The sequence below is a fragment of the Bombina bombina genome, chromosome 6, assembly GCF_027579735.1.
Source record: "Bombina bombina isolate aBomBom1 chromosome 6, aBomBom1.pri, whole genome shotgun sequence".
In the NCBI taxonomy this organism is placed as follows: Eukaryota; Metazoa; Chordata; class Amphibia; order Anura; family Bombinatoridae; genus Bombina; species Bombina bombina.
This window is the reverse complement of record NC_069504.1, coordinates 284934196-285006284: the sequence shown is the minus strand read 5'-3', so window position 1 is coordinate 285006284 and position 72089 is coordinate 284934196.

Sequence of the window (72089 nt, the reverse complement as noted above, 5' to 3'; positions counted from 1 at the left end):
AGCATAGGGGGGGGTGAATTCCTTTCTTTGTTTTGTGACCTCCATGGAGAAGTCCTGAAACAGCAGAAGTTTTGAGCCTTCATATAGGATTTCTTTGTGTGATCTGTACGCTCGCAGGATCTTCAGTTTCTCCTGGAAGTTTAGGCATTTAAATATGACCTGTCTGTGTCTTAGATTTGCATGCTCAAGAGTTCTTTCCAGATCCATCCTGTGGGCTCTTTCCACATCTATGGGGAGAATATCTGTAGTATTACCCTACATCTTGGGGAATGTGAGTGCGGTAAATTCCAAAAGATCCTTTCCCTTCACTGACTCAGGGACCCCCACTATGAGTAAGTTGTTACGCCTACTTCTATTTTCTAGGTCATCGACCCGCTCCTGGGGGATGTGGTTTTGCTTGACAAGTTGCTTGAGTGTTGTTTCTGAGCTGGTTTGTCTGTCCTCAATTTCTGAGATACGGGATTCGGCTGCGCTTATTCGTGAGGAAAACTGTCTGACCTCGCTTGTTAGAGTATCCACCCCAGCCTGCAGGTACTCCATCTTTGGAAGAAAAAAAGATTTGAGCTCTTGCACTAGAGATTTTTGATCTTGAACTTGAGAATCTGAGCGTTCAGCTTGAATTAGGCTTTCAGCATGCATCTCAACAGCATGTTTCTGTTGCTTCTGTCCAAGGTCTTGACCCTCTGGCTCATGATATCCTTCATGGGGGGTGAGAGTTTGTGAAAATATTTGTCAACTTTCATGTAGCTTGGTAGACTGCTACCTCACTGCTTGTAACAAAGTGGCAGTAAAAAAAAAATCCCATATGCAGCTAGTGTGGGGTGAAAGTAGATGACAGAGCTTCCTTTAATTCTATGGGTTAGGAGTAATAAAAAACCCAGACAGTCCAGCAATGATTCAACCAGGTAGATTAAATGTTGTGCAATACTCCAAAGGAAAGTGTTAGCTCCCTCTCTGCTTTAGTTCTCTTCCCTTCCTCTTCTTCCTCAGAAAACTGCGTCACAGAGCTAGATGCTAGATGCTAGACCGCTATAATTATCCAAGCAATCCTAGGGCCATTTCTACAGAGGTGGGGATATGTGTCTGCTGTCCCCCAAAATAACCTTCACAGGTAGTCATTCACCAAGGTATGACACTGTATGTGCCAGTAAGGGAGTGCCGCCGTGGCCCAAGTATCGGGCCACAAAATCAAAATGGTGATTGTGGCCTTCCCTGTCCTTTATTTCCTTTTCTTTTTCTTACCTTTTTTTCTATAGCCCCGCTATGTGTCCTGCAGTGTTCAATCAACTGACCCCACACTCAATTTATGCTCTCTGGGTGGGTGGCAGGGTCTCCAAACATAGGATCTGTCTCTGATCAGGCACTTTTGCACTTATGGGGGGCGGAGTGTCTATGGCAGCCGTGAGGTTTACAGCCGGAGCCAGATGCATCACGTTTCTGCCTATTCTCCCGTAGCACTTTCGGGTATCATATACTCCATTCCTCTGGAACCTTCCCACGACGGCCTCTCTGCGGAAAGTCCCAGAGATTCTGCCTCCGTTGTGCTCGTCTCACGAGCTGTGCTTGTCCTGCGGCCTTGCCTATTTCACGTCCGGTGGTTAGGGCAGATGGTGTGCCCTACACAAAAGAGATTTCGACTGACGCTAGGGTTTGCTTTCCCAGTAAGAAAAAAGTTGTGGGGAGCAGAATGGGCAAGTTTGTGTGCAAGAAAGGTACAGTTATTAGGTTTTTCTGAGTGGAGCTCTCACTGCTTGCTCCCATCCAGGACTTGTAATGAATGTTTATGTGATGACTTCATCTGTTGATATGTTTTTAGTAATATTTCTACTTTTTTAACTTTATCATAAACAGGGCATTGATCTCCACTGTTATTGTTATAAGATTAATGAATTCCTTATGGGAACATTACTTACAATAGTTTTGCAACACTGAGACAGTTCACATTGTCTCTAAACTGGCCAGCCCACCATCATGACGTTCTGAGTAGCTGGCCCAATCACTAGCCTCTGAGTAACTGCAAGAGTAAGACCTATCACCACATGTTACGTAATCAGGACTCCCCTTAGCATCATCTGACTCATGTACTAGCCTCAATTATCCTCTTAATGCCATCACAGACACAAACAAACACCATATTAAGACTACAACGGTTACGATGTCTAACACAAATTTTGTAAGTAACACTGTGCATCATTATAAAGACCGATGGACACACAAATTAGTAACATACCTATAGCATGCTGTAGATTTGTGGTTGGCTCTTAAACGTATATAATAGACTACAAACATATCACCATGTACCCTTCCCCTGAATAAACAAACAGGGATTAGGTGATCAAATAATGATTTTAGACACTCCTACAAACTATTGTTTACTTATCATAAGAAAGGGCTTGTGATGTATATTAATTGCTCAAATATAGATATGTGTATTAGTTGTCCAAATATCGATAAATGATTTGTGTAATGATTTTGAATAATCTTATGTTTTACCATTTATCTAGACATGAGAAAAGATTTATGATGTGATTATATTATATATATTGTATATCAGCTAAAGCATCTAGCAATCTAAGATAATGATTTTCTATGTTTTGTGAATATTTTATACTAGGCTGCATAGTCATGATATTGTACTCTTGTTTACTTTGTGAGGTCACCCAATGTGGTCTCATTTGATTGGTTTAATTTACCCACTAGTCTGGTCTAACTGATTAACACCTACTCCAGGTGTTGCTCATTATTTAGGTTTGTATATCTGGCATATATAGCAAGTGTGTATTATTCATTTTATTAAGCCTGATGAAACAGCAACTGGTTGGCTGAAAAACACGTTGCTAATATTTTTAACATTTTAATAAAGTAAGTTTTTTTACACTTACCACTTGCTGCCGGACTACTACTATTATTATTGTTATCTACACCATATTCTTTGGATCACTGGGAGTTCCTGAATACCGGACACTAGTCTACTGGGTGACTGTATTGATCCCAGCATGCCTTGACTGCACCAAGGGAGGGGCCCTACCAAATGTGAGTGTATTTTATACCATTATATACTTCGCTTGTACAAACAATACTAGGCCATATAGGCACCCTTGTGTTCTGTATCATCTTCTACAGATTATCGAATATCCACCGGAGGTCAGTCTTCTGAGTGACTGCTATTGATCCCAGATTGCCCCTTCTGCACCACTAGGGGTGCAACACCAAACGTGAGTGTTATACCACACTTATTATCTTCACTGCATCAAACAATATTGGGCCATGTGGCGCTTCTGTCCTTTTATGTTGTCTGCAGATTACTGATCCTGGATCGTGACCTTGATCCTCTACAGATAGCTGCCTTGACCTGCTGCATTACCTACCAATATTGACATCATCACTTCTAATGAGACTCTATTACTTTTAGATACTGAGGAATATTACCTAACAAATTATTATTTTTTACAGGTTATATCTGGTCATCTCAAAGGTATCCAGATAAGGACACATCTCACAAATGCTTTATTCAGCCACCATTGTGTTACACATATTATCTAGCATCCACTTATAGATACATTTTTGTTATTGTATATCACTAATTGTCAATTTTTATTGTTTAATTATAATCTGCTTGGTTTATGTTTTAGTAATTATATAGTCTGAGTACACCATACACGGTTTAACAAGGGCGCCCCCTACTTATATTACTTATTGGAAACAATGACTCCAAAAGGTCTTAATAAAGACTTTGACTGGACCCTCTTTAGATAATTCTGTTTAATCATTTGCTATTTCCGCCTATTGCTCTGTCTGTTTACAATTTAGGGTGAGAATCTATGATCTGTACTAATTTCTATAATTCTGTAACAATAAGTTGTGCTAAACAACAACCATTTTTTTGATGGTTGTCTTTTCAATATATGCATATTTAGTTGTTTTTAATGTTTTTTCAATTTTAATATTTCCATCCTCTAGGTGGCGTTACAGATGAAAATAAGACCATAAAGAATGCGAAAAGCCACATGCATTATGTCCAATAGTGGGCGTAATTGTATAACAGAATGTGGGTGCTACTCACCTGTATGCATTTGTATAAAAGGCCTCTTTGTATGCACACACATTGTCATGATTAAGGATCTAATGTAGGTCCGAAACGGGCTGGAGTACTCCTTTTTTCATATGTACCATGAGACACAACAGTGCTCAAATGTTGATAATGTCATATTTCCTCTTGAGCTCTTTTTATTGTACTGCAAATGTATATACTAAACATGTTCTGTTGTCTGCGGCTGAGGGGACAGGACATTTTGTGTCTGATCCCAATTTTGAATTGTCAACCTTGAGGCAAATCACTGAGACAACTTGAAACCACATAGTTTGGTAACTCATATTTTACCCCACTGCTATCTAGCAATATTTTTACTATGCCACAGTAGTTATATATACTAACAAAAGTTAAGTCCCTGGGACAAGCTGAGCCCATACGAAAACCTCTGGGATGTCTGCTGACCCAAAAACGAGTTTCTGTAGGGAAATGGAGAAACCTAGCCTTGGCAGCATGCTGAAGCCCCTAATATTATCACTAGCTACTGTAATACTTATTTACCCGACTTCTTCACAGGATTCATAGTCCTTTAGACCAATAGAGGGACAAATATGTAGTTATAGCTCAACCATAAATTATAATATACAAGTCGTATGAAAAAGTTTAGGCACCCCTGACAATTTCCATGATTTTCATTTTTAAATAATTGGGTGTTTGGATCAGTAATTTCATTTCGATCTATCAAATATCTGAAGGACACAGTAATATATCAGTAGTAAAATGAGGTTTATTGGATTAAATGAAAATGTGCAATATGCATCAAAATGAAATTAGACAGGTGCATAAATTTGGGCACCCCAACAGAAATATTGCGTCAATATTTAGTAGAGCCTCTTTTAGCAGAAATAACAGCCTTTAGACTCTTCCTATAGCCTGTAATTAGTGTCTGGATTCTAGATGAAGGTATTTTGGACCATTCCTCCTTGTAAAACATCTCCAGTTCAGTTAGGTTTGATGGTTGCCGAGCATGGACAGCCCGCTTCAAATCACCCCACAGATTTTCAATGATATTCAGGTGGGGACTGGGATGGCCATTCCAGAACATTGCACTTGTTCCTCTGCATAAATGCCAGAGTAGATTTTGAGTAGTGTTTTTGGGTCGTAGTCTTGTTGAAATATCCAGCCCTGGCGTAACTTCAACTTTGTGACTGATTCCTCAACATTATTCTCAAGCATCTGCTGATTTTGAGTGGAATCCATGTGACCTTCAACTTTAATAACAAGATTCCCAGTACTGGCACTGGCTACACAGCCCCACAGCATGATGGGACATCCACCAAATTTTACTGTGGGTAGCAAGTGTTTGTCTTGGAACACTGTGTTCTTTTGCCGCCATGCATAAAGCCCCTGGTTATGACCAAATAACTCAATCTTTGTTTTATCAGTCCACAGCACCTTATTCCAAAATGAAGCGGGCTTGTCCAAATGTGCGTTTGCATACCTCAAGTGACTCTGTTTGTGGTGTGTGTGTGCAGAAAAGGCTTCTTCTGCTTCACTCTCCTATACAGCTTCTCCTTGTGCAAAGTGCGCTGAATTGTTGAATGATGCACAGTGACACCATCTGCAGCAATATGATGTTGTAGGTCTTTGGAGGTGGTTTGTGGGCTGTTTTGACCATTCTCACCATCCTTTGCCTCTCCGATATTTTACTTGGCCTTCAACTTCTGGCCTTAACAAGTACTGTGCCTGTGGTCTTCAATTTCCTCACTATGTTCCTCACAGTGGACACTGACAGCTTAAATCTCTGCGATAGCTTTTTGTAGCCTTCCCCTAAACCATAATGTTCAACAATCTTTGTTTTCAGGTCATTTGAGAATTGTTTTGAGGCCCCCATGTTGCCACTCTTCAGAGGAGAGTCAAAGAGAACAACAACTTGCATTTGGACACCTTAAATACCTTTTCTCATGATTGGATGCACCTGTCTATGAAGTTCAAGGCTTAATAGGGTCACCAAAACAATTGTGTGTTCCAATTAATCAATACTAGGTAGTTACATGTATTCAAATCAACAAAATGACAAGGGTGCCCAAATGTATGCACAATTTCTGTTAATCCAATAAACCTCATTTCACTACTGAAATATTACTGTGTCCTTCAGTTATTTGATAGATCAAAAATGAAATTGCTGATCCAAACACCCAATTATTTATAAATGAAAATCATGGAAATTGTCAGGGGTGCCTAAACTTTTGCATATGACTGTATCTATGTGTCTATTGATTCCTAGCTATCTATGTTTATGAGCACAGGTAACTGTAGTTATATTTCTGTTTCATTTCTAAAGTACATAACTAGTTAAAAGTATCCAGCAGGCCACCCAGACTTTTTAGTGTGGTATTCCTTCTTTTTTCTCCCTAAGGCTTGTAAAAGATCTGACATCCTAAACTTCCTCCGTGGGCTTATTGTTTTGTTTTTTATGAGAGGTCCAAGAGTGACCACATAGTACCCTAGGAGGCAGAAAATGAGGATTGTTTACTAGTCATGATTTTATTTATAGCGTTTTCAGTATTTGATCTGATTTATGAGCAACATATATGACTATTGTAGTCACATGATGTACATTGCTTATCGCATGTTTATTTATGTTGGAGATGGACTTGGAACCTAGAAAAAACAAATACTTGGTAAATGTGCTTGAAAATGCATCATTTAATCCCACTAGGGTTGTGTTTTTGCCGAGGCCAACTAGGCTTTGGTCTGTCAGGGTATGGCTGAGTGGCATTGGATATCACATAATTTAATACCTCCTTTAGCTAACATCTACTATAAATTGATTTAGCTGCACTGTAAATGACACTGAAGCGGGTGGTAATAATCCCCCTATTGTTCTAAAACACAGATTTCAAGAACAAAGAAATACACACTACAGGCCAGGATGCCTCCTGGGGTGGTGGAGACAAGATTCTGTACATGAAGTCAGATAAGCAAACAAAATTATGAGGGTGTAGTAATTAGCACAGGCCTGTTAATTGCCCCCATGAACCAACTAAATACACATTATGTTGGCTAGCAGAAACACATGTCTATATTATAACTTTGAGGATCTGAGAAGAAATGCCTAACAGTAACATATTAGATCAGTATTTGCTGAATTTAATAAGTAGCTATATAGTCAATTTAAAATGTACAATTTATTTCAAAATTAATAACATTCTTTTTATTTTCCAGACATCTGAAATACAAACTGGATTTCATATAAGACTAGTAGATACTAATATATGAATGTTGAAATATACTATTTCAGATAGTGTCTGCTGTGTTAAATAAATAACCACACGTAAAATGTTTAACATACTGTATTTATATTAATATGAGATAACAATAGAAATGTGACTTTAAAACGCATCTTCTAAAATATTATAAGTAATATACTCATGTTAAGTATGAAAATACTCAGGGTAAATAGTATTATATGGTCTCATACATATTGGACACAATGGCATCTACTTATCAAGCCATCAACCGCAAATACGCTGGAATTCCGCAGCGTAATTGTGGCGAGCCTGATTCCCCTTAGTTATCAAACCCTACAGACCGGCAAAAGTAGAATTATGTGATGTAACATATGATCCGCCGGTCTCAGTCCAACACAGATCAATGCTTACATTATTACAGATGTTCCGAATGCAAATTCTGCACTATCTGACTAGTTTTGCTAGTTATCAAATAACTAGCAGGTACGCTCACCACTATTCCGGCCCAGTGTACCTTTTTTTCAATCCGCCACCCTGGAGGCGGCGGATACCATAGGAATCAATGGCAGTCTGAAATCAGCGAAAGCTCATATTTGCTGCTGCCCGATATCCCATTCATTCCTATGGTAATGTTTACATATAACACCCTAACATGTACCCCAAGTCTAAACACCCCTAATCTTCCGCCCCCTACACCGCCGCCACCTACATTATACTTATTAACCCCTAATCTGTGGCCCCCTACACCGCCGTTATTTACATTATACTTATTAACCCCTAATCTGCCGCCCCCAATATCGCCGCCACCTACATTATATTTATTAACCCCTAATCTGCCCCCCTACACTGCTGCCACCTACATTATATTTATTAACCCCTAATCTGCCCCCCTACACCGCCACCACTATATTACATTTATTAACCCCTAAACCTAAGTATAACCCTAACACCCCCTAACTTAAATATAATTTAAATAAATCTAAATAAATATTCCTATCATTAAATAAATTATTCCTATTTAAAACTAAATGCTTACCTATAAAATAAACCCTAAGATAGCTACAATATAACTAATAGTTACATTGTAGCTAGCTTAGGGTTTATTTTTATTTTACAGGCAAGTTTGAATTTATTTTAAATAGGTAGAATAGTTATTAAATAGTTATTAACTATTTAATAACTACCTAGTTAAAATAAATACAAAAGTACCTGTAAAATAAAATCTAACCTAAGTTACAATTACACCTAACACTACACTATAATTAAATAAATTAAATACAATTAAATACAATTAAATAAAATTATCTAAGTACAAAAAAGAAAAAACACTAAATTACAGAAAATAATAAACAAATTACGAGATTTTTAAACTATTTACACCTAATCTAATCCCCCTAACAAAATAAAAAAGCCCCCCCCCCCAAAATAAAAAAAGCCCTATCCTACAATAAATTACAAATAGCCCTTAAAAGGCCCTTTTCCATCCAGGCGGCATCTTCTATCTTCATGCATCTGACGTGGAGCGGCTCCATCTTCAAGACATCCGACGCGGAGCATCCTCTTCTTCCGACGACTAGAACAGAATGAAGGTACCTTTAAGTGACATCATCCAAAATTGCGTCCCTTAGATTCCGATTGACATCACTTAAAGGTACCTTCATTCTGTTTTAGTCGTCGGAAGAAGAGGATGCTCCGCGTCGGATGTCTTGAAGATGGAGCCGCTCTGTGCCGGATGGATGAAGATAGAAGATGCCGTCTGGTTTAAGACTTCTGCCCGTCTGGAGGATCACTTCGCCCGGCTTGGATGAAGACTTCTCCCAGCTTCGTTGAGGACTGCGGCCCGGTTGGGTGAAGACTTCTTCCCGTAAAGTGATCTTCAAGGGGTTAGTGTTAGTTTTTTTAAGGGGGTATTGGGTGGGTTTTAGAGTAGGGTTGGTTGTGTGGGTGGTGGGTTTTAATGTTGGGGGGGGATTTGTACTTTTTTTTACAGGTAAAAGAGCTGATTACTTTGGGGCAATGCCCCGCAAAAGGCCCTTTTAAGGGCTATTTGTAATTTAGTGTAGGGTAGGACTTTTTTTTATTTTGGGGGAGGGGGTTATTTTGTTAGGGGGATTAGATTAGGTGTAATTAGTTTAAAAATCTTGTAATTTGTTTATTATTTTCTGTAATTTAGTGTTTTGTTTTTTTGTACTTTAGGTAATTTTATTTAATTGTATTTAATTTATTTAATTATAGTGTAGTGTTAGGTGTAATTGTAACTTAGGTTAGGTTTTATTTTACAGGTACTTTTGCATTTATTTTAACTAGGTAGTTATTAAATAGTTAAGAACTATTTAGTAACTATTCTACCAAGTTAAAATAAATACAAAGTTGCCTTTAAAATAAAAATAAACCCTAAGTTAGCTACAATGTAACTATTAGTTATATTGTAGCTAGCTTAGGGTTTATTTTAAAGGTAAGTATTTAGTTTTAAATAGGAATAATTTATTTAATGATAGGAATATTTATTTTGATTTATTTAAATTATATTTAAGTTAGGGGGTGTTAGGGTTATACTTAGGTTTAGGGGTTAATACATTTATTATAGTGGCAGTGGTGTAGGGGGAGCAGATTAGGGGTTTATAAATATAATGTAGGTGACGGCGGTGTAGGGGACGGCAGATTAGGGGTTAATAAGTATAATGTAGGTGGCGGTGGGCTCCAGGAGCAGCGGTTTAGGGGTTAAACAACTTATTTAGTTGCGGCGGGGTCCGTGAGCGGCGATTTAAGGTTAATACATTTATTAGAGTTGCGGTGGGCTCCGGGAGTGGCAGTATAGGGGGTAAACAGTATAGTATAGTGTGGGTGTTTAGTGACAGTGTACCAATAAAGCTGGGAAAAAAACAAAGAGCAGAGAGATTGATGACTGTCAGTTAACAACAGTCCACTGCTCATCGCCCCGTACTTGGTGCGTGGCTTTTTGACAGCTTTTTTGGTAACTTTGGAGAACCTATTCAGGTCCGTGGCCGCAATGTTAGGTGAACTTAGGCGAGCATATTGGTGCCGTCGAATGCAAGTAAGTTGACTACTTGATAAGTAGATGCCAATGTTTGCTGATACTGGAAATTAAAGTATATTTAATAAACATTTTAAAGGTTAGATAATAGACTGTTAGCAGTGTTGATGGTGAGACTGCATTTCTGGTTGTCTGCTGCCACCTATAGTTCAAAATTTGTATTGCAACCAAAAGGTATTTGGCTGCTCAGGGAGGCATTTCCCAAATAACCAATGATATGTTTAGCTCCGAGGGCCTATCAAATTTTTGTGGGAATGATTAAAGAAAAGAAGGAGGGGTTTATCTTAAATAATAATCCACACACACACTAGACAAAGGGACAGACTCAAAGAAGCATAACTTTTTGAGAGAGAAACACATAGATTTTGTGCCAAGTATCTTCTCTGCCATTTTGGGACACTTTATTGAGAATAGAAAGATACCCATTTTGAGGCCTGTATCCTTGCAATAGTGGACTAAATCCTTCTTATATGACCCACAAGAAATTCTGGAAGCTGAACACTCATTTAATTATGTGGTAATGTATGACAGTGACTATAATTTAATATTTTAAAGCAAATGCATTCATTGTTGCTACAGTTAGATTGCAGCTGGTAATTTAAAGAGCATTTTTGGTATTTTAAGTTTATATCCATAGTCCTGCGTAAATTAGAACCAGTCATATTTAGTGCTAAGTAATTTAATTGCTAGACAGGATTTTGCATTCCAGATTTATAGGTCAGTTATTACTGTGAACTCTTTCAGAACTGTACATAAATTATTTATTGTGGTTAAATCTCTGGTAGTTATTATTAAGCATTTTTAAGCTAATTGTTCATATTCTGATATTGAAGTGAACTAAGCTGGATAATTGTAGTCTGTGCTGGGATTCTCCTTTGTGGTATTTTTTGGGTATTGGGTTAATTTTTAAAGATATATTCATTTTTATTTATGATTGTAAAATATTGACACAGAATAAGTGTGTATAATTGATTCATAATCTAGTTTCTATATAAATATAATTCAATGTGTCTAAAGCTAACTAATCAATGAACTAAGGAATAAATATTAATTCTAATAAATATATTGTTACGTATTTACATTTTATTGGTTGGCAACTGCTAAGATATTAATAAATGATATTGTGAACCTGGTATATACTGACAGGTCACAGACTATGGAGGGAGCAGCAAATTTTGAACAGTATTCTATGACATTAAGCCTTCCACACCTATGCTCTCCAAATGATTTATTTATGTATTTATTAGTTGTATTACAAACCAATGATCCCTTGATGTCTAATAATGATGCATGAATCCTCAATGCATCACTGGCCTCTGGTTTTAAAGAAATATATGAGGCATAAATTTGCTAAAATATCTTGGGTGTGGGTTAGGGGATAGCAGATTTCTTAGTGCCTAGGGCCTAGGGCAGTGCAAAATCTAAATAGGCCACTGGAAAGATCCATTCCTTTCTTTAAAGGGACAGTCTAAACCAGAATTGTTTTCGTTTAAAAAGATAGTCCCTTTATTACCCATTCCCCAATTTTGCATAACCAACACAGTTATATTTTTTTTTTTTTTTAAACATTTTATTGAGTAAGAAAAGATTACACTTACAGTGAAAATAACCATAATGTTGTACATATAGATACTCAGATAAATCGTATTAGTGAACTGTATTACACAGACGGTTGGGGGGGGGGCATTGTCCATTGGGAGAGAGTCTTTGATGAAATTAGTGGTCAGGGAAGTTTCCCAAGGGTCAGGTAATATTAGCAGGTACGGTGTTGAGAGGGGGTTGATCTTTTAAGTTAGTGATGGTACATATCACTCATTACCTGACTTTTCAACAGTTCGATATAACTTTTACTTCTCCATCCGGTATCCTCTCGTACAAGGTGCAATCCTCACAAACATAAATTGCATGAAAACCATAACATTTCAAAAAACATGTGTCTATACAGACTAAGACATTAAGGAAAAAGAAAAAAAAGAAAAGAAAGAGGAACAAGAGGAGAAATGGGGACATAGAAAGGGGAAAGGGCGGAGAAGAATAGAAGAAAGGGAAGGCTAAATAATCTGATAAAGTGGAGGGTTGATCCAGACGGGGCGGCCCACCCCAAGGCTGTAGAGTCTGTTAAGCTATCTGTGCGCGCAGGAGGGTCTGCCAGTAAAATTGTATGTTATGATAAAAGTCAAGACCACCAGTCTTAAAGTATGCATATTCCTCTATTTCTAGTAGTTCTGATGTGCTATGTAGCCATTCCTGTCGGGTTGGGATCTGGGCAGATTTCCACCTGCGCGCAATAAGTAGTTTGGCTCCGTTTAAGCTATATTGTAGGAGTTTCCATTTTATTTTACATATTTTCTGTGGTTTGTAGTTTAGAAGGGCTGTGGTTGGGGGCAGTTCAAATTGTTCTCCCATGATAGTTTTCAAATTTTGAGTAATGTCTCCCCAAAATGGGAGTAGTTTCGGGCAGTGCCACCAGATATGGGCCATTGTGCCCGGAGATCCGCAACCTCTCCAGCATGTGGCATAAGATTGAGGATATATTCGTTTAAGCCTGTCAGGGGTAAGGTACCATCTAAACAGGACTTTGTGGTTAAGCTCCAAAATTCTGGGGGAGGAGGAGGACTTGGCGGAGTTATAACATATGTTATCCCATTGCTCTTTGGGTATAGAGATTCCTAAATCAGTTTGCCAGTTAGTAATATATGAGGATGGGGGTAGGGTAAGGGTATCATCTAACAGTTTTTTAGTAATAGACAGTGAACCTCTAGGCGTCACTCCCTCTAGACAGAGTCTTTCAAATTTCGTCAGATCCCTCAGTAAATCCTGTTTATGGGGTGATGAGCCTAGTAAATGTGTAATTTGAGCATATTTTAGCCATCGGGAGAAAGTTCCACCGACTAGTTCTACAAGCTGCGATCTGAGTTTCAATTTTCCTCCCTCGGTCAGGTAAGTGAACGGTATAGTTGGGCCAGTGTCAGGGGAGTACGCTTCGTTCAGGATAAGCCCCCCGTGGAATTCCGCATTTATCGGAATTGGTGTCATTGGTGAGATGTATGTCGTGAGACCTTTAGTCTTAAGTCTGATGTCATCCCATGTACGGAAGTAGTGAGCGTAGAGGGGGGAGGTTCTAGCTAGTGTGGGTCTACATGCTTGTTTAATCCAACACAATGGTCCTAAAGTGGGTGAGCGCAACAGGAAGGAATCTATGGAGGACCATGCTTTTGTATGTGTGATATCATGCCACTCTAGGATTTTTTGTAGGACTACAGCTTTATAATAATGTGATATTAGTGGTACCCCCAGGCCTCCCTTGCGCAGGGGTTTCATCAAGATCTTTTTACTAATACGGGGTTTTACCTTTCCCCAGATAAAAGAATTTATCATGGATTGTAATTTGGTCAGGAAATACAATGGCAGTTGGATTGGTGCAGCCTGAAGAAGATACAGGATTTGGGGCAAGGTGGTCATTTTAACTGCCTGGATTCTTCCCCACCAAGACAGGGGTTTCTCCTGCCAGGAGTCAAAATCTTTCCTGAGTTTATATAATAGTGGTATGTAATTGAGTTTAAACAATTTGTTAACAGAGGGGGCCAAATAAATTCCAAGGTATTTGAGTTTATCCTGAAGTAGGGTGTATGAGCAAAGGGTTTTGAGGTTCTCAAAGCTTTCTTTTGGCAGGTTAATATTAAGGATTTCAGATTTTCTAGCATTGATGGAGAAGTTAGAGTGGGAACTAAATCTCTTAAATTCTGTCAATAAGTGTGGCAGGGACTTGTGTGGATGTGTTAAGAAGGTGAGAACATCGTCAGCATAAAGAGTGAGCTTATACGTGTTGGGACCTAGCTGTGGGCCTGTGATATGTGGGTTTCTCCGAATATGGGCCGCTAGTATCTCAATGGATACGGCAAACAGTAGGGGAGACAGGGGACACCCCTGTCTCGTGCCATTCTGGATTCTAAAGCTGTCAGAGAGTGTGTTATTTGCCCTGACCTTGGCGGTCGGGCAGGAGTAGAGGCTAAAGATCCTCCGAAGCATCATGGGTCCTATCCCAATAGTAGTCAGGCAAAGCCTCAAGAAGGCCCAGTCCAGCCGGTCAAATGCTTTCTCAGCATCAGTTGAAATCAGGATGGTGGGTATTTTTGACCGGCCGGACTGTTCAATTAGGTGTAAGACCCTTGTGGTGTTGTCCCTTGCCTCTCTTTTTGGGATAAAGCCAGATTGGTCGGTGTGAATGACCTGTGGCAAGATTTTATTCATTCTGGACGCTAATATTTTTGAGTAAAGCTTAATATCTGTATTAAGTAGAGATATTGGTCTATAGTTGCCCACCTGAGTGGTGTCCTTATCTGGCTTAGGGATAACTGATATGTATGCCTCAAGGGAGCCCTCTGACCACGTTGTTCCCTTATCTATGGACTGAAATAGAGTTGTTAAGTGGGGGATGAGTAGGTTTTTATATTGTTTATAGTAGGCATTTGAGAACCCGTCTGGACCTGGGCTTTTATGTAAGGGGAGGGAATTTATGGCTGATGTTACTTCCTGAGGAGTAATGGGGCTGTCTAGGAGTTCTGATAATTCTTTAGGGATGCTAGGAAGAGAGGCGTCTTGTATGTACTGTTCTGTGGCTAAGGGCGTTGCAGTTGCTGGGGGGGTCTGTAGGTTATAGAGACTGCTATAGAAGTTTTTAAACTCCTCAACTATTGAGGGGCTACTTACTAAACTGTGCCCCGCAGTATTCACTATCTTATGAATATGCGTGTTTAGCCTACGCTCCCTAAGGACTCTAGCAAGAGAGGGGCCTATCTTATTAGACCTAGCCAGGGATGTCTTTTTGAGATATATCGCCCTAGTTTGGGCTTCCTTGTAGAGTAATCTATTTAAGTCATTTCTGTGTTGCCTCAGGAGGTCGGAAAGGGAGAGGTCAGCGGGTGTTTCTTGGTGTTGTTTCTCTAGGGAGCGTATGGAATGCAGAATAGTCGAAATTTGAGTTCTAAAGTGTTTTGTCTGTAAGGCTTTATGTTTGATCAGTTCTCCACGCAGGACCGATTTATGTGCTTCCCAAAGTGAGTGGGGGGAGATGTCATTTGTGTTATTAATTCTAAAGTATTCCTCAACGGTATCTGCTATGTGTTTGGAGAGTATTTTATTTTTTAGCAACGCTTCGTCTAGCTTCCAAACAAAGGGGGATAGAGGGGTTTCTGACCATTCAAGGGTTATTGATACCATAGCGTGATCTGACCAACTAGTTGGGGTAATTTCTGCATTCTGAATTTGACCATATATAGATTGATCAGCTAAAACATAGTCTATGCGGGAGTAGTTTCTGTGTGGGTTTGAGTAGAAGGTGTAGGTGCGTTGGGAAGGGTGTTTCAGTCTCCATGTGTCAAGTAAAGTCAGGGTTTGCGTGAGGGACATTGTGTCAGTGAGTGTTTTAGGGGGAACACTGCTGCGTCCTGTCGAACAGTCCAAGGTGGGGTCAAATGCTAAGTTAAAGTCCCCTGCCATGACAAGAGGTCCCTTCAGGTGAGAGAGAATATGACGTTTGAGTGTTTTCAGGAATTTGGACTGTTTTGTGTTAGGAACATAAATGTTAGTCAATGTTAACGGCCTGTTAAATAGTAAGCCAGTCACTATTATCCACCTACCTCCCGGGTCAGAGACAGTTTCTAGTAGTTGGAATGGTAAACGTCTATGGAACAGAATCCCCACCCCTCCTGTTTTCCTAGTGTTATGGGAAAAGTATCCCACAGGGTATTCTTTGTTAGAGAATAGAGGGGGGGAGTCCTTAGGGAAGTGGGTCTCCTGGACAAAGACTATGTCTGCTTTTATTTTTTTGAACCACGCCAGTGCTACGGAGCGTTTGGTGGGAGAGTTGAGCCCTTTAACGTTCTGTGTAACTATTGAGACTAATGGAGGCGCCATGATGTTCTGGGTAATCGGCAGTTTAAGATGTGTAACCTAAGTGTATGCAGGTGGGTGCTAACGTGTTTGCTAAGGGGAATAAGAAGGGTAGTTCTTACCTGAAGCCGCAATTCCTTTCGAAGCATACCGCCCCATCCGGACCAATTGGACAGAGTAAGAGTAGGGAAGAAAAGGGGGAAACAGAGGACAGATAAAAGTCTAAAAGGAGAAAACACAATAATTAATAATCCAGTTGTAGACTGAACATCAATATGAAAACACCAAAAATTAAACAAACAGTGCATGAGTATTCTAACAGGAGTACTCATATATAGAGTGGGGGGGAAAAGTGGCTGCTACTACGTTTGGTAGCAGGCCGGTTATCTAATCACATTATTTATAGGAACGTGAATTCTGGTAGGTCATCTAGGAATATGGGCAGCAATTGTAACAGGCCATATGGGAGGTTAATCTCACTTTTGACAGCTGAGATAATCAACAGACATTAATAACCATATGTAGGGACTAAGTGGGGGGACATTAAAACTGGGGGTCTAATGTTACTGCTATAAGTCTAGATGGCTAGGAACCAGTTGCTTATTCTAGGTATGTACAGTATGGCTAATGAAAAACAGAAAGCATAACCGTATATTCTTTGCATTAGTTCAATGATTTTCAAGGGGATCAATCCGGGTTTGAGGATGGTTCTTTGGGCTGTGTTCTGTTTCGTTTGTGGCGTGAGACCTGAGTCCAATCTTGTCGTCTTGTTCGCTGATCTTTAAGTGGGGGAGGCATGTCGGATATGGAGGGGAGAGTAGGGGGCCGAATGCCCAGTTGGGAGCAGAATGATTCCAGATCTTCGGGGCTTCTGTAGATAGCAGTAACATTGTCCTTTACTACTCTGAGACAGAAGGGGAAGCCCCAACGGTATGGTATTTTTTGTTCTCTCAAAAGCAGTGTCAGAGGTTTAGCCTCCCTCCTCTTTGTTAAAGTCATTTGACTCAGGTCTGCAAAAAATTGTAAAGCATATCCTTCAAAAGTAATAGGTGCTCGTTGTCTTGCTGCAGATAGGATATCCTCTTTGTCTTTGTAGTTAGTGAATTTCAGTATAATGTCCCGCGGGGGTGCGGGGTCTTTGGGCAGGGGTCTTAAGGCACGATGAAAACGGTCTAGCAGGTATTCCTTTCCCCCGGCCTCCTGATGTTTGTTTCCCATAAGCTCATTAAACAGTTTCTGGAGAAAGGGCAGCAGGTCTGCAGCTTTAATAGATTCAGGGACTCCCCGTATCCTGATATTGTGGCGTCTGCCTCTATTATCCAGGTCCTCAACCTGGTCCTGTAGTTGTTGAATTATATTGGAGTTGCATGTTGAATGTTGGATTTGTTGATCAAGTAGCCTGTCTGTGCTTTCTAGGCTTTCTTCCAGATTTGCAATTCTATTGCCTATTTCGCTAATTTCTTTTTTAACCTCAGTGAGGCTTGATTTAATCATTTAGCTAACTTGTGTTATGAAGTTGGAGAAATCTTCTTTTGAGGGGAGAGATAGTATGTCTGCCTTAGTAAGAATATTGTCTTCTTCCAATGTTATGTCCGACTCTGTCTGTGCAGGGGGAGATTTTGAAGGGGAAGAGGGAGTATGTGCAGTGGGGTTATCCATTGCCTTAAAGAAAGAGTGAACTTTAGGTGTAGCTGCCCCAGTTCCCTTTAATGTTTTTTCAGTTCTGGGCCCTTTCCTAGTAGCCATGAAGAAGCAATGTTAAACCAGGTTTAGATGGAACTATCAGAGTCAGGCTAGTGCCGGGTAGTGAGCTAGGTTGCTGCCCGTTGAGAGGGGATTAATCACTCCTGGTAAAAATGGAGAGGATTGAGATGAAGAGGATTTTTGCAACTGTCATCTAGATATCCACGTGGCCTAGTTCTGGCGGTTATAACTGCCCATTATCCTTGAGTTATTCACAGTGTCTTAGTTTGTGCTAACATATGGTGTGTGGCAGATTCATCTATATATATTGTCACAGGGTTTCATTCCCCTTTATGTAGCGGCTCTGTATGTGTGGCCTTGTGTAGAAGCTTTGAAAGATTTACTCACTGCGGCGTATGTAGCCGTTGGATTTTGCGGTCACGTATCGGCTCGATGTCTGCTCACAGTCTCCTGTATTCCGGTGGGGTGAGATGATGGTTAGTCAGCCGAGCAGGCCTGCGGTTTGAGAATGTAGTGGCCTCCGGGTGATTGTGTCGGACCGCGTGGTCGGCCGCGCTGTGTTAGAGGTGCTGATCTTCTACGGTGCTGGCTGGAGTTTAAGACTTCTATTACTCGATCAATGATGTCAGCAGGTGTTCTGTAGCTAATAGGCACTTATATATAGATGTTCCTAAGCCGTTAAAAGTTTGATAAAACCGGCCTCACACCGGAGCTCTTTCAGCTTGCGTCCATTTCTGAAGCAGGCTAGCTCCGCCCCCCCCAACACAGTTATATTAATACACTTTTTACCTCTGTGATTACCTTGTATCTAAGCCTCTGCAGGCTGCCCCCTTATTTCAGTTCTTTTGACAGACTTGCATTTTAGAGAATCAATGCTGACTCCTAGGTAACTCCATGGGAGTGAGCACAATGTTACCTATATGGCACACACAAACTAATGCCCTCTTGTTGTGAAAAATGTCAAAATGCATTCAGGTAAGAGGCGGCCTTCAAGGGCTAATAAATTAGCATATGAGCCTACCTAGGTTTAGTTTTCAACTAAGAATACCAAGAGAACAAAGCAAAATTGATGATAAAAGTAAATTGGAAAGTTGTTTAAAATTACATGAATCATGAAAGTTTATTTTGACTAGACTGTCCCTTTAACGTGAAGTAAAATTTCTTCAATTAGACATTAGAACGGATTGACTTTAGGGGGCCTATTTATCAAGCTCTGTATGGAGCTTGATGTCACGTGTTTCTGGCGAGCCTTCAGGCTCCCCAGAAACACAAGTTATGAAGCAGCGGTCTAAAGACCATTGCTCCATAACCTGTCCGCCTGCTCTGAGGCAATACAATCGGCCGATTGGCTGCGAATCTGCAGGGGGCGATATTGCACCAGCAGTTCACCAGTACTGCTGGTGCAATGATAAATGCTGAGAGCTGATGCTGTCAGCATTTATCGATGTGCAGCGGACATGATCTGCAATATCGGATCATGTCCGCTCACATGTTCTTAAATAGGCCCCTAGGGCTCATTTTAAAGGAACACAAAAGCCGAAACTAAACTTCCATGAATTAGATAGAGCCTGCAATTTTAATAGACTTTTAAAATCACATTTACTTTGTACTTTTGGTATCCTTTGGTGAAAAGAAGATCTAGGTAGGTTCAGGAGCTGCAATACTACTATTGAGAGCTAGCTGATGATTGGCAGCTACACAAATTTTCCTCCTGTCATTAGCTCTCCAGATGTGTTTTGCTAGTTTTCAACGGTTCATTGCTTCTCTGGAGATGATTTTTAAACAAAGAATATCAAGAGAACAAAGTTTGGCAATAGAAGTAAATTGTAAAGTATTTTAAAATTACATGCTCTATCTGAATCATGAAAAATGTATATTGACTTTGATGTCCCTTTAAAACTTTGATAGTCAGAGTAAACTAGATATATGGGTAATGCAGTTCTGAAACATCAGGAGTGCCAAGGTTCCCCATCCTGATTTAAAGGGTGATTAGGTGGCTGATACAGAAGTCTAGAGCAGATGGAGGGAAGGTAAGATGGTATATGCTTGAGTATTTAATATAGGTAGAAAAACCTGTATCAAAACTGCTTGGAGCCTTTAAAATGTCTAGATTTCGGAATAGTTTGGATTTTTGAATAATTACATCGGTAAAAACAGTTTGAAGAGGGAATGGAACCAAGTGTAGCCAACAAAATACTATACCATTTAGGCAATATTTACATGTGATAATATAGCTTACACATGCAACCTAAAGCTAGTTTTATATTGTTATTAATACTTTTGTATACATAGTACCATAAGAAAGATAGTAGAGTAATATAATCAGAAAGATAATATTTGTTGTTTTAAATAAATATTGACTATTACCTGCATTTTAGAACACAAAAAACAAATGAAAGACACAGAGAAGATTGTGACTTACAGGCAGGAAAAAATATTATTTAAAAATTCTGGTTTGCAGAATAAGTTTGGATTTTGGAATTCTGGATTTGGAAATTTGTACCTTTATTTTAAAGGGAAATCATTTGAAGAATATATCCCATAGAGCTGATTGTTATATAACTATGTAAAAAAGTGATATTTTTCAAGAGGCAGACATTGTTAGACACTTTGTTTCATTACAATTCTATAATTAAACTGGAGAAAATATACAAAGCTGTAGAAATGAAGCAAAGCAGACACATCCTCAGCACAATGTTACATTCTAGAAGATAAAGTTATACACAAATTTATATTTCTAAAGACTGTTTTGTCTACAAAAAAAGTAATTCAGAGATTTAAATATTTAATCGCATATTGTGTAAGACACAGACATATTAACAAGCAGTGACACTGCTTGCGTATACTATGGTATCTTGTTTATTTTCATGATAATATTTTGTAATCTGAACATTTTAAAGATAGAATCATTTGTTATATGTGGTTAAAAAAAACTAGGATAAATATTTATTCAGACAAATATTACCTAGAATGCTTGGCAAGTGCATGCAGAAAATCAGCTTAGAGAGCCACACGTCTGCAAACAGGAAAGTGGGAGATCAGCTATAAAGCAAAGCTGACAACCCCTTTTTTAAGGGCCCTTGGTAGTTTGTTATAGATTAGGGTTATTTTTATTTTGTTTTTTTTTTTTATTTTTTTTAAAGGGTATTAGAATAGGAATAATTTTTATTGTTTTGGATAATTTTGTTTGTTATTTTTTGTAATGGTAGTTTTTAATGTAAGGCAGCTTAGGTTTTATTTGACAGGTAAGTTTGTATTTATTTTAACTAGGTAGTTAGTAAAGTTAATAACTATTTAGTAACTGTTCTACCTAGTTAAACTAAATACAAAGTTACCTGTCAAATAAAAATAAAGCTTAAGCTAGCTACAATATAACTATTAGTTATATTGTAGCTAGCTTAGGTTTTATTTCACAGGTAAGTATGTATTTAAAAGCCAAAAGAAGAAAAAGTCCAGTTCAAGCCTCAATAATAAAATCGCTTCATGCTTTATTAGTAGTATTTAAAAGATAAGAGTATGGGAAATGAAACCTCTTTACAGAGTCAGGAAAAAAAGTCTGTATTTAGTTTAAAATAGGAATTATTTAGTTAATAATTGTAAGTTTAATTTAGCTATATTTTATTATGTTAAAGCTAGGGTTAGGGTGAGGGTTAGGCTTAGGGTTACGTTAGGGTTAGGGTTAAGTTTAGGGGTTAATATAGTTTAATTTAGGTTGTTGCGATGTGGGGGGCTGGCGGTTTAGGGGTTAATAGATTTATTTAGTGGTAGTGATTTGGGAGGCCAGAGGTTTAGGGGTTAATAGCTTTATTTAGTTGTGGCGATGTCTGGGAGCAGCAGAATAGTGGTTAATAACTTTTATATAGTGGCAGTGATGTCGGGGAGCGGCAGAATAGGGGTTAATAACTTTAATATAGTGGCGGTGATGTCGGGGAGCTGCAGAATAGGGGTTAATAACTTTAATATAGTGGCAGAGATGTTGGGGTGCAGCGGAATAGCGGTTAATAACTTTAATATAGTGGCGGCTATATCAGGAGCAGCAGATTAGGGGTTAATAACTTTATTTAGTTGGTGGCGATATCGGGAGCGGCAGATTAGGGGTTAATAACTGTAGGTAGGTGGTGGCGATGTTGGGGGCAGCAGACTAGGGGTGTTTATACGTGGGGTTTATGTGTAAGGTTTAAACTTTTATTTTCCCCATAGACATTAATAGGGCTGCGTTATGGAGCTTTTCATTCCGCGACCGCAGGTGTTAGACTTTTTTCTGACTTGCTCTCCCGATTGATGCCTATGGGGAAAGCGTGCATGAGCACATCAAAACAGTGCTTGTATTTTGTGCGGTATGGAGCTTAAAAGCACCATATCGCACGCACAAGCCTTTCCCTATAGTGCGCATAACTCGTAATCTAGCTGATTAAAGGAAAAGGGGAAAAAATAATAATAATAAAAGCATTTATAAATATAAAGCATTTTATATTATAATCTCATACTGTTTATTATCCCTTTAAAGTACCTTCTCATCACACAGTGGAACCCAATGATTTCAATGGCAACTTTGATTAATCAATGGGCTCTATTTACCAAGTAGCAATAGCTGCTTTAGAGACCTGGCTTTTCCGGCTTAGCTGAAAAGATAGTTAAAGGGACATGCCACCCACATTTTTTCTTTTATGATTTAGAAAGAGAATGCAATTTTAAACATCTTTCTAATTTACTTATATTATCTAATTTGTTTTTATTCTCTTGATATTCTTTGATGAAAAGCATATCTAGATATGCTCACTAGCTGCTGATTGGTTGCTGCACATAGAAGCCTCGTGTGATTGGCTCACCCATGTGCATTGCTTTTTCTTCAACTAAGGATATTTAAAAAATGAAGCAAAATAAATAATGGAAGTAAATTGTTATGTCGTTTAAATTTCTATTCTCTATTGGAATCATGAAAGAAAGATTTTGGGTTTAGTGGTCCTTTAAGTAGCAGAGGTCTTAAAACTGCTGCTGCATAATCTGTCATCCACCTAACAAAATGGCAGATTGAAATCATCTTGATCCGATTGGGATTATAGACAGCCTCTGCTAGCAGCCAATTGGCTGCCAGCAAGCAGGGGCGGTATTGCACAAGCTTGTGCAATGTTAAATACGGACAGCAGTGAGGTGCGGCGGATATGAATACACTACCACAAATCATGTCCACCCGACCTATAAAAAATGGAGCCCAATGAATGAATCAGGAAATAATATCAACTACAGAATGTAAAAAAACACTACAGTTTCAGTACATATAAATACCAATTAAAACTGCTTATTCTGGCTCAGACCCTTGCTCATGTTTTGTGTGATCTAGAGCACAGTTATCCCAAGCTTTCTGCAATAACTCATTCAGCTATAACTTATTCTGATTGCAGCCAGCCTTTAACCCTGAGTACAGCAACCATAACTGGAATCCACATAGATAGACCTCACATCTATTATTTCCTATTATTTTTATTTGGAACCTGACCTAAGGCATTGTTTCAACCTCAACCTATTCTCTGGTATGGGCATCAACCACAGAAGAGGTCAAAAAAAGATTCAGCTATTTGTTTTTTATTTTTGTTGCTACTATTGGGGTTTATAACTATAAGGATTAATGAGTTGCTGATGCTATTTATTTTAGTCTGAAGCCATGCAATAAAGCATGTTTGGGAAGAAATCTCAAAAAATAAAAATATTAACAAAAATACAAAACTATTATAGCATGGCCTAATGCCTAAATCAATCAACTTGCCACTTTTATGAGTGTGCTTTGTTGAGTTATACATATTCCTATTATGGCAGAGTCATAGATGCCCAATAGGTTAGTTAGTACTGGTTAACTGTTTTGTTAAGTTGACAGTGTTGATGTTTGTTTTGTATTTGCTGCACACTAGCCTTTATGTAAGTTTTCCATTAGTACACTCCCTGTGAGCCAAAAAAAAAATATTTTTACACTTACTATGTAAAGTCTAAGGCCAGCTGTCGATGCATAGAAAAATGGAACAAAATGATCATTAAAGGGACAGTCTACACCAGAATGTTTACTGTTTAAAAAGATAGATAAGCCTTTTATAACACATTCCATAGTTTTGCATAACCAACACAGTTATGTTAATACACTTTTTACCTCTGTAAATACCTTTTATCTAAGCCTCTGCAGACTGCCCCCTTATTTCACTTCTTTTGACAGACTTGCATTTCAGCCAATCAGTGATGACTCCTAGGTAACTCCACGGGCATGAGCACAATGATATCTATATGGCACACATGAACTAACACCTTCTAGTTGTGAAAAAATGTTCCAAAATGAATTCAGATAAGAGGCGGCTTTCAAAGGCTAAGAAATTATCATATGAGCCTACGGTTAAGCTTTCAAATAAGAATATGAAGAGAACAAAGCAAAATTGATGATAAAAGTAAATTGGAAAATTGTTTAAAATTACATGCTATATCTGAATCATAAAAGTTTATTTTTGACTAGCCTGTCCCATTAAGTCATTTTTTTAGAGTAATTTTCCCTGCAGTATGAATTTAGTAATGGGCATTTAAAGTGTTAATTTAAAGGGATATGAACCCCAAAAAATTATTTTGTGATTCAGACAGAGCATACCATTTAAAAAAAGTTTCCAATTTACTTCTATTATCAAATTTGCTTCATTCCCATAATATTCTGTTTTGAAGAGATACCTAGGTAGGCATCTGGAGCACTACATGGCAGGCACTAGTGCTGCCATCTAGTGCCCTTGCAAATGGATAACATCCTTATAAAACTGCAGCCATATAGTACTCCAAAAATGGTCTGGCTCCTAAGCATACATCCCTGCTTTTCAACAAAAGATACCAAGAGTACAAAGTAAATTGATAATAGAAGTAAATTAGAAAGTTGTTTAAAATCGTGTGCTCTATGTGAATCATGAAAGAAAAAAATGTGGGTTTCATATCCATTTAATATTTTGTATTATATGTATTATAGTGAAGAAACAAAGCAAAAAAGTTGACCATGCATTGTCAAATGTATTTAATGTTGGTAAGACTGATGGTCGCCACTGGACAAATAAGCGCCACATTGTTCTTCTCTTGGAAAGGAAGGATTTGTTCAAATGGGTAAACAGATGACACGAGGATTTGAAACAGGTTTTCCACGCTCTATTCTTAGTTTGCCTACTCTTTAACAAAGTTTATCAAATGGACCTACTGAATATCAAAATTATTACAGATTAATGACTAACTAAACGATCAAGCTTTTTCGCATTTGTAACCATACGCTTAAAATACTTCATATTAAATTGAAATAAAATGACATAAATTTATGTTAAAGATATTAGATTATTATTTTTTTTCTCACTAAGGCTTTTATCTGCCTTTGGCAGTAGAATTATTTTGTCCTGTTTGAAGAAAGGCTGAATGTTTCCTGTGCGTATGATTAATTCCCTCACAGTTCTTCACTCTAAAAGAACATAACTTTCACGTCATGCACGGACACTGAGTGCATTTATCTCAACGGAAAATCTCTGTTGCAAAACAAGAGGCTAATGTTAAATCATGTTTAAAAGGTATATTTTTGAGTTGGCAGGTCTTGGGTCAGCTATTATAGAAGAATAGGTTTTAGCTATACTGTGTGTATGATATCCAGTAAAGGGGTGTAAATTCTATGTATATAGTATTTTGAACATCCTCTTAGCATTTAGAGCAGTGGTTTTCACCAACAGGCCAGATTTTCATGATATATGAACTAAAACACAGGTGACATAATCAGATAATGGGTGAGAGGTTAGTAATCATGGTTACTAATCAGCTGATCATTTCACCTGTACTCTCAGATATCAAGAAAATCTGGCCCATTGGTGTGCCCTGAGACTGGAGTAGAAATAATTAACTAGAGACTGAACTTTAATTTGCAAACTACATGTAAACAGCAAACATAATGCGAAGAAACATGCATTTTGATTTCACATAAAAACAAGAAAGCCCATTTAATCTGCCTAGATTTCCTTCAGCAGTGTAAGATTAACCCCTTAGTGACCAGACCATTTTTCAATTTTCTTACCGTTAGGGACCAGGGCTATTTGTACATTTCTGTGGTGTTTGTGTTTAGCTGTAATTTTCCTCTTACTCATTTACTGTACTCACACACACATTATATTTTATATACCGTTTTTCTTGCCATTAAATGGACTTTCTAAATATACCATTATTTTCATCATATCTTATAATTTACTATAAACAATTTTATAAAATATGATGAAAAAATGGAAAAAAAACACACACTTTTTCTAACTTTGACCTCCAAAATCTGTTACACATCTACAACCAACAAAAAACTCCCATGCTAAATAGTTTATTTTGTCCTGAGTTTAGAAATACCCAGTGTTTACATGTTCTTTGCTTTTTTTGCAAGTTATAGAGCAATAATTACAAGTAGCATTTTGCTATTTCTAAACCATTTTTTTTTTTCAAAATTTGTGATAGTTACATTGTAACACTGATATCTGGCAGGAATCCCTGAATAACCCTTCACATGTATACATTTTTTAGTAGACAACCCAAAGTATTGATTTAGGCCCATATTGGTATATTTCATGCCACCATTTCACCGCCAAATGCGATCAAATAATTTTTTTTTTTTAACTTTTTCACAAACTTTAGGTTTCTCACTGAAATTATTTACAAACAGCTTGTGCAATTATGGCATACATGGTTGTAAATGCTTTTTATTATGCCCAGCAATAAAGGGGTTAAATAGGTAGCTTGAATGGAGCCTGTAGGGTTAATTTTAGCTTTAGTGTAGTGTAGTAGACATCCCAAAGTATTGATCTAGGCCCATTTAGGAATATTTCATGCCATCATTTCACCGCCAAATGCGATCAAATAAAAAAATATCGTTAACATTTTCACTAACTTTAGGTTTCTCACTGAAATTATTTTCAAACAGCTTGTGTAATTATGGCATACATGGTTGTAAATGCTTCTCTGGGATCCCCTTTGTTCAGAAATAGTAGACATATATGGCTTTGGCGTTGCTTTTTGGTAATTAGAAGGCTGCTTAATGCTGCTGTGCACCACACATGTATTATGCACAGAAGTGAAGGGATTAATTAGGTAGCTTGTAGGGTTAATTTTAGCTTTAGTGTAGAGATCAGCCTCCCACCTGACACATCCCACCCCTTGATCCCTCTCAAACAGCTCTCTTTCCTCCCCCACCTCACAATTGTCACCACCATCTTAAGTACTGGCAGAAAGTCTCCCTGCCCCCCCCCCCCCCCAAAACAGCTCTCTAACCTTCCTCCCTCTACCTATATGCCACTATCTTGGGTACTGGCAGCTGTCTGCCAGTACCCAATTTCATTAAAAAAGTGTGTTTTTATTTAGTTTTTTCTATGAAAAATATTTTTTTCTGTAGGGTAGCTGCCCCCCACCTCAATTTCCTACCCCCCACCTCAATTTGCTACCCCCTCCACCTCCCAGATCCCTTTCCCTTTCAATGCTTATTCTCCCCTCCCTCTCCCTCCTTCCTATACATTTACTCTAATATAAATGTAGCGTGCCCACACCCCCTCACATGTACTTGCACAATTGTGCGCACTTGAGGCACACAGGAACTGGAACTGACCAGCGATGGGCCGCCCACCTGCCTCCCTGCTATGGCTCCCACCCACCTACGATCAGCACCATTGCTGGCCGATGCAGAGAGGGCCTCAGAGTGGCTCTCTCTGCATCGGTGGGTAAAAAAAGGTATTGCAGTGATGCCACAATATGGATGCATTACTGCAATACCTTGAAAGTGGCAGGAAGCGATCACGATCGATTCCACAGCTTGAAACCCCAGAGGATGTGTCAGGCACGTCCTTGGTCATTAACTGACACTTTTTGTAGGACATGCCTGACACGTCCTTAGTCGTTAAGGGGTTATACATCGATAAACTCAATATTTAGTTTTCCATAAAGGCCTAGCTTACAAGTGGAGTACAATCAATATTGCAGAATGCACTATACATATAGCACTAATCTGGTATTACAAGTGAATGGTAAATATTCACTGGACACATTTTTTTTACCACACCCTTTACTTTCAATGGATAGTGCAGGGTGCGCTATTGTCCCTCATATTACAAGGGGTTAGTTACGTAATCCACGCTAGAAAATTTTGCTTTCTTGAAACCTGAAGTAAAGTGTTAGGGCTTGAATATAGATATAAAAAACTATTGTATAATATAGTAAAAAAAAAGTATTTAATATCTATCTACTGTATCTATCCATCTATCTGAGCTCAAAAATAAAGCGCTATTGATTTAACTTGATCAGTGTTAGTGCACAACAGAGTTAATATTTTTTGCAACTCAATGTTTAATGTATAATTAAAAGGAAAAACAAACAAACTATTCAATGCACATTATTTATTTGCCTGATCTTCCTGTAATTTTACTCTGAAAATGCTAATGCTTCCACTTTCCCCAGAGAGGATTGAGTGCATTCTGTGGAATGCAGAACCCAGACACCCCTACATGCTTCACAGTGATTGGTGCAGGCGTTTGTTCATATTTGTCCCTAGCTGGCCACAGCAAAAAAGATAAATAACACTAAAGAGGTTTTTTCAAGGAGTGTGTCCCAAGCCTGCAAACAAAGGTCCCAAATCTGCAGTAATGCAGTAAACTATTTCTGGTGCATAAACAAAAAAACTAAAAAAATCTTTAATACCCCTTTAATTCTTAGGACAGCCTTATGCATATTCCTGGCATTCTTGATTTCCTTAAACAATTCACCTTAACTTTTCTGCTGGAAGTTTATTCCATGAATCAACCACCAATCAATGCAAATTTCTCTTGAACTCTCCACATTTAGATAATATTTAGCTTTATTAAATCGCCTAACATCCTTGAAGATTTCTATAATAACACATTTGTTTCACACATTTGATGTTAGTGTAAAGCCCTGGTTTTCAAACCTGTCCTCAGACCTCCCTAACAGGCCACATTTTGAGGATATTTGAACTAGAGCATAGGTGAAATAATCAGCTAATTAGTAAATATGGTTATTTTACCTGCTCTCATCCAAAGTAATCCTGAAAACCTGGCCTATTGGGGAGGCCGGAGGACAAGTTTGAAAACCAGTGGTGTAAAGGAAGTAATTTATCTAAAAAACAAACAATGCTATAACTATATTGCAATAAAATATGTTTTTACAATTCAAAAACATATTATTATAGGTTAATATTGAACATTTGTTGCTAATGGGTGCTAAATATTGTTTTTAGTAATATAATTTGGATGTATTGAAAATAAACCACCACTCACTAAGCTTTGTCTATTCTGTTTTATGCAGATAAAAACAAAAAGGTTTAAACATCCTCATAAAAGTCTAGTGAACATTAACTGCCTGCTTTCATCATAAGATTTCTTCTGACAAGTTCTTACGCCCACCATAAGCTTTGCAAATTAAAAGCAAATACACTATTTTGAAAGAAAGAAATTCCAAGCTACTGAGGTGTAGACTTATATGAAGTATGTGATAGGTTACGTGATAAAGATATTGTGGTTTTTAATCCCGGTGCATTACTAGACATGAGCAACTGTAAGTAAGATAAGGATCTCTAACTACAAACTACATCAAACAAGTTATATACATTTATTCTGAAGCAAGAACATTCTCAAGTAAACTATGTGTCTGTTTAACTTTGTTGACATACAGGACTAAATCCCAATAAAATCATCTGGGAAATTACATATCAGCTGCTGCAAAGAATAAAAAAATCCTGTACAATTCTAATTTTACAATATGCATGTATAGCTGCGATTCTGCCATAATCCCTGGGTGTACTTGTGACTTAAAGGGATATGAAAAACCAAACATGTTAAATCAAAAGAAACATAAAAAGAAACAAAAGCTCTTTTATATCCCTGAGGGCAATGGCTACAGTGAGACTATCTCAGTGCTCATTTTGCAGGAAAATAAGAGGGTTGTTTGTAGTGTTTGTTTAAACAAATTTTGACTCTTCTGACCATGGGAAAAACTGGCTTCCTGTTTCTCTTGCATTGATCGTGGGGTACTCTGGTTTAGGGGTATTAGGATTAGTGGTTAGGAACATGGCAGTTATAGTTCCAGGGATCCTTTACTATACATCTCCAACATGGGGGAATGGATTTGAAGTGTCTTCATTCCTTCCAGAAGGTAGCACCCCCAAACAAGTGTTATTCATTAGTGCCTAATCAAATTGCCGACAACATACTAAAAGGGCGACTTGATCCCCTGCACCCTGCTCGATTGGCCCTCCTTTTAAGAAGTGGTGGACTGGGCTCAAATCCGGTCCGGTGCTGAGTTCAAGGAGCCCGGCTAGGCAGGTAAGGTTATGCCGGTCCTCCAGCAGTCGCCGACTGGCGTTTTAGTGCATCTCTGTGACACATTATTTAAACATTGAGTATTAGTTTAGCGGCATAGCTTCATAGTTATAATCGGGTGGTTTATTATTTAGTATAGTTTATTATAGTGAGTTATTTAGTATAGTATTAAACCACTTTTTTTACAGCACTTCCCTGTATGAGTTCGCTGCCAGCCCCCAGTTCTCCCAAAACCGTATAAAGTCTATGGATATTTAGCAAAGTTGGCGGCGCTGTATCACTTTCAGGGAATAAAGCTGTCTAGGTCCACAGAATCTCCAGGCTCTTTCCATCTACAAAATAAAAGTTAGATGGCGCAAACTAAGAGCATACTCCTGAGCAGGGCTGCCATCAGGGGGTGACAGGGGTGACTCCTGTCAGGGGCCCAATTTTTTTTTTTTTACATTTTGGCAGCCACCAGTGGGTACTACAGCAGAGTGCTAATTGAGCATGGGAAATGTTATTACAAGTATTAGTATTTGAGAGGATTTCTGAGTGTGCACTAAACCACTATGCACAGTGTGAGACAGACTTTGTTTGTACAGTGTGTGCCTGAGTCAGACAGCAGATCAATTTCATTTGCAGAGGAGGTAGGACTTGCTTAGCAAATGTTTTTTATTTCTTTGTGCAATTTCGGATTGTAACTTCAGTGTGGTAGTAGTTGTATGATGGGGCTAGGGGTCCATAAAAACATTTTTTTAGCAGCAGTGTATTTATGATTATTTGACAATGCTGTAGAAATTCTATATTTAAAACCATGCAGAAATGTTTCCTCCTCAATACACAAATGGTAGGTGCCCTTTTGGCAGATATGCATTTATATATATATATATACACAACTTTAACAGGTAAGTCCAGCACCTTTCTTAATGCTATTTTTTCAGCATTTTTTCAGCAACCTTTTTCCAGGATTATAGTAGTGCACGTCCGCTGAGTGGGGTCTGCCAGCCCACTTATATGAATATAATAAAGCAAGATAGCGTCAGCACTTCTTCATACAAAATTCCACTTTATTGAGGCTTCAGACAAAGTTAAAAACAGCAACGTTTCGAGTCGCTGTTTTTAACTTTGTCTGAAGCCTCAATAAAGTGGAATTTTGTATGAAGAAGTGCTGACGCTATCTTGCTTTATTATATATATATATATATATATATATATATATATATATATATATACACATATATATATATATATATATAAGTCCCAACAAAGTGCACTCCAGATACTGAATAAATAGAAGCCTTGGGTGCTGATCAAGATAAACTACACAAAAGTGAACGTTTTCGGGTCACAAAGGACCCGTCCTCAGACTTTTTGTAAGTCTGAGGACAGGTCCTTTGTGACCCGAAAACGTTCACTATTAAAGTGACTTTTGTATATATATATATATATATATATACTGTAAATATATATATATTACATTCCAATTTACTGCCCCTTTATGCAAGGTATTTCCAGTTGCAAGGAGGCATTTTATCTAAGATTTTTACATCTGCATTAAATGTTATACTCTCAGACCAAGATTGCTCGGTGTTTGAAATGAGACAGGTTAACTTAAAACTGTTCAGTTTATACTACAGCTGACTTAATTTGGAAATACATACCAACAAGCCTAAATCCTGCATATGTATGTATGTCTGTGTTTTCTGTGGATGTTTCTGTGAGGTGGTGTGTTTTCTATGGGTGTCTCAGTGAGGGTGTGTGTATGTCTTTGTATGTTTTCTGTGGATGTCTCAGCAAGGGTGTGTGTATGTATGTCTTTCTGTGTTTATGTGGTTGTCTCTCTGTGTGTGTATCTCTTTGTGTGTTTTTTGAGGTTGACTCTCTGTGTGTGTGTGTATGTCGTTATGTGTTTTCTGAGGCTGTCTCTGTCGGTGTTTCCTTTGGTGTATGTGCAAGTTTGAGTTTGTGTGTGTGTGTGTGTGTCCATTGTCTGCTCCTTTTAGGACATTTTGACTTTACTACTGATTATTCACATCTTTCTACCGACTTTGAGACTAATGAGACCTTTACGGAAGTCCTCAATCCACCATTTAACCTTTAAATTATTGTTTAGGCAGTTCAGGACCATTCCTTTCAGTCACTGCATGCTGTTGTCATCATTTAGTTGGCATTTTCCTTTACAAAAAGATAATCAGAACTCCATATTTTGTTTTCTAAATCTCCTTTTTTTTTTTACAAAACTGTAGTCTACCTCATTACTTGTCAGGTCAATGTAATTAAGTGCTGAGTGTCTGTTTGGGTGTCTGTGTCTGAGTGTGTTTGTGTGTTACTTTGCGTGTCTGCTAGAGTGTCTATATGTGAATCCTTATGTGTGAGTGTGTGTGTGTGTTTCAGTGTATGAGTGTGTCTGTGTGTTTGTATGTTACTACCTTTACAACATTTCCAAGTTTAAATAGACACTTAAGAATAAAGTGCACATACGTTTTAGTCACTTGGTCAAAAATTGCACATGTCAAAGGGGGGGGGGGGGGGGGGGGGGGCTGATCAATGGTTAAGTCAGGGGCCCCAAAATTTCTAGTGGCAGCCCTGCTAATGAAAAGTTAATGTATGAAAGGCATTTATTTAAAAACATCAACCAGACCTCTCTGGATACAGCTTAAAAGATATATTCAGACAAGCTCAATGCGTTTCGGCTATTGCAATAGTCTTTTTCAAGAGCATAAGTTAAAACAATATAGAAGCAGTGTAAAACAAGCTGTAGTTACCTAGTATTACTCTCCAAATAAATAGGCATAAACCCTGCCCACCTTCTTCCTGACACACCCATCCACAGGTGTCATGAATCTGGTTTACATCAGGGTTAATTCTATCCTATTCTACTGTATGTGTCCAAATGTTCAGTAGCCAATCAAATCACCTCCAAACTGAACCAGTTTAAATGCTTACACACATCAGCTGAATAGGCTTACATAAGGATCAAGGTATAAAACAGTTCAGTAATTTAAAACTATATATTCTCACATATTTCAACGAATAAACTTATATGTTGTTTTCTGCAGTAACAAAATAAATATAAAAACGGAATGCATATAAACTATTATTCTAAAGTGAGAAAACTTAAACCATCATTCTCTGTGTATATTAACAGATAAATAAATGTAATATATTTTACAGATCCCATACAACGGTTGTAATTTTGGAATACGTAACAAATATCATATACACAAAAAAGATAAAGAGATCTGTAAAATATATTACATTTATTTATCTGTTAATATACACAGAGAATGATGGTTTAAGTTTTCTCACTTTAGAATAATAATTTATATGCATTCCGTTTTTATATTTATTTTGTTACTGCATATACTGCATACATATAACTTTATTGGCTGAAATATGTGAGAATATAAAAGCTGTATCCAGAGAGGTCTGGTTGATGTTTTAAAAATAAAGGCCTTTTATACATTAACATCCCATGAGTATGCTCTTAGTTTGCGCCATCTAACTTTGTGGAAATTGCTGCACTATTGTGAGCTTTTATTTTGGAGGTAGAAAGAGCCTGGAGATTCTGAGGACCTGGACAGCTTTATTCCCTGAAAGTGATACAGTGCTGCCAACTTTGATACATATCATTTAGTAATTCTGTTGTGCAGCCAAGTTTATGCATAAACTTGAGAAACTGAAGATAAGCTGCTAGAATATTCTCTGCCTCATTAATATATACACATAACTGCAATAACTGATTGCAACACATTAGATAAAACTGTTTTAAAGGGACATGATACCCAAATCTGAAGTACTTGAAAAAAGGAAGATCATTTAGCTCAAAAGTCCTTCAGTGTCCACATCCCATTGCAAATGGACTTTAAGCAGCCAATTTGGATGCTAGTCCTGGGACTTGCAAGGGTGTGTTCATCTGGCATGTGGAGGTACAATCATGTTATTTCCCTACTCAGTTTAAGGAAGCTTACTATGAAATCTCACAAGATTTCAGTGAAATCTCATGAGACCCCCAGTAAAGCAAAGCATGTCCTCAGCACTGATGATGCTGATTGGCTATTGTGTTTTGTTTTGTTTTTTTCAACCTGCTGCTAGATAGTAGCTAAGGAAAACTGTTCACTGAGCATTTACTATTGTGAGCTGAATACATTTTGAGATAAATAAAGATGTTCCTGTGATATTTTCTCGTTAGCCTTTTACAGTTATACTGCATCACTTTCAAGTGATTTAGCATATAAGTATTATGTCCCTTTAAGCTAATCACTTTACTAATTATATTGAATTTAGAGAATTTTATAATACAGTTGATTACTACAATGTGTTCACTCTGAAAACTATTCTTCTGTCTGAATCTCGGTAGCATCCATTTGTTAAAATATCTGATCTGGGGCAGTCATTTGAACATCAGGTTGAATCACTGTGTCCAGCTTGGAAACAGGATAAAATACTTTTCTCTCCATTATCTCTCTCTTTTATTCCAAGTTTGTAAACAAAATTAAAGGGACAGTCAAGTCCAAAAAAACTTTCATGATTTAAATAGGGCATATCATTTTAAACAACTTTCCAATTTACTTTTATCATAAAATTTGCTTTGTTCTCTTGGTATTCTTAGTTGGAAGCTAAACCTAGAAAGTTCATATGCTAATTTCTTAGACCTTGAAGGCTGCCTCTAAACCGAAAGCATTTTGACAGTTTTTCCCCACTAGAGGGTCGTTAGTTCATGTGTTTCATATAGATAACATTGATCTCACACACTGGAAGCTCTTAGGAGTGAGCACTGATTGGCTAAAATGCAAATCTGTCAACATAACTGAAATAAGGGGGCAGTTTGCAGAGGCTTAGATACAAGGTAATCACAGAGATAAAAAGTGAATTATTGTAACTGTGTTTGTTATGCAAAACTGTGGAATGGGTAAAAAAGGGATTGCCTACCTATTTAAAAAACAAATTCTGGTGTTGACTTTCTCTTTAACTTTTCTCTCCATTATCACTCATTTCCCCTGGGTAAATTCCATGAGGCCGAATTATCAAAGGTCTTGTGGACCTGATCTGACAGTGCGGATCAGGTCCGCAAGACCTTGCTGAATGCGGAGAGCAATACGCTCTCCGTATTCAGCATTGCACCAGCAGCTCACAAGAGCTGCTGGTGCAACGCCGCTCCCTGCAGACTCGCGGCCAATGGGCCGCCAGCAGGGAGCTGTCAATCAACCCGATCGTACTCAATCGGGTTGAATTCCGGCGATTCCTGTCTGCCTGCTCAGAGCAGGCAGACAGGGTTATAGAGCAGCGGTCTTTAGACCGCTGCTTCATAACTGGTGTTTCTGGCGAGTCTTCAGACTCGCCAGAAACCCGGGCCCAGATACCATTTCACTTTGCACCAAAACCCTTACATAACATAAAACTATCATTAGTTTTTAACAATTGTTATACATTTTGTCCTTTGTATATTCCAAACATTCCTGAAATCATACCATCTACTTGTGTTTATTTTTGCTTTGCATCTATTTTAAACTAAAATGTTCTGCACATTTTCAAATATTTAATGAGCATTATGCTAAATCTACTTTGATTTTGAATGTCTTTAGTTCCAATTAACCCTTTATTCTTTGGTTCATAATAGGATGCATACTATTCATTCTTAATTCCAATGTAAATTTCAAGAAAACAGATTCTGTAGGTGAGATTTTCTTATCTGTTAATACACTAAAATATTGTTTTCTTATTCATTGTTAGTCCAGTGATTTAACAGTTTGTTATATAGGAGGTTAATAATGTCATAGACTGGTCTCATTGAATTCAATAGGAGTCTATGAGCTCTGCAATCCATCTCATACACATGCAGTAAGCTCATATGTTACACTGATACAAATGAAGATCCGCTGAAGCATTTTATAATAATTATTTTCTACCAGAAAGATTTTTATTGGATAATATGTCCCAAAATAAGCTAATGTAATAATTTTAAAAGTGTTTTACCAGACTTTACTGTCCCTTTAATCTTTAGCAGGTGAGATAAAGCAGAAAAAGCCACAGATAGATTTACTTTTATATGTTTAAATGTATCCATATACAATATGTTCATAATAATGATGTGCATGGCTTAGGTAAGGGGAGTGGTGGTACTTTTTTGGGGGATTTGTTATAAACTAACATCTAAACCCCCTAACCTAACACCCCTAACTTAACCCAAATTAAAATACCCATTAATTAATTTAAAAAAATAACCTGTAAAATTAAATAAAAACCTACTCTTACCTAGAAAAAAAAAAAAAACTACCATTACAAAAAATAAAAAAACCTACCATTACAAACAATTAAAAACAGGACTACCAAAAAAAAATAATAATAATCCTATTCAAATACCCCTTAAATAAAAAAACTCATCCCAAAATAAAAAAAAATATATTTCTAAAAGTAAACTACAAATAGCCCTTAAAATGGCCTTTTTGTAGGGCATTGCACAAAAGCGATCAGCTCTTTTGCTTAAAAACCCCCACTAATCCTCGAATATTAAAAAAAAATACCCCCAAACCCCAAAAATAAAAAACTTAAGAATCCTAAATGACCATTACCCGGAAAAGGGCATTTGGATGGGCATTGCCCTTAAAAGGGCATTCAGCTCTTTTGCTGCCATCATTAAATAAAAAACCCTAATCTATAAAAATAAAAAAAACACCACAAAATTTTTTTAAAAACCTAACACTAACCACAAAGTTGGTACTCACCAATAATGATGGGCGGCGCTCCATCTTCATCCCGGTGGCTCTCCATCTGCATTCATCTTCTAACTTCATCTCGTGGTGGCGGCAAGGTCGGCAGCGACGTCAGTGGTCCTCTTCAGACCTTCAACACGGAGGTCCTCTTCATGCAGTCTCCAACCTCACACTGAATAGTGAATGCAAGGTACAAAACAACCCATGCCGCTGCAGATCCGGAACAAGCCCTGACGTCACGGGAAGAGCGGAGGTGGTTAGAACCAAACAACATGAATACTGCAGGGGTGCCGGCTGAAAAACGGATACTGAAGCCGTAAAAGTCAAAATAGAGAGGTACAGCCGCACAAACAAGAGGAATCAAGGGCTCTATGTAAAAAAATTATGTATCTTTATTAAATATGCATTAAAAAAGGTACAAGGCTAGCAAACGCCCTTACTAGTTTCGTGCTCCACTGAGCACTTAATCATAGGGTCGATTAAGTGCTCAGTGGAGCACGAAACTAGTCAGGGCGTTTGCTAGCCTTGTACCTTTTTTAATGCATATTTAATAAAGATACATTTTTTTTTTTACATATAGCCCTTGATTCCTCTTGTTTGTGCGTCTGTACCTTTCTATTTTGAATGCAAGGTACCCCTTTTATATAGGGGTACCATTGGCTGATTTGTATCTTCAAATTCAAATCAACCAATATAATAAAAGGAAAAAAGCTTTCATTCTTTTGGCTGACACATATTTCTACACATATAAATACATATTTACACACACACACATTTATATATATATTAACTTGAGACATTTGTGTTTTAAACTCCAGTCATAAAGATGTTTACGGCCACTGAACTACATATTACATTAACTTCAGGCTAAGCAATATTTTGATTTGGTTATATTCATATCTTGAAAATAAAATGTACAGCCTGACATTTGGAAGGCAAATTTCAAATAATTTCACATTTGCATAATTATTTTCTTGGGTAACTAAGCAGTTACAAAGTAAAATGCTTAGGACTAGATTGCAAGTGGCACGCTAACTTTTGCACGCAAGTGATATTGTTGTTTCTCTCATTTAGCGTGTGTCGGAAATAGCGCATGTATTAGAAGTTGAAAGCAAATTTAATCACAAGAGCGCAATCACATTTTACGCTTGCTGGGTAAATGCAACTTAAACTCTTGTGTAAAGTTGCACTAAGCACAACATAAATACATTTGAAATTACAGTTACACTCATATAAACACTATCTGATAAAATAGTCATATAGATATATAAAAAAAGAAGTTATAAGTGCTCAAATGTATATGGTATATGAAAAGGTGTTTGACTGCTATATTGTGTTTGTGTGTGTGTGTGTGTGTATATATATATATATATATATACATATATACATATATACATGTCTAAATATGTGTATGTGTATATGTATATATATATATATATATATATATACATATATATATATATGTACAGGGGTGGAAAAATATCACTATATTTTACTAGTCAGGCGTCAAAAGCTACTAGCCCAGAGGGAAATGTTTCTAGTTTACTCAATGTTAAATTTAGCAAAAAGTTAAATTTCTAAGTCGTCTGCTGCAATTTTTATGTTGCTCGGGACCACTGGACCACTGGACCACTGGAAGAGATTTCAAGCCATATATATATATATATATTTATATATATATATATATATATATATATATATATATATATATATATATATATATATATATATATATATATATATATTCAGTTATGTATATGTATATATATATATATATATATATATATATATATATATATATATATATATATATATATATATATATACAGGTAGCCCTCAGTTTACGCCGGGGTTAGGTTCCAGGAGGAATGGTTGTAAATCGAAACCGTTGTAAATTGAAACCCAGTTTATAATGTAAGTCAATGGGAAGTGAGGGAGATAGGTTCCAGGCCCCTCTCAGAATTGTCATAAGTAACACCTAATACATTATTTTTAAAGCTTTGAAATGAAGACTTTAAATGCTAAACAGCATTATAAACCTAATAAAATAATCCCACAACACAGAATAGATAATTAAACTAAGTTAATTAACAAAAACATTTGCTAAACTGCATTATAAACCTAATAAAATAATCACACAACACAGACTTCACTTGCATTTTTCTGCAAACAGTTCTTTCTATGAATTCCAATCTGGACTGATTTATAGACAGGAAGATCTCGTTCCTTTGAAATCTGCTCGATAGCTCAGGTCTGGTGATTAATTTCAGCTTGCTTGGCTTTGCTGCAACACAAGCAGACAGCTCCACCTACTGGCTATTTTAATAAATGCACTGCTTCTCAATGCTTTTCAATAGCAGTCACATGACTGGAAAAAAAGGTTGTTATTCTGAAACGGTGTAAATTGAACCGTTGTAAAACGAGGGCCACCTGTATATATATATATATATATATATATATATATATATATATATATATATATAGTTTCAGAAAAGTTAAGCACTCACTGGACTTCAGTCGTCTGTGTAATAAACAATTTTATTGGTGACGTTTCGGGACAAAAACAGTCCCTTCCTCTGACAAACAACAGTACAAAATATCAAACTTTTAAAGGTGAATAAAGCCCTCCCCTCTGTGAAAAAAACAATCACTGTGATCTGCGTGTGAAGACTGGAGAACCAAGTCTCCTGATAGGTTAAGGACCAAAGGTCAAATAAATTGATAGGATAAAGAACTGTCCATCAAAGGTGTGTATTCGTCTATATGCTTAAAAGTGAACTAAAGTGTATTAAAAAGCAAAGTTCATTGTTATGGTTGTTTATGCTTTAGTTTCCTATGAACATTATGGGATTAGTGTTGCTGATGGATCATTGTGGTTGTGCGGCGTCCGTCGATCGTTTGAGACAGATAGTGCTGTCCATGGGAGTATGCACTGCGTGCGGACGTGTGGGCGTGCATTCACACTTGGCCTCATGTGATTGGTTACACAGGGGTGTGTGGCTCCACACTACAACACCATTGGATGGTGATGCGCGACTATAGCAGCTAGTCAACAAAGCGCGTGATTGGGGTATCTGTGGTGTGTGGCTCCACACTGACATGCCATTGGTTAGGGACGCGCATAGGATAATACACACTTGCCGGATATGGATTTTGATTCACTTTGTGCAATAACAATGAGACATCGTTTTTACGTTATTGGGGCCGAGTTATGTAATGGTGTTAACGTTAAGTGGGGACACATATGAGACCCTGTATATCTAAAACGAGGGTTATAGTCTGATTGACAAAGATGTTTTGATGGAGTTAGTCTATATGACACTAACAACTCTGGAGGTGGAGTCGGATGAATTATGACTCACTTTACTCTCCGGCTTACAATGTGTGTGATTGGTTGCCCGAGTCAGAACCTTTTGTGTGGATCAATGCCATTGGTTAGGTGTATTATGTCATATTCTTGCCCAGAGCCTCACTCGACTTTTTATTGACACCTTTTGTTGTCTGTATATGTTTATTCACTAGTTGCTGACCCAGTACTTTGCTTTTTAATACACTTTAGTTCACTTTTAAGCATATAGACGAATACACACCTTTGATGGACAGTTCTTTATCCTATCAATTTATTTGACCTTTGGTCCTTAACCTATCAGGAGACTTGGTTCTCCAGTCTTCACACGCAGATCACAGTGATTGGTTTTTTCACAGAGGGGAGGGCTTTATTCACCTTTAAAAGTTTGATATTTTGTATTGTTGTTTGTCAGAGGAAGGGACTGTTTTTGTCCCGAAACGTCACCAATAAAATTGTTTATTACACAGACGACTGAAGTCCAGTGAGTGCTTAACTTTTCTGAAACTATTGCAATGCCTTATAGCACCCTGGTGGTTGATGACAGGTGGTGAGAGTGCACACACTCACAACTTAAAAATATATATATATGTATGTAGAAATGTGTGTACACATGCGTTTAAGTATTTATGTGTTTTGCTATTACTATACATATTTCACATTCCAATGTTCTTCTCATATATTTAATAAGCAAAGAACATAGGAATGGAAAATATGTGTAACGCAATTCTTGTTTCTCGATTTAGGTCTAACGCAGTGTTGGGTTAGCGCACATGAAGAATTGCTAACTTTAATGCGGGTTACTGAATTAAACATAAAATATATATAAAAAAATGTTATACATGCATATACATATACTGTAAAATATGTATTCTTTTAATAATTTAGCATTTTTTACAGTGCATATTATAATTTTTAATAATTTGTATTATTTTTTAATATTTTATATTTAAAATTTCAATAACACACATTGAAGATAGCAATTCTTCATGTGCGCTAACCCGACACCATGTTAGATCTAAATCGTGAATCCCGAATGGCGTTACGAATATTTTTCATTCCTATGTTCTTCTTTTTTAATTTTTATTGTTAAATAAATTGTTTATATATATATATATGATAATGTTAATGTAAAATAGATTTCTATACCTATATATCTATATAAATAGATATATGTATAAGTATAGAAAAAATGTACATTCTGTATGTGAAGAACATTGAATGTGATATATTCATAACTGCTGTCAGGTTAATGCGCAGGCGATAGGTGCTAGTTTTTTTATTCTGCCCTCTCTTACTTTCAACTTGTAATATGTGCGCAACCTGACGCGTAAAAAGTGGTAGCGCTAAGTAGCACGCCACTTGTAAACTGGCCTTTGTTTGCTATTATGTTGTTTTGAGATGGGATCCTGTTGTGGGCACATACCTGCATCAATACAGATTATACTTTCAGCTGGTAAAGGACAAAATGTTTGTTCCAAACCTCTCTGCTAGGTGTATGAACACTGGCCCAGATTTATAATACTTTGTCCTGAATGTGAATCATTATATTACTGTTCTTTTACTACCTTACAATAAATTCGCTCACTGACCTCAAATAGACAGTCCTTCATGAATACAGTGAGGAAAGGGACTGAAACAAAGGGACATGAATCCAAAAATTGTTCTTTCATAATTCAGATAGAGAATACAATTTCAAACAACTTTCTAATTTACTTCTATTATCTAATCTGTTTCTTTCTCTTGGAATCATTTGTTGAAAGAGCAGCAATGCACTAACTGAACACATGGGTGCGCCAATCACAATCAATATATATATGCAGGCACCAATCAACAGCTAGAACCTAGGTTCTCTGCTGCCCCTGAGCTTGCCTAGATAAACCTTTCAACAAAGGATAACAAGAGAAGGAAACTAATTAAATAATAGAAGTAAATGGAAAAGTTGTTTAAAATTGTATTCTCTATCTGAATCATGAAATACATTTTTTGGGTTTCATGTCCCTTTAAGGTCTCCGCTCACTGCTGTTCATCTCTACTGGGTAACACATTTCCTTAACAATTAAAGGGCACATAGCTGCCACAATATAGATTAGAATTATAGCTGGTACAGGACAAAATGTTTGTTCCACACCTCCCTGCTAGGTGTATGAACACTGGCCAATATTTAAAAACTTTGTCCTGAATGTGAATCATTATATTACTGTACTTTTACTCCCTTGAGATTAATGTTCTCACTGACCTCAAAGAGACAGTCCTTCATAAACACAGTGAGGAAAGGGACTGAAACTTAAAGGGACATAAAAACCCAATTTTTCTTTCTTTCATGATTCAAATAGACCATGTGATTTTAAACTACTTTCCAATGTACTTCTATTATCTAATTTGTTTTGTTCTCTTGGTATCCTTTGTTGAAAATGGTACCTAGGTAGGCTCAGGCGCTGCTGATTGGTGGCTGCACATGTAATCCTCAGGTTATTGGCTCATCCAATGTTTTAACTAGCACCCAGGAATGCCTTACTGTTTCTTCAACAAAGGACACCAAGGGAATGAAGCAAATGAAATCATAGAAGTATAATGGAGAGTTATTTAAAATTGTATTCTCTTTCTGAAACATATTGGGTTCCATGTCCCATTAAGATGTCAGCTAACTGCTTTTTACATGGGTAACACATTTCCTTAAAAATTAAAAATGATCCCTGGGGCGTGTGTTTCAGAGATGGTGCAGTATTGGGGAGCCCAAAAATAAATACAATTTACATACATAAAAACAATTTAAAAATTTCCAAAATAATAATGAAAATAAAAAATAATATTGTCATGAGATGCAGGACATATGCAGGACACAGCAATGATGGTACAACTCTATTTTATTGCAGAGCATAACAATACACATCTAGTCAGGTTGATTGTACTAAACTAACTGCGACACAGACACCGGACCTAAGCCCCGCCCACAAACTAGTGACATCACATCCTGCTCTCATCACATCTTCCCCTTTTTCAAAGGCAAAACATACATTTGCATATAATAAATAACAAGGTACACCAACAGGGTATACAACAACATTTTTGTTTTTGAACATTATAAAAACAGATAGATTAGAAAACATGAACAAATAAATTACATCCTGACTTGGACATCGGGGTAGACTACCCTAGTCCACAGTGACCATGGGATTATTCTGCCCATACTTCCGGTCACTGTTCTAGCTAAAGTCAGTCCCTGTATCGGGCCGGAAGTTTCACCACTCTTCCGCTTGATGTAACTTTGCATGAACTGTCCTCTGATACAGAAGATGGTGAACAAGAGTCTTCTGGAGGCAAAGATATATCCCCGCTGTGATCTTGCTGAGGGGAAGGCACCTCTCTTAGAACAGGGGATCCCACCGGCGGTGGTACTGAGGTATCCAGTTCCAGACTCTCAGGTACAGGCTGAAGATGTCTTCGGTTACGGCGTGTAACCGTCCCTCCCTCTGTAAGGACTGTGTAAGACCTTGGTTCTGGAGAGCGGCCCACTACCGTAGCAGGCGTCTTCCATTTCTTCTCATCATCCAGTTTAATTCTGACACTTTGGCCTGCTTTCAGTTCCTGTAAAGGCCTGACAGAATGTCTCCTGTCGTAGAAGAAACGATAAGCCTCTTCATCCCTCCTAAGGACTTCGTCCCGAGGAACAGGGCCAGGCGGCGAATCTGGCGTCCTAGCATCAGCTGTGCCGGGCTAAACCCAGTGGCTTGAATGGGCGTTGCCCTGTATGACAAGAGGGCTAGGTACGGCTCAGATTGCTTTAGAATGAATTTTGTTGTTTGAACTGCCCTTTCAGCCATTCCGTTGGCCTGCGGATAACGTGGACTTGACGTGGAATGTACAAAATCATATTCCCTGCTGAAAGCACTGAACTCTGTAGAAGAGAAACGGCATACCATTATCACTCACCAGCTCCATTGGAATGCCCCAGCGGGCGAACAAGCTCTTCAGGCGAATGATAACGGCCTGACTTGTGATATCATTCAGGGGTGCAATTTCCAAATACCTGGAATAGTAGTCGATCACAACAAGAAACTTTTTCCCGTGCAGTTCACACAAATCAGCAGCTATTTTCTGCCACGGCCCCGCAGGCAGTGGAGTAGACATCAAGGGCTCCCTTCTCTGAGTAGGCCGGCGTTCCCGGCAAAAGGCACATTTAGACACGTGATTTGCAATGTCGGAGCTGATCCCAGGCCACCACACAGCTGTAGCTGCCCTTTCTCTGCACTTTGTAATGCCTAAGTGGCCATCGTGAATCCTGTTTAACATCTCCTTCCTCATGCTGACAGGAATTACAATGCGGTCTTGGAACAGCACCAACCCCTCCAGCTCCGTGAGCTGCGACCTCTCTGGCTGGTAAGCATTTAAAGACATCCAGGCTGCCCGGCTCTCAGGCCAGCCTTCTTTTATGTACCTTATAACTTCTTGCAGATCTGTGTCCAAATATGTCTCTTTCTTTATCTCTTCCAGTTTCCTTGAAGAAATGGACTTAGAGGCCAGAACTGAATCAACATATACTTTCACATCCGATTCCGTGGAGGATTCTTCAGCAGCAGCCAGCGGGAGCCTGGATAGTGTATCTGCCACAACCAGTTGTTTCCCCGGCACATGCACTGCCTGAACATTGAACCTGAGCAGTCTCATTAAAAGTCTCTGGCATCTCAAAGGTGTTTTGTCAATGTCATAAGAATTGATTAGAGGGACTAGCGGTTTGTGGTCAGTTTCCAGACTAAATTTCTCCAAACCCACTAGATAACGCTGAAAGCGCTCACAGGCCCAAACTGCAGCCAGGCACTCTTTCTCAATTTGGGCGTATTTTGACTCCGCAGCCGTCAGTGTGCGGGAACAGTAGGCGATAGGCTGTAGTTTGTTGTCATTCAGCTGCAGGAGTGCAGCCCCCAACCCATAACTGCTTGCATCGGCACTAACCACAGTCTTTTTTGAAGGGTCGTAGAACCCCAGCACTGGGGCAGACCCCAGCCGGGACTTGGCATGCAGAAAAGCTTTTTCTTGTGAAGGTCCCCAGACCCAGGCAACGAAAGAAACTTGCCCACGTAGTTTACAAGGCCCAATATCTGTCTCAGCTCATACACATCCGAAGGGCTTTTCATCTGTTCAATAGCACGAATTTTCTCGGGGTCTGGCTTGATGCCATCCCCATTGATGATATGCCCAAAGTAGCATAATTCAGTTTTCCTAAAATGACATTTTTCTTTATTCAGCTTCAGCCCAGACTCTTTGATAGCCTGTAGCACACAACTTAAACGCTGATCGTGCTCCTCCACTGTAGACCCATACACTAGAATGTCATCCATGACGACCGCTGTGCCCACGTGGTCACTCAGGAGAGAACTCATTTCCCTTTGAAAGATTTCAGGAGCGGAGGATATCCCAAAGGGGAGTCTGCAGAAGCAGAACCGACCTACCGGTGTGATAAAGGTAGTCAGTTTGCGGCACTTTGGATCCAGGGGGATCTGCCAAAAGCCGCTAGAAGCGTCTAATGTGGAAAAGAACTTCGCCCCAGCCAACTTTGGAGCTATATCTTCCAATGTCGGCAGCACAAATCTCTCTCTCTTTACTGCTTCATTCAACCTTTTCAGGTCCACACAGATGCGCACCTTTCCGTTTTTCTTTGCAACTGGAACAATGGGGGCACACCAATCAGTCGCTTCAACAACCTCTTCAATAACCCCCATAGACTTCATGCGCATAAGCTCTTTCTCCACTTGAGGCATGAGCGGGAACGGGATTCTACGAGGGGTAGAAATACTGTATGGGACTGCGTCACTTTTAAGTGCTATACGGACAGGTTTGCAGTTCAGTAGGCCCAACTCGCCAAACATATCTTCGGAAATCTCATTCACTCTGGCCACGAGGCCCAAGTCACAGGCTGCTTTTCTGCTCAATAAACTGTTAACACACTGACCTCGGATCACATGCACCCACATGGTAAACTTCCTTTGCTTGTACTCACAGCTGGCAAGAAATTTCCCCACACAATCAATGCGGCCACCAGGACTATGGACATTTGTAGTAACCTTCGCCAGCTGGGGCAGTTTCATAAATTCAGCAAAAGACATTACAGTGATATCTGCTCCTGTGTCAATCTTAAAATCAACTTTGGCTCCCATTACAGTAAAAGTAACTTTCCAATCTTCCTCTGAGCTTGTCCGTTCCACAACAGACCCCACAAAAGACACTTCCTGACCCTCCTGGTCACTGTCCACCTGCATCTCCTTAATGTATTCAGTTTTACACACCACTTCAAAATGGCCTATTCTGTTGCATTTTCTGCATCTTCTATCTCTGGCCGGGCATATAGCACTCTGATCATGAGCCCGGTAGCACCGTGTGCATTGGCCATGTTGCGCCCATCCACTTCTAGGCCTTTCCAGTACTTTAGATCTACCGCTCACACTGTGCCTTTCACTAGCAGTTTTTCTAGACTGTTGCACTTCATCCACAATACTCTCAGACCTCAGATCAGCACTTGCTTTTTCACCAGTTCACTCTGGCGGGCCATCCTAATAGCCCCTTCTAACGTTAAATCAGGCTCTAACTGCAGCTTCAGGGAGACTTCAGCATCTGCAATTCCAATAACTATTCTGTCTCTGATTTGCTCTTCTTTAGCAACACCAAACTCACAGAATTCAGCTAATTCATACAGGCTGCGCACAAATGACTCCACAGATTCTCCCACACGCTGATTACGTTTGTGAAAACAAGCTCTCTCATGAATCACATTTCTTTTGGGCACAAAGTGGGCACTGAGTTTATCCATAACTATATCAAAGTTAAATTCTTCCCCTTCTTGGAAAATAAAAGCATTGAACACTGGCTCCACATCTTTCCCCATAGAGTATAAAAGAGAATTAACTTGTACTTCACCACTCTCCTTGTTCAGTTTGGAAGCAATCCTGAAGCGCTGAAACCGCTGACGCCATGTGGGCCAAGCTGCAGGCTGAGAGAAGTCAAAAGGCTCAGGTGGGGTAAACTTAGACATTGCAATCGATCAGGAACAGAAGCGCAGTCCAGAACTTCTGACACCATGTCATGAGATGCAGGACATATGCAGGACACAGCAATGATGGTACAACTCTATTTTATTGCAGAGCATAACAATACACATCTAGTCAGGTTGATTGTACTAAACTAACTGCGACACAGACACCGGACCTAAGCCCCGCCCACAAACTAGTGACATCACATCCTGCTCTCATCACAAATATGATTTAAAAACAATATTCTTTGAAACAATATTATTATTTACAGTTGTCCATAAGCAGTCATTTTTACATTTTTATGATTACTTTTGAAATTAAAAATTAGTTTTTTTATGTATGTAAATAGTATTTCGATTTGTGCACAAATCTTCTTTAAATGATTACCGGTATATAAATAAATGTCAGCACTTTAGCTTGTTACAAGTGCTACCTGTTTTTATATCGCTTTGACCTTAAGCACACCCTGTAGGTTAGGTGTGTAAGGTTGTAAGGTGTGCTAACTTTTATATCCTAGCCCTGTCACATGATTATTATTTTTTTGCTAAGTCATTATATTTGAATATTTTGAGACAGAGTTTGGGTAGTAACATGATTTCCCACAGGGTCATTTTCATTGTCCCAAAGCTATTGATAGAGGTCCTTATTTACCTCTCTTCTTGTTCTTCTAAAGCCAAGGATATGTAAGGCAAGGTCTACCATGCAAGTATATGGCTGTTAACATCTTTGAAAATACAGTAATAATTTAGGTGTTTAGCACCCCCGAGGACCACCACTGGCCGTCTGCCTTGAATTTGCATTGTCCTTGACAGACCAGTCCCTTACCCTAGTCAAAAAGTATGATCTTCCTGGAGTCATTCTGAAGTAATCGATAACTCCAGACAAGTCATCAGAAGCCATTCTGAAGTATACCCCCAGGCCAAAATATTTAAATAAGATGACTCTAGAATCATTCCCTGGCTGTTCATATTTGTGAAGTAATCAGTAAGGTAATCTGCTGATCATTTTGAAGTCATCACCCATAATTTTTTGCCTTAGCTGATGACTTTACAAGCCTGATGATGTCTAATAATGTGTAAATGACTTCTAAAGTAGTTTGATGATGATCAAATAACTCCAGGATGGCCTTTAAAGTAATCATGTTTGTCTCGGGTACCCAGGACACGCACTGATGTAAATGAGGATGAAATAGGTTTAAAATAAATAAAAGCATTAAAAATAAGGGGAGGATGGGGTCCAACAACAGTATCACCCAGAAACCATGACATTAAACTTAGTATTCACCTTAGTTATCACCCACATATTGTATGGTCTAGAATTGTCCATGCTCATAAAATATATAAATTCATCATGCAATAGAGAACACAAAAGCAGGCCAACCTATGATACATACTTCATACTTTCTTTTTGTCTGAAAGCACATTTTGTCTCCAGAGTTACTAAACACCCAAACATCTCCCAAACACATCTCAACAGCCCACAACAGTATAAGGGGTCAATATATTATTGGCCAAATTGGGCTTGCCGGAAACAGGAGTCAAGAAGCAGCGGTTTATAGACCGCTGCTCCTTAACTCATACGCCACCTCTGAGACAGCATACAGCAATCCGCCTGATCCTATACGATCGGGCTGATTGACACCCACTGCTGATTGACACCCCCTGGCCGCGAATTTGCAGGGGACGGTATTGCACAAGCAGTTCACTTGAACTGCTTGTGTGATGCTGAATATGGACAGCGTATGCTGTCCGCATTCAGCGATGTCTGGCAGACATGATACGCTACAGCGTATCATGTTCGCCAGACTTTAATAAATTGACCCCTAAGATTCTACAGGTATGTCACTTATACTCAGAAGGTGTTAGAGTTTTGGGTTCTGTAAAAAAACTTTTTTTTAAATATCAAACAGGAATTTATAGACCAGGAACATATAACTGTTAGTCATGAACAGTTTTTATAGATGGAATTTATTATGGTTGCAATACTTAGCCAATTTCCTTTTTCCTTATGTGGGTGAAACGTAATATGTTCTTTCGTTATGTCTCTGTGACAGTAATAATTCTGTTATTTATTGACTAAGCTTAACTTGGCAGTGTCTTTCCAAACTAAAGAAACATATCAGTAAAACTTATAAATTTATTTTCTCAAAAGTACTAGAATTTACAACAACATTTTGGATTGCACTCCAGCGCAGCACTTAGGGCTCGATGATTGAAAGCTCTCTGTCTTGTCGAGATTATTAAAGAATGCTTCCCAGTCCTATTTCCCTGGTGGAATGATCTAAAGCCACTTTACTACATTTACATATGAAAAATGCAGAATAAAATTCGTATTTTAAACATCATACAAAACAAATATTTGAACCAATCACACAAAAATAAGCAGGGAAAAATTGTATTATTAAAGAGACAGTCTAGTCAAAATCAAACTTTCATATTTCAGATAGGACTTGTAATTTTAATCAACTTTCCAATTTACTTTTATTATCAAATTTGCTTTGTTTTCTTGTTATTCTTAAATTAAACTAAACCTAGGTAGGCTCATATGCTAATTTCTAAACCCTTGAGGGCTTCCCTTTTATCATATGTTTTTTTAAATTGCTTTTCACAAGAGACTGTGGGCCATATAGATAACACTGTGTTCAGGCACAGGGAGTTGCTAAATGCAACTAAATAGATTTTATATAGTCACAGTCATGTGATCAGGGGGCTGTCAGAAGGTTCTTAGATACAAGGTAATCACAGAGGTAAAACGTTAATTAATATAACTGTGTTGGTTGTTCAAAATTGGGGGATGGGAAATAAAGGCATTATCTGTCTTTTAAAACAATAAAAATTCTATTGTAGGCTGTCCCTTTAAGGTGCATAAAAAATCGTAACAAAATTCTTCCCCAAAAATCAAATTTGAACAAAAACATAACATTTGTATACTATTTACACAGGAATAAATCATGTTAAATATGCACAGCGTAAATCATAATTTTAGTACACTAGATGTGCAAAAATCACACAGAAATTTGTACAGGTGGCCCTCGTTTTACAAAGGTTCAATTTACACCGTTTCAGAATAACAACCTTTTTTTCCAGCCATGTGACTGCTATTGAAAAGCATTGAGAAGCAGTGTATTTATTAAAATAGCCAGTAGGTGGAGCTGTCCGCTTGTGTTGCAGCAAAGCCAAGCTAGCTGAAATTAATTAGTTTAACCAGACCTGAGCTATCGAGCAGATTTCAAAGGAATAAGATCTTCTACTAATGACTGTCTTTCCCTGTATTCACTAGTTTTGGACCAAAATGGATATGTGACTATGTTAAATGTTCTAAAACATAGCTAAAATGCAATGGATAAAAATATGATACTTTAGTTACTATTCAATTAAAGTCACTTGTTATATTTCCCTATTATCCGATAACAAGACTGTTAGATAATGTCCTGTCCCTTTAAATAAGCATATACGGGGTTTCTCACACCTGGGGGCTCAGGTGTATTTAAGTAGCATTTTGATGTGAACTTATCAGTCCATGAATAAGGCAGAGGGCTGCCGAAACGCGTAGGACCTGTTCTGTGTACCCCTTATGCAAGGGCCATAAGCTTTTATGCTATTTTATTATTTTTCTACAATAAAGTCAATTTGATTTAACGCCTTGAGGTCTCGCTGGTTTTTCCACAAACAAGATCTTCCTGTCTATAAATCAGTCAAGATTGGAATGCAAAGAAAGAACTGTTTGCAGAAAAATGCAAGTGAAGTCTGTGTTGTATGATTATTTTATTAGGTTTATAATGATGTTTAGCAAATGTTTTTGTTCATTTAACTTAGTTTAATGATATATTCTGTGTTGTGTGATTATTTTATTAGGTTTATAATGCTGTTTAGCATTTAAAGTCTTCATTTCAAAGCTTTAAAAATAATGTATTGGGTGTTACTTATGCCAGTTTTGAGAGGGGCCTGGAACCTATCTCCCTCACTTCCCATTGACTTACATTATAAACTGGGTTTCAATTTACAACAGTTTTGATTTACAACCATTCCTTCTGGAACCTAACCCCGGTGTAAACTGAGGGCTACCTGTACTTGATTTTAATTTTAAAGTTCTCCCCCTCTAAGGAGCGAAGTGTCCCTATCCAGCAAGCTTTATTACTTTTAATAGGAGCCATCTTGCCACTCACAAGAACTGCCCCTTTTTTACAATCATTCCACCAGGGCAGCCTGGCGAGAAAAACTTGGTTTGAGCTGGTGAAGATTATATAATCGAGCCCTCAGAGTATGAGCCTATGATCTAAAGCTCTCCACTCAGGTGAGATGATCTAAAATGATCCACCAAGGAATGGATCCTAAATGAAATTTTTAAAATGTATCTTTTGATTCTCCATGGGGCATTCCCAGTCATGCAGATGTTTATGGATACTGAACTACTTATTACATTACCTTCCGGCTAAGCAATATTTTGATTTGGCTATATTCATATATTAAAAATAAAATTTACAGACTGATATTTCAAAGGCAAATTTTAGCCCAATTTTTTAGAATATATATCGACAGACCGACAGACCTCGAACCTGGCAAACCCAAACAGGCAATTTATCATTGGTCTATTGATGTTTTGCATATCAGGGCTATAATCTGAAGTGTAAAGTAATATAAAATATAATCGCAAAGTGTAAGTGTAACAAAACTCATTATTATTCAGTGCTATGTTTCACTGGGCTTATCTCTCCTTCAAATACAGAAATGAGAAACATCTCACAGTGCTGGAGAGTACCATTTGTTTTCTTTGATCATTGAGTGAATTCAGCCCCTTTGAAGTCTGCACTACAATTTCTTTCCAAGCACGTAAATCTTCGATCATCAAACCCTATGAGTGCAATGAGCACACTCCCTGCACTTTCCATTGAAAGTATTGGGGTCGCTTTAATATGATTTCAGCCATATTAAGATGCTTTGATTAACATCTTTAACCCTCAGCTTGTTATATCAGATTGTGCTTTATTCTTGGTCTTGTGCTATCGACTGCACTTGTAATCTAGCCCGATGCATGCAGCTTTGTGAAGGTTCTTTATGAACCTAGCTGAAGGATGTTACAGTTTTAAAATAGGTCCTCAACCCAAAGCGGAAAAAATAAAAATAACGTAGTCTTGTTATTGAAGTAACCTTCAATGAATAGAAGGAGTTTTACAAAATCCAATATCAGAAATAGTAATTAGCGACATTTCCGCAGTTGTGGATACAGAAGGCAGTTCCACTTTAAAAGTACCTGGTGAGTATTATATTCACTGTACAACAGTATCCCAAATGGGAAAGTTATAATGAACCGAGAACAAAGTGGGCAAGGAAAGAGATAATGCACTGACTGTTAATGTTATTTGTTTTGTTTGTTTAATCACCAGAACAAAACAAAAGAGGCAGGAAACTAATGAAAGGGGAGAAACTGCGATCACTTGGCTAATTAGCTTATTTGTTTGCAGTGATGTACAAGGGGGTCTGACCATTTATGTGTCCAACATCCCCTATCAAATCCTGACAAAGTATTACCCATGATTGATAATAGGTACAGCAAGTCAGGCATCATTAATTAACCCCTTAGTGACCAGACCATTTTTTAATTTTCTTACCGTTATGGACCAGGGCTATTTTTACATTTCTGCGGTGTTATGATTAGCTGTAATTTTCATCATACTCATTTACTGTACCCACACATATTCTATACAATTAAATTGACTTTCTAAAAATACCATTATTTTCATCATATCATATAATTTACTATAAAAATAAATATAAAATATAAGAAAATTGAAAAAAACACACCTTTTCTAACTTTGACGCCCAAAAACTGTTACACATCTACAACCACCAAAAAACACCCATGCTAAATTGTTTCTAAATTTTGTCCTGAGTTTAGAAATACCCAATGTTTTTTTTTTTTTTTCCCAAATATTTTTTTATTGAGGCATTGAGTATAAGCAACACAACAAGGAATATGTCCAGTCAAATAACATAGGCAAAAAGAAAAAACGTATACAGATCACATATAAAAAAAAGAAAAAGTAGACAGGAATTGAAACAGTGGTGTACCAATGCAGTATTTGTTATCGGAATTTCTGAACTATAATAGTGCCATGTTTATATAGAAGTGAAAGTCATTGTCATATAATAGAGCTATATCAAAAACAGATGAATAACCTATGACATTAATGATAGTACTGCCTTTGTGATCCGGAGTATGGAATGCAAACCTATATGTATAAAATGTGTGACTGGGATATATAGGAATAAAACCTCGATTTTTAATACTGATAACAAGTATCTAGTGGTCCCCACCCCGAAATAAGAGATATGCTATAGGGAGAAGTGATGAGAGGTGGGGGGTTAGCTGTTATCAGGCCTCCCGTAGGCCTGAGTATATGGGGGGGGAAAGCAGCGGGCAAGAGCCGCTCATAATGGAGGGGGGATGGGAAGGCGGAGCCAGTTAGAATGTTCTGAAGGTACACACCATGGGGCTATTTAGTTTTATGATGTAGAAAACTCAAATGTGGAGGGTAAATGTCAGGAGTAGTGTGGACAGATCCTATATAAAATTGGGAAATATACCCCTGGACTAGCTACCATAAGGGAGTATCATTTTAATAGCAGTGAACTAGTCCTGGGGGAACAAGGGTCACAATCGTGATACAGAGATATAAATCAAGTGAGATATCATGAGTAATAAGACATAGACTGCATACAGACATATAAGAGGTGGCTAATCATAGTTAAGACATGTTTACACAGAACTAATACTAAGATCATACATTTGTGGAGATATACTAGTCAAGCAAAATGTCTTACCAAGTTGCATATAGCTAAAACATTTAAATAGAGGGCTTATGTGGTCTGATAGTGTTGGGATATGGTCCTCTAGGTGAAGTACCACACTTTAGTTAGTCTAGGATCAAACCTCTCATGTAGGGGTAGTAAGTGAGCCAGGGAGAGCAAAAAAAAAATTACTATGTGAGCTTATCAAGTAATAAACAAGGGGTGAATAAAGAGAGAAATCGTTAGACACCATCTACAATAAACAACAGCTGATAAAATATGTGTGATGAAACAGCATATATAGACTAGAACCTGTAATATGTACTGATATACTTCATTATGGCTATGATAACAATAACACAGTGGGGGTTTTGATGATCATAATGGCAAACTAAGTGAGAGCATAATAAAACCCATCATATAACAGGAGATGGCCAAGATCCTCATGTCAATAAGTCTCTAATCCTATGCTAAGTTCAGTCAATATACAAACACAAATAACGCCAACTGCTAACAGTGAATTTTGTAAATATATCAGAGTTTATCCGATTCCCATTTGTCTCACATGATTGCCGTATTTAGCGAAACAAAGTTCTCCCTGGGACCAGCAGGATGCATGGCCTGTGAGTATGAATCTGATCACCGCAAGGAGGGAAGCAGCGCCTAAACTTCTGACATCCAGAGCCCCGTTGAGGTCTTCTGTCTGTCCAAGACTGGCTATGCGTACCGAGGCAGTTACAGGCAGTGGCGTCAGGCAAGCATCTCCCCAAGGCGAGTAGACAGACTCGGCACTGCCAAGGAGTGTTGCGGCAAGAATGTCGGCTCCGCCCCCGACCGGCCGCCTCAGAGCGATGCCCAGAGCTGTGGCAGCGGAGTCCGGAGTGAAGACAAAGCAGGTCTGTGAAATGGGAGAAGCGCCATCATCTAGATCTGTGCAGTCAGGCGTCGCCATCTTGGAGCGATCGGTTGAGAGATGAGTGCAGATAGGGGCCCCCTGCGGGCTGGCCAATATGTGAGGTGAAGGCTCCGGATAAGGCTCTAGGAAGTCTACAAAAGCTTCCCAATCTAGACAGATGCATTGGCTGAGCGAAGTAAATTGGGTGTCCATCCGGTTCCCTAGTGCAATCAGAGCATTTAGTATCTCATCGCCCATCTTGGGAGGGAGTTGATCCGGGAGCCTATGGAGGCTATATAACAGACGTTCACTCTAGCGTGGTAATAACAATTATCCCAGTAGACTTAGGCACAAGTTACGGTTAGGGGATAAGGCCTAAAACCTCTCTCAGCTTAGCTAGATCTGTTCTCGTTGAGTTAAATGCTATGTTCCTGGTATCTTTATGTTCAGCTGGAAATATAGCAGCAAGAGAGGGTATTAGGAGTTCTGGGTGCCAAAATATGAGAGCAGGATTCATGAAATTAGTAGAGGAATATCAGGAGCTCCATAGTATGCGTCTGATCCTGGCAAGGTCTTGGCTCCGCCCCCCAGAAATACCCAATGTTTAAATGTTATTAGCTTTTTTGCAAGTTATAGGGCAATAAGTACTTTGCTTTTCCAAACCATTTTTTTTCAAAATTAGCGATAGTTACATTGTAACACTGATATCTGTCAGGAATCCCTGAAAATCCTTCACATGTATATATATTTTTTTAGAAGATAAAACAAAGTATTGATCTAGGCCTTTATTGATATATTTCATGCCACCATTTCACCGCCAAATGCGATCAAATAAAACAAATCGTCAACTTTTTCACTAACTTTAGGTTTCTCACTGAAATTATTTACAAACAGCTTCTGCAATTATGGCACAAATGGTTGTAAATGCTTCTCTGGGATCCCTTTTGTTCAGAAATAGCAGACATATATGGCTTTGGCATTGCTTTTTGGTAATTAGAAGGCCGCTAAATGCCACTGCGCACCACACTTCTATTATACCCAGCTTTGAAGGGGTTAATTAGGTAGCTTGTAGGGTTACTTTTAGCTTTATTGTAGAGATCAGCCTCCCAGCTGTCACATCTCTCCCCCTGATCCCTTCCTGACCCCTCTCAAACAGCTCTCTTCCCTCCCCCACCTCACAATTGTCACCGCCATCTTAAGTACTGGCAGAAAGTCTGTCAGTACTAAAATACAAGGTTTTTTTTATTAGTTTTTTTTTATCATATAATTTCTGCAGTACCCCTTACCACCCAACCTCCCTGAGCCCCCCAAACAGCTCTCTAACCCTCCCCTCTCTATTTGCAGCCATCTTAGGTACTGGCAGCTGTCTGCCAGTACCCAGTTTCCTATAGATTATTAGTTTGTTTTTTGTTTTTTTTTAAATAATAAAAACCTCTTTTTTTCTGTAGTGTAGCTGCCCCCCATTAGTAAACCCCACATCCCTTTACAAACATATATCCCACATAGGATCTCCCTCCCTTCCTTCCACCTCCTCCCTCCTTCCCACTGCCGTGATCGATGACATGTAGCATGGCGTAGTGGTGGGGGCATTGCTGGATTGTTAGGGCTCTTGACTGAGCCATGCCAGTTTGCTCTATAGGCTAAGCTTTCCCACCTAGCAGAATATCTTTCCATTTGTGTATACAATATATAATAATAATTTGTCCATATACTATACTTACAGTTAGCATACAAATGAGATATTGTAGAAATGCTTTGATTCAAAAATATTCTATTGCAGTGGGTGGGCTCCTGTCAGTTTGCTCTATAGGCTAGGATTTGTTATCTAGCAGCAAACCATACTATTTTTGTATAAAATATATAGGTTCAGATTACAAGTGGCACACAATTTAGCGGTTTCACTCATGTGCAAATACCGCTGGAAATATTCTTTTAACGCACTCTGATTAACGTAAATTGTTTGCGCACAAGCAAAATCTGACACAAGTTGACTTCAGAACTTTGAATATTGTGACAACGTTAACTTCTCCCCATGGCGTGTGCTTTGGAAAAAATAACACTTATCCCTCAAAGGTGTCCTCCTGGAAAAGCTATCAGTCTATGGCGAAACGTATGTCAGATTACCCCACACATGACAAGTCCACAAACACTCAGTAATGTCAGGGGAGAAGTGTTACCTTGTCGGATAGCTAAATCAGAGTTTTTGGTGCTGTACAAACGCTGCCCAGAATCTGTTACCATCCCAAGCGTAGGATAACCTCTCGCAGTGAATTTTAACTGTTCCTTGATCGGACTCTGACTAAGTATACTGTATCTTGTGCATGGGACAATATATCATGTGTTTTTATATGTTTTAATAAATATTTATTTACTCTCCTAACGATTGTTTACCTGCCAGTATAAAAGCAGACGTGCACAGTGAAAGAGCTTATTGTAGCTCCATCTCATGTGAGTATGATACCACCGATCAGCATCTCCATTCAATGATTATTAACAATGTTACACTATCCTATATATAGGGACTCCTGAAATCACTGGATCACATCCATATTTCTTGGTTATTATCTGAATGGACACATCCCTTATGTATCACAAATTTTAGATCATTGAATTACTTTTATTTTTTGCCATTATTTAAATGGTCATATTCGCTATTTAATCACATTTTTTATCACATTTATCTTTTTCTGTGATTTTGTTGCACATTTTTTATATACTTCACCCTCGCATTCTTACCGGACAACTTTTACACCAACAGTGCTAAACCCGAAAGTAGTAATGCATATTTTATGTTCTCATTTTCTTCGCATAGAAGAAAATGTTTTTAAATATATATTTCTATACATATCATATTCATTTTTTTAAAAAAAATAAATGTATATCTATACCTATATATCTATATACTTATATACAGGTATAGATATATATATAGGAATAAAAATACTAAGAACATTTTCTACTATGTGAAGAAAGTTGTAATGTCAAATATTTACAGTAAATACACAGTAAAAAGTTTATAAAATATTAACATTAATAAAAACTAATTGTAATATTTTAAGGTATTTGAGTGAAAAGGGCTCCAAACTGTGTATATATAAATACCATCATCTATATATATATTTGTATGTATATACATGTGTATATATGTGTTTATATGTGTATATATGTAAATATATAAATACATAAATACACATGTATACACACACACACACACATATATATATATATATATATATATATATATATATATATACCATATAACATATACCTTTTACCTTTATATAAATGTATCAATATTTATATACATAATATTTATCTGGTATTGTATGTATGAGTGTAAGATTGTATTTTAATGTATTTATGTTGTGCTTGATGCACATTTTTTTTATCACTTTACATTAGGAGCTTGAGGGCCCGTGTTTCTGGCGAGTCTAAAGACCGCTGCTCCATAACCCTGTCCGCCTGCTCTGATGAGGCGGACAGGAATCGCCTGGATCGGGTTGATTGACACCCCCCTGCTGGCGGCTGATTGGCCGCAAGCCTGCGGGGGGGCGTTGCACCAGCAGCTGACAACAGCTGCTGGTGCAATGCTGAATACGGAGAGCGTATTGCTCTCCGCATTCAGCGAGGTCTTGCGGACCTGATCCGCACTGTCGCATCAGGTCTGCAAGACCTTTAATAAATTGGCCTCATAGTCTCCACTCACACAATCCCGGCGTGCTCTAAATTTGTTTTTGCTTAAACAGTTTCTACTTGCTTGATTAGCAGAAGTAGGACAAGCACTTTTAGATAATAGAAGTACATTGAAAAGTTGTTTAAAACTTTGTGCTATATTTAAATTATGATTTTTGTTCCTTTAAAGGGACAATCAACACCAAAATTGTTATTGTGTTAAAAGATAGATAATGTCCTTACTACCCATCCCCAGCTTTGCACAACCATTATTGTTATATTAATATACTTTATAACATTCAAACCTCTAAATTTATTCCTGTTTCTAAGCCAGTACAGACAGCCTCTTATCACATGCTCTTTTATTAGCTTTTCACAACAGGAGACTGCTAGCTCATGTGAACCATATAGATAACATTGTGCTCATACCCATGGGTTGTGCATAACACAACACTAATTGGATAAAATGCAAGTCAATAGATGATAAATTAAACGTAATGTGATAAGGGGGCTGTCAGAAGATGCATAGATAGAAGGTAATCACAGAGGTAAAAAGTGTATTAATATAACCATGTTGGCTTTGCAAAACTGGGGAATGGGTAATAAAGGGATTGACTGCTCCTTTAACATTCCATAATGTAACTTTTTATGTTAAAATTAGTATTCTGTTGGTTTCCCATTGGCAATAGTGTTGTGATTGAATTCTTAACAAAATTCTTATAAATTATAAATAATTCTGAACAAATACAGGGAGTGCAGAATTATTAGGCAAGTTGTAATTTTGAGGATTAATTTTATTATTGAACAACAACCATGTTCTCAATGAACCCAAAAAACTCATTAATATCGAAGCTGAATATTTTTGGAAGTAGTTTTTAGTTTGTTTTTAGTTTTAGCTATTTTAGGGGGATATCTGTGTGTGCAGGTGACTATTACTGTGCATAATTATTAGGCAACTTAACAAAAAACAAATATATACCCATTTCAATTATTTATTTTTACCAGTGAAACCAATATAACATTTCAACATTCACAAATATACATTTCTGACATTCAAAAACAAAACAAAAACAAATCAGTGACCAATATAGCCACCTTTCTTTGCAAGGACACTCAAAAGCCTGCCATCCATGGATTCTGTCAGTGTTTTGATCTGTTCACCATCAACATTGCGTGCAGCAGCAACCACAGCCTCCCAGACACTGTTCAGAGAGGTGTACTGTTTTCCCTCCTAGTAAATCTCACATTTGATGATGGACCACAGGTTCTCAATGGGGTTCAGATCAGGTGAACAAGGAGGCCATGTCATTAGATTTTCTTCTTTTATACCCTTTCTTGCCAGCCACGCTGTGGAGTACTTGGACGCGTGTGATGGAGCATTGTCCTGCATGAAAATCATGTTTTTCTTGAAGGATGCACATTTCTTCCTGTACCACTGCTTGAAGAAGGTGTCTTCCAGAAACTGGCAGTAGGACTGAGAGTTGAGCTTGACTCCATCCTCAACCCGAAAAGGCCCCACAAGCTCATCTTTGATCATACCAGCCCAAACCAGTACTCCACCTCCACCTTGCTGGCGTCTGAGTGGGACTGGAGCTCTCTGCCCTTTACTAATCCAGCCACGGGCCCATCCATCTGGCCCATCAAGACTCACTCTCATTTCATCAGTCCATAAAACCTTAGAAAAATCAGTCTTGAGATATTTCTTGGCCCAGTCTTGACGTTTCAGCTTGTGTGTCTTGTTCAGTGGTGGCCGTCTTTCAGCCTTTCTTACCTTGGCCATGTCTCTGAGTATTGCACACCTTGTGCTTTTGGACACTACAGTGATGTTGCAGCTCTGAAATATGGCCAAACTGGTGGCAAGTGGTATCTTGGCAGCTGCACGCTTGACTTTTCTCAGTTCATGGGCAGTTATTTTGCGCCTTGGTTTTTCCACACGCTTCTTGCGACCCTGTTGACTATTTTGAATGAAACGCTTGATTGTTCGATGATCACGCTTCAGAAGCTTTGCAATTTTAAGAGTGCTGCATCCCTCTGCAAGATATCTCACTATTTTTGACTTTTCTGAGCCTGTCAAGTCCTTCTTTTGACCCATTTTGCCAAAGGAAAGGAAGTTGCCTAATAATTATGCACACCTGATATAGGGTGTTGATGTCATTAGACCACACCCCTTCTCATTACAGAGATGCACATCACCTAATATGCTTAATTGGTAGTAGGCTTTCGAGCCTATACAGCTTGGAGTAAGACAACATGCATAAAGAGGATGATGTGGTCAAAATACTCATTTGCCTAATAATTCTGCACACATTAGTATTTAATATTACATGCATGCTTTCACTTGACCAAATTAAGACAATCTTAATCAGGCATCATAGAATTCCATCATTACTCCTACCCCGCATGCCCGATGTCTTGGGGACACACTTGACTCAGATCTTTCCATCACTCCTCACATTCAGTCCTTGGCTAAAGCCTTCCACTTCCACCTTAAAAACATCTGTAAAATTAGACATTTCCTTACACAAGATACAACTAAGATTTTAATCCACTCTCTCATCCTTTCCCGCTTCTACTACTGCAACTCCGTCCTCTCTGGTCTACCTAGCTGCCGCCTGCCGCATAGCTCTTTTACAATCCATTATGAATGCCTCTGCCAGGCTTATCTTCCTTACTCGTTGCTCTTCATCTGCTGCACCTCTCTGCCAATACCTTCACTAGCTTCCTCTTGCCTCTAGGATTAAACAGAAAATCCTCACTCTGACATACAAAGTTCTCAACTGCACTGCTCCCCCCTACATTTCAGAACTTGTCTCCAGATACTCTCCCTCCCGTCCCCTTCAATCAGCTCAGGATCTCCTCCTCTCCTCCTCTCTTGTTACTTCCTCACATTCCGGATTACAGGACTTCTCCAAACTGGCCCTCATCTTGTGGAACTCCCTGCCTCGCTCCACAAGACTCTCCCCTAGTTTTAACAGCTTCAACTGCTCCCTAAAAACTCTACTATTCAGGGATGCTTACAACCAACACTAACCTTTCCTAACTCCATTGCTTTCCCCTTGAACCTATTAGAATGTAAGCCTATGAGCCCAGCTGTTTGTAGATCACTTCATAAGAGCCGACTGCAACAGTGTAACTCTCGGCAGGGCCCTCTACCCACTTGATCCCTACAAAAGTTATCCTGTATACCGACTATGTTTAGAGCGCTGCGGAATCTGTTGGCACTCTACAAATAAATGATAATAATAATAATAGCAACTACTTGCTAATATTGTTTGTGTTAATTAAAAGGACATTCTAGTGAATCTTAGACAATCTGGATTTGTAAACTCAGCAACATGGTTATAGGCCTATGACTGTGTGACATGGTGGTTTTTATGTTTGTAGGATATACCTTTTCATGACCCCAGTGACTATGTTCTGTCTCAGCTTAGAATGACACATAGCAGTAAGCACCTTGAATGAACTTTTCTATCTGTGCATGCCCAATGAGACTAGTGACATTTTATATGATGTCAAAAGCTCTCACCAGGCATAGTTAAAAACATGTTCAAGGTACCTGTTGCTTAAAGTATGTCCACCATGTTTGACAGAAAATGTTGTCGTCGGATGCTTAACGTTCAACCTAAAAAAAGTTGTAATGTAATTCTCATTTATGGGATCTTTATTCACATTATAGAGACATTATAGAAAACTCTAAAATATTTTTTTTTTGCTAGAATGTCTCTTAAAATGTTAGCTGTTGAAAGAATGGAGTCATAATTGTAGATTTAATGTAATCTTAATGATTCTAATTAATTTATAGATAGAAATTATTCTTATTTGCTGAAGCCTCTTATTCTATATTCAGACAAATCCTTTTTTTCTTATTAATTTTTTTTTTTTTTAATTAATTGTCCTGTTACTTCTGTAACCGTCTTCAATTTTGTAATGCTGACAAAATACAGACAAAAGCAAAACAAGTGCTAAATAATAGTACTCTAAATGATTTTTAGCATTTACAGTTCTATAAAAATATAGGGCAAGGTTACAAGTGGCGCGTTAATGTTAGCACAGTGCAGTAATATTGCTTCATTGCTATCATTAGCGTGCCACTTGGAAACTAGCCCATAAAGGGTCTTTATTAGATGACATGGAAATCTGGTGACTCACTATTTTGTTTTCATGAACACCTCTTTGGTTTTCACATCACTAAAAGCTGTCATTCCTTAAGCAGATGTTTCATTTGCTGCTTACTTTCAGTTCCTCAAATAAAAAAATAAAAAGTTTCTAAAATTTGAGTGAAGTAAAAAAGGTTTCAATGTAATTAAAGGAACATTGAACAAAAAATGGAACTAGTTATATACCAGTTTTATTCTACTCTCTGTGTGGACCTATAGGGGCATATGTATCAAGCTCCGTATGGAAACAGAGGTTCTGAAGAAGTTCTGAAGCAGCGTTCTAAAGACCGCTGCTCCATTACTTGTCCACCTGCTCTGAGGCGGCGGACAGAAATCAACCTGATCGAATACGATTGGGTTGATTGACACCCCTTGCTAGCGGCCAATTGGCCGAGAATCTGCAGGGGGTGGCATTGCACCGCCAGTTCACAATAACTGCTGGTGCAATGATAAATGCTGTCGGCATTTATCGATGTGCTGCGATGTGCAGCAGACATGATACGCTACTTCGTATCATGTCCGCTCGCACATTGGTAAATATACCCATAGTGAATACTTTTCCATAAATCTGTTGGCAACCATTCCAAACACTTGAACTTTCATGCTATGATGCCGCATATATATATATATATATATATTAAAATCTATTTCAAAGTTATTCCAATAAATAAGAAGAGCAGCACATTATAGTAGAACAAAACATTTAATTTAGAATTTTATATACAGTAGTTAAACTAAAAAAATCAAAAAAGGTGCACTTCTTATTAATGTATGTATTGGGTACTTGTAAAGCACAGCTAATCACCCGTAAGGGTCTCAAGGCACTGTTCATTTTATCATCCTCAGAAAGATGAAAGGCTGAGTAGACCTTGCCGGGGATCGATCCTACAAGCCTTGGGTTGCTACAGAGCTCAGCCACAGTGCCTTCGCATGCACTGCCTTAGCATGCTGAGCTATCTGTCCGGTCACATAAAACAACAACAAAAAAACATATTTTAGGATTCAGACAGTTTGCAATTATCTAATTTGCTTCATTGTTTTTTATCCTTTATTGAAGAATCAGGATTCTAGATTATAGCATTGTGTTAGCCAATAACAGGCTAGATTACTAGTAGAGGGCAATATTGCGCTTATGCAAGCACAATATTTGCTGTCCACTCATTAACACCAGCGTACATAAATGTGCACTTGTATTACAAGTGAGGCGCAATGGGAAAGAGACCTCGCATTCACATTGCCCGTAAGCCAAGTGCTCATGAGAGCCTTGTTCTCATGCCAATAGATGGGCAAATCGCACAGCGTTGGGCAGAAATAAATAAATATAAATGTGTATGAATATATACATATAAATTTATGTGCTTATATGTGTATAACACATATTAACACATAAATATATATGTATATAAGCATATACATATAAATATATATTTAAAGTGAAAACAGAGTACCCTTTTCAACCCCATGTAAAGGTTCTTTAAGTGACATTTTTTTCTAACACCCCACATCCCCTCACTTTAACCCCTTATAACTGCTTTGTGCAGTTTTTTTTTTTTTTAAATAAAAATGCTCATCTTTAATTTACATATAAGTGCACTATACTCTGTATTGTGGGGGTAATTAGGGCATGTATTAACTTTTAACCAAAGGTTTAACCTTTGGTTAATTGCGCTCAGCGCAAAGTAAAACTGCAAACTCACAGGAGCCTTAACCAGCCACTTGTAATGGCTGGTTATTTAACATGTGCCCGTAAACGGGCAAGTTTGCCCCTGTACGGGTGCAAGTTAAGATAACGCTCCACTCGTAATCTAGCCCAACATGACGTAGCCACCAATTAGCAGTTCTTGAGCCTACCTAGGTATTTTTCAACAAAGGAAAGCAAGGAAAGAAAACAAATTAGATAATAGAAGTAAACTGAAAAGATGTTTAAAATCGCATGCGCCATCTGAATCGTGTAAGAAAAAAAATGGGTTTCATGCCTCTCTTAGAACATTTTCATAAGAATTTCAGAGACCTTTATAAAAGTGAATGTTTGGTAGACATGTGCGGTTCGTTTCGGATTAATTCGGAAATTCGGTAAATTCGGAGATTCGGATCGATTCGGATTTCCGAATTAAAATACTTCCGAATCTACCGAATGAATCCGAAATAGCTGCCGTATCTCCGAATAAATCCGAATTAGCTCGTTAAGATTCAGCATTTCCCCATAGGAAACAATGGGAGTTTCGGCTGAAAAAAAACCTAACACCGCAGCCCCATTGTTTCCTATGGGGAAACACTAAGTCTGCACCTAAAACCCTAACATGTACCCCGAGTCTCTAAACACCCCTAATCTAACACTTATTAACCCCTAATCTGCTGCCTCCGCTATCGCTGACACCTGCATTATTTTATTAACCCCTAATTTGCCGACCGAATATCGCCGCCACCTACATTATAGCTATTAACCCCTAATCTGCTGTCCCTAACACCGCCGACCCCTACATTATAGTTATTAACCCCTAATCTGCCTCCCCCAACGTCGCCGCAATCTAACTACAAGTATTAACCCCTAATCTGCCGACCCGATATCGCCGCCGCCTACATTATAGCTATTAACCCCTAATCTGCTGTCCCTAACACCGCCGACCCCTACATTATAGTTATTAACCCCTAATCTGCCTCCCCCAACGTCGCCGCAATCTAACTACAAGTATTAACCCCTAATCTGCCGACCCGATATCGCCGCCGCCTACATTATAGCTATTAACCCCTAATCTGCTGTCCCTAACACCGCCGACCCCTACATTATAGTTATTAACCCCTAATCTGCCTCCCCCAACGTCGCCGCAATCTAACTACAAGTATTAACCCCTAATCTGCCGACCGCAAATCGCCGCCACTATAATAAATGTATTAACCCCTAAACCGCCGCACTCCCGCCTCGCAAACACTATAATACATTTTATTAACCCCTAATCTGCCCTCCCTAACATCGCCGCCACCTACCTACAATTATTAACCCCTAATCTCCCGCCCCCATCGTCGCCGCTACTATAATAAGGTTATTAACCCCTAAACCTAAGTCTAACCCTAACCCTAACACCCCCTAACTTAAATATAATTTAAATAAAACGAAATAAGTTTACTATAGTTAAATAAATGAATCCTATTTAAAACTAAAGACTTACCTGTAAAATAAACCCTAAGATAGCTGCAATATAACTAATAGTTACATTGTAGCTATCTTAGCATTTATATTTATTTTACAGGCAACTTTGTATTTATTTTAACTAGGTACAATAGTTATTAAATAGTTAATAACTATTTAATAACTACCTAGCTAAAATAAATACAAATTTACCTGTAAAATAAATCCTAACCTAAGTTACACTAACACCTAACACTACACTATCATTAAATTAACTAAATAAATGAATCATATTTAAAACATAATACTTACCTGTAAAATAAACCCTAATATAGCTGCAATATAACTAATAGTTACATTGTAGCTATTTTAGCATTTATATTTATTTTACAGACAACTTTGTATTTATTTTAACTAGGTACAATAGCTATTACATAGTTATTGACTAATTAATAGCTACCTAGTTAAAATAATTACAAAATTACCTGTAAAATAAATCCTAACCTAAGTTACAATTAAACCTAATTAACTACAAGTACCTACAATTATCTACAATTAAATAAACTAAAGTACAAAACCCCCCCACTAAATTACAAAAAAAAACAAACACTAAATTACAAAAAATAAAAAAATATTACAAGAATTTTAAACTAATTACACCTAATCTAAGCCCCCTAATAAAATAACAAAGCCCCACAAAATAAAAAAAAATGCCCTACCCTATACTAAATTACAAAAGTTAACAGCTCTATTACCTTACCAGCCCTGAACAGGGCCCTTTGCGGGGGCATGCCCCAAAGAAAACAGCTCTTTTGCCTGTAAAAAAAAAAACACAATCCCCCCCCACATTACAACCCACCACCCACATACCCCTACTCTAACCCAAACCCCCCTTAAATAAACCTAACACTACCCCCCTGAAGATCTCCCTACCTTGAGTCGTGTTCACCCAGCCGGGCCGAAGTCTTCATCCGATGGGGCAGAAGAGGACATCCAGACCGGCAGAAGTCTTCATCCAAGCGGGGCAAGAAGAGGTCTTCCATCCATCATACAAGTACCAAAATACAAACAAACACTAAATTACAAAAAATAATAAAATATTACAATAATTTTAAACTAATTACACCTAATCTAAGCCCCCTACTAGCTATTAATATAGCTTCAATATAACTAATAGTTACATTGTAGCTATTTTAGGATTTATATGTATTTTACAGGCAACTTTGTATTTATTTTAACTAGGTACAATAGTTATTAAATAGTTAATAACTATTTAATAACTACCTAGCTAAAATAAATACAAATTTACCTGTAAAATAAATCATAACCTAAGTTACAATTACACCTAACACTACACTATCATTAAATTAACTAAATAAATGAATCCTATATAAAACTAAAGACTTACCTGTAAAATAAACCCTAATATAGCTGCAATATAACTAATAGTTACATTGTAGCTATTTTAGCATTTATATTTATTGTACAGGCAACTTTGTATTCATTTTAACTAGGTTCAATAGCTATTAAATAGATATTGACTATTTAATAGCTACCTAGTTAAAATAATTACAAAATTACCTGTAAAATAAATCCTAACCTAAGTTACAATTAAACCTAACACTACACTATCATTAAATAAATTAACTACAAGTACCTACAATTAAATGCAATTAAAAAAACTAAACTAAAGTACAAACCCCCCCCCACTAAATTACAAAAAATAAAAAAATATTACAAGAATTTTAAACTAATTACACCTAATCTAAGCCCCCTAATAAAATAACAAAGCCCCCCAAAATAAAAAAAATGCCCTAACCTATACTAAATTACAAAAGTTAACAGCTCTATTACCTTACCAGCCCTGAACAGGGCCCTTTGCGGGGCATGCCCCAAAGAAAACAGCTCTTTTGCCTGTAAAAAAAAAACACAATCCCTCCCCCCACATTACAACCCACCACCCACATACCCCTACTCTAACCCAAACCCCCCTTAAATAAACCTAACACTACCCCCCTGAAGATCTCCCTACCTTGAGTCGTGTTCACCCAGCCGGGCCGAAGTCTTCATCCGATGGGGCAGAAGAGGACATCCAGACTGGCAGAAGTCTTCATCCAAGCGGGGCAAGAAGAGGTCTTCCATCCATCAGAAAAGTACAAAAAAACAAACAAACACTAAATTAGCAAAAATAATAAAATATTACAATAATTTTAAACTAATTACACCTAATCTAAGCCCCCTACTAGCTATTAATATAGCTACAATATAACTAATAGTTACATTGTAGCTATTTTAGGATTTATATTTATTTTACAGGCAACTTTGTATTTATTTTAACTAGGTACAATAGCTATTAAATAGTTAATAACTACCTAGCTAAAATAAATACAAATTTACCTGTAAAATAAACCCTAACCTAAGTTACAATTACACCTAACACTACACTATCATTAAATTAACTAAATAAATGAATCCTATATAAAACTAAATACTTACCTGTAAAATAAACCCTAATATAGCTACAATATAACTAATAGTTACATTGTAGCTATTTTAGCATTTATATTTATTTTACAGGCAACTTTGTATTTATTTTAACTAGGTACAATAGCTATTACATAGATATTTACTGTTTAATAGCTACCTAGTTAAAATAATTACAAAATTACCTGTAAAATAAATCCTAACCTAAGTTACTATTAAACCTAACTCTACACTATCATTAAATAAATTAACTACAAGTACCTACAATTAAATACAATGAAATAAACTAAACTAAAGTACAAAAAAAACAAACACTAAATTACAAAAAATAAAAAAAATTACAAGAATTTTAAACTAATTACACCTAATCTAAGCCCCCTAATAAAATAACAAAGCCCCCCAAAATAAAAAAATGCCCTACCCTATACTAAATTACAAAAGTAATCAGCTCTATTACCTTACCAGCCCTGAACAGGGCCTTTTGCGGGGGCATGCCCCATAGAAAACAGCTCTTTTGCCTGTAAAAAAAAACACAATACCCCCCCCCACATTACAACCCACCACCCACATACCCCTACTCTAACCCAAACCCCCCTTAAATAAACCTAACACTACCCCCCTGAAGATCTCTCTACCGTGTCTTCACCCAGCGGGCCGAAGTCTTCATCCGATCGGGCAGAAGAGGACATCCAGACCGGCAGAAGTCTTCATCCAAGCGGGGCAAGAAGAGGTCTTCCATCCATCAGAAGTCTTGATCCAGGCGGCATCTTCTCTGTTCATCCATCCGGAGCGGAGCGGCAGCATCCTGAAGACATCCCACGCAGAGCATCCTCTTCTTTCTTGATCCGACGACTAGGTGACTGTACCTTTAAGTGACGTCATCCAAGATGGCGTCCCTTGAATTCCGATTGGCTGATAGGATTCTATCAGCCAATCGGAATTAAGGTAGGAAAAATCTGATTGGCTGATTTAATCAGCCAATCAGATTCAAGTTCAATCCGATTGGCTGATGGAATCAGCCAATCAGATTGACCTCGCATTCTATTGGCTGTTCCGATCAGCCAATAGAATGCGAGCTCAATCTGATTGGCTGATTGGATCAGCCAATCGGATTGAACTTGAATCTGATTGGCTGATTGAATCAGCCAATCAGATTTTTCCTACCTTAATTCCGATTGGCTGATAGAATCCTATCAGCCAATCGGAATTCAAGGGATGCCATCTTGGATGACGTCACTTAAAGGTACAGTCACCTAGTCGTCGGATCAAGAAAGAAGAGGATGCTCTGCGTGGGATGTCTTCAGGATGCTGCCGCTCCGCTCCGGATGGATGAACAGAGAAGATGCCGCCTGGATCAAGACTTCTGATGGATGGAAGACCTCTTCTTGCCCCGCTTGGATGAAGACTTCTGCCGGTCTGGATGTCCTCTTCTGCCCGATCGGATGAAGACTTCGGCCCGCTGGGTGAAGACACGGTAGAGAGATCTTCAGGGGGGTAGTGTTAGGTTTATTTAAGGGGGGTTTGGGTTAGAGTAGGGGTATGTGGGTGGTGGGTTGTAATGTGGGGGGGGGTATTGTGTTTTTTTTTACAGGCAAAAGAGCTGTTTTCTATGGGGCATGCCCCCGCAAAAGGCCCTGTTCAGGGCTGGTAAGGTAATAGAGCTGATTACTTTTGTAATTTAGTATAGGGTAGGGCATTTTTTTATTTTGGGGGGCTTTGTTATTTTATTAGGGGGCTTAGATTAGGTGTAATTAGTTTAAAATTCTTGTAATTTTTTTTATTTTTTGTAATTTAGTGTTTGTTTTTTTTGTACTTTAGTTTAGTTTATTTCATTGTATTTAATTGTAGGTACTTGTAGTTAATTTATTTAATGATAGTGTAGTGTTAGGTTTAATAGTAACTTAGGTTAGGATTTATTTTACAGGTAATTTTGTAATTATTTTAACTAGGTAGCTATTAAACAGTAAATATCTATTTAATAGCTATTGTACCTAGTTAAAATAAATACAAAGTTGCCTGTAAAATAAATATAAATGCTAAAATAGCTACAATGTAACTATTAGTTATATTGTAGCTATATTAGAGTTTATTTTACAGGTAAGTATTTAGTTTTATATAGGATTAATTTATTTAGTTAATTTAATGACAGTGTAGTGTTAGGTGTAATTGTAACTTAGGTTAGGGTTTATTTTACAGGTAAATTTGTATTTATTTTAGCTAGGTAGTTATTAACTATTTAATAGCTATTGTACCTAGTTAAAATAAATACAAAGTTGCCTGTAAAATAAATATAAATCCTAAAATAGCTACAATGTAACTATTAGTTATATTGTAGCTATATTAATAGCTAGTAGGGGGCTTAGATTAGGTGTAATTAGTTTAAAATTATTGTAATATTTTATTATTTTTGCTAATTTAGTGTTTGTTTGTTTTTTTGTACTTTTCTGATGGATGGAAGACCTCTTCTTGCCCCGCTTGGATGAAGACTTCTGCCGGTCTGGATGTCCTCTTCTGCCCCATCGGATGAAGACTTCGGCCCGGCTGGGTGAACACGACTCAAGGTAGGGAGATCTTCAGGGGGGTAGTGTTAGGTTTATTTAAGGGGGGTTTGGGTTAGAGTAGGGGTATGTGGGTGGTGGGTTGTAATGTGGGGGGGGGATTGTGTTTTTTTTTTTACAGGCAAAAGAGCTGTTTTCTTTGGGGCATGCCCCGCAAAGGGCCCTGTTCAGGGCTGGTAAGGTAATATAGCTGTTAACTTTTGTAATTTAGTATAGGGTAGGGCATTTTTTTATTTTGGGGGGCTTTGTTATTTTATTAGGGGGCTTAGATTAGGTGTAATTAGTTTAAAATTCTTGTAATTTTTTTTATTTTTTGTAATTTAGTGTTTGTTTTTTTTGTACTTTAGTTTAGTTTATTTCATTGTATTTAATTGTAGGTACTTGTAGTTAATTTATTTAATGATAGTGTAGAGTTAGGTTTAATAGTAACTTAGGTTAGGATTTATTTTACAGGTAATTTTGTAATTATTTTAACTAGGTAGCTATTAAACAGTAAATATCTATTTAATAGCTATTGTACCTAGTTAAAATAAATACAAAGTTGCCTGTAAAATAAATATAAATGCTAAAATAGCTACAATGTAACTATTAGTTATATTGTAGCTATATTAGAGTTTATTTTACAGGTAAGTATTTAGTTTTATATAGGATTAATTTATTTAGTTAATTTAATGACAGTGTAGTGTTAGGTGTAATTGTAACTTAGGTTAGGGTTTATTTTACAGGTAAATTTGTATTTATTTTAGCTAGGTAGTTATTAACTATTTAATAGCTATTGTACCTAGTTAAAATAAATACAAAGTTGCCTGTAAAATAAATATAAATCCTAAAATAGCTACAATGTAACTATTAGTTATATTGTAGCTATATTAATAGCTAGTAGGGGGCTTAGATTAGGTGTAATTAGTTTAAAATTATTGTAATATTTTATTATTTTTGCTAATTTAGTGTTTGTTTGTTTTTTTGTACTTTTCTGATGGATGGAAGACCTCTTCTTGCCCCGCTTGGATGAAGACTTCTGCCGGTCTGGATGTCCTCTTCTGCCCCATCGGATGAAGACTTC